General features: G+C 38.2%; 1 long non-coding RNA gene and 1 pseudogene across 2 annotated transcripts; both read left to right on the forward strand.

Annotated features, from left to right (window-relative positions):
• The first annotated feature begins 21,088 nt into the window (after positions 1-21,088).
• Positions 21,089-22,707, forward strand: LOC110816838 (papain-like; annotated as a pseudogene).
• Positions 22,708-45,713: 23,006 nt separating this feature from the next.
• LOC148240204 (uncharacterized) lies at positions 45,714-47,997 on the forward strand. Of its 2 annotated transcripts, XR_015816260.1 has the most exons (4): positions 45,714-46,105; positions 46,316-46,386; positions 46,630-46,726; positions 47,774-47,997. It is a non-coding gene; the product is annotated as an uncharacterized LOC148240204 (long non-coding RNA). The 2 variants fall into 2 exon arrangements; XR_015816261.1 differs by lacking the exon at positions 47,774-47,997 and having other exon boundaries at positions 46,630-47,058.
• Positions 47,998-72,089: the final 24,092 nt, after the last annotated feature.

Below are 72,089 nucleotides of genomic sequence, written 5' to 3' on the forward strand. Positions count from 1 at the left end.
CCATTGAGGCTTCATTCCACTTTTTTTTTCTTTTTTTTTTGTTCTTTTATTTTCTAGATAACCTTACCGGTTTCATATTATTTTAATTATATGTAAATCATTAAGTGTCTATAACTAACATAGCATGCTTCGAATCAAGAACAATTTAACTTATTAAGCCTACTGACACAAAGCTTTCAAAACAGAAAAAATCACAGAATTATCAATTTAATCTTTTTTTTTTCTAAACATACCCCTTAAGACATTTAAAGAAATATTAAATTTCTTACCGAAACCTTGATAATTTCTTCTACACCGTTCTTCTTCTCCTTCTCTCCTTCTCTCTCTAGATCACTCTCTCTCTCTAAATCTTGAAAGTTGGAAGAATGGAAGTGAGGAGAAAATGGGAGTCATTGGATTTGTGCCAAGTGGCAAAATCAAGTGAAGAGAAAGCGTAAAAAGATGTTTTGCAGGAAAAATAGAGGAAAAAGACCTCCTCCACTTACTACGGCACGCCACCCAAGGTGGGTGATGGCATACTGCCAGGATATTATTAATGAAAACGATGATTGAGATTTGATGTTGTTTTTATGGCATTTTTATAATCATCACTTATTTTTTTATAGAATTACTTGGCTGTGAATTTGTAGAATTTGGAAGGGAATTTGTAGAATTTGGATGGAATGGTTAGATATGTTTTCTAATGCTTCTTATAAAAAAGAAAAGAAAATCCTATGATTCGTTAAAGGCAAATTACCTTCGTAGAGAGAATGTATCTGTATGGTCAGACCTTTAAAATTTATACTGACCATAAAAGTTTGAAGTATATATTTTCGTAGAGAGAATTAACCATGAGACAAAGACGTTGGATGGACCTCTTGAAGGATTGTGACTGCAAGATCATCTACCACCCTAGTAAAAGTAATGTGGTTGCGATGCATTGAGCTGAAAGGGGTCTACTTTATTGGTCTAAACAATGGTCTCTAGTTTGAAGTTAGTTGATGCAATGCAGGCACTCCGCTTTAACCATTATGGCAATGGCGCCTACCTCGCCTAGATTTGATATTTGCCTGATGTTTTCATGAAGATTTGGTGATACGAAACCCAAGATTAACCAACGTGATCAAGAACTCACACAATTTCTTTAAAGGCATCAAAGGAATTGATCCTATAAAAATCCTTCCTACTTACCCTACTATCAAGAATGGTAGAAACTAAGGTAACTGGAAATGAAAGAAATAGAATGGAAAAATGCCACAAGGTCGTACCTTGATAAGTAGATCCACTCCTTACTCAACAAGATGGTAGAAGAACCTCTCTTAAAAAGAAATACTCTTAATATTATTGAAATAATTTATGAATGTCTTACAATGAAGACTTAGTGGCCTATTTATAAGCTAAGCTAAGTAAACAAAAAGAAAACTAAAATCTCGTAATTTAATTTGCAATTACATAGGAAATAAATTAAAAATTAAAAATTAAAGACTAATTTTCAAAGTAAGATATATTTAATCTTCTCTTTTAATTAAAAGAGATTATGGCCAAATTAAAAGGGGAGACATATGGAAATAAATTAAAAATTAAAAGTTAATTTTCTAACTAAGATAAATTTAGTCTTCCCCTTTAATTAAAAGAGATTGTGGTCAAATTAAAAAGGAGACATAAGAAAATTTAGGGTTGGCCATAAGATCTATTTTTTGGCCTATTTCCTCATCTTTCTTTGGATTGAGCCTTCTCTTTTTGGTCCATGTCCATGCTCACATCATCTAGGAATGTCAATTCATTGACTTAGAGATAACCAAAAATCTGAGTAAGTTTAGTTCTGACAAATTTTCTAATTTTAGCCTCACAAATTAAGGATTTTTTCGATTCTAGAATCATATTTAGGTCCCTGCCACTGGCAGGACAAATGTTCTTAAGGCTGGCCATGCCTCCAAATTATCCATCCACCCAGAAGTACTAAGATGTACCAGGACCTGAGATATCAATATTGGTGGCCTGGAATGAAGAAAGACATTGTTGACTATATCTCTCGATGCCTTACTTACTAACAAATTAAGGTTGAACACTAGAGACCCGATAATTTGTTGTAAGGCCTCCCTATTTTGGAATGCAAGTGGGAGTATGTGATCATGGACTTTGTCACCGGTTTACCCAGAACATCTTTTGGTCACAACGCACTATGGGTTATTGTTGACAGGTTGACCAAAACCACCCATTTTCTACCAATAAGAATAATAGATTCTACCAGCAAGTTAGCCCACCAGTATATCGATGTGATTGTTCGACTCCATAGTGTTCCCTCATCCATTATGTCAGACATAGATCCCCTATTAACCTTCCACTTCTGGGATAGTTTTAAAGAAGCACTTGGTTTAGGATTATACTTCAGTACTACCTATCATCCTCAAACTGATGGTCAGTTTGAGCGTACCATTCATACGCTCGAAGATATGTTGCACGCTTGTGTCCTTGACTTTGGAGAAAATTGGTATGAGTACCACCCTTCATGTGAATTTGCTTATAATAAAAGTTATATTTCCAGCATCAGCATAGCTCTGTATAAAGCCCTATATGGTAGGCCTTGTCGTTCTCCCACTTACTGGAACGTGATCAGGAACAAACATCACTTGGGATCAAATTACATTTAAGAGACTATTGAGAAAGTCGCCATTATTCGAGGGAACCTAACCACCACTCAAAGTCACCAGAATAGCTACACCGATAATCGTAGAAGATCCCTAGAGTTTACTATTGGTGATCAAATTTTCCTTAAGATCTTCCCATAAATGAGAAAATACGGTTCAGTAAAAAGGGTAAGTTGAGCCCCTATTATGTGAGACATTTTCAGATGGTGGAACGTGTTAGACTCATGGCGTATCACCTTGTTCTACCCTTATAGATTGTGGGTCTGCATGATGTTTTCCATGTCCCCAACCTCAAATGGTACCACCCTGACCATTCTCACATCATTCCTCAAAAGAAATACAGGTCCAAGCAGACATGACTTGTGAGGAGCTCCACATGGAAATCCTTGACTGTATTGATAAAGTTTTATGCAAGAAAAAATCCCGATGGTGAAGGTGCTGTGGCAACATCACACACCAGAAGAGACAACATAGGAACTAAAGAGTAAAATGCGAGAGAAGTTTTCTAACTTATTCATGACAAATTTGGGGGAATGACCAAATTTTCTAAAGGTGGGGGAAATGTAACACCCTAAAAACCTTTGCACTTAATTTGTACCATAAACCCTTAAATATGATTGAGATTTGATGTTGTTTTTATGGCATTTTTATAATCATCACTTATTTTTTTATAGAATTACTTGGCTGTGAATTTGTAGAATTTGGAAGGGAATTTGTAGAATTTGGATGGAATGGTTAGATATGTTTTCTAATGCTTCTTATAAAAAAGAAAAGAAAATCCTATGATTCGTTAAAGGCAAATTACCTTCGTAGAGAGAATGTATCTGTATGGTCAGACCTTTAAAATTTATACTGACCATAAAAGTTTGAAGTATATATTTTCGTAGAGAGAATTAACCATGAGACAAAGACGTTGGATGGACCTCTTGAACGATTGTGACTGCAAGATCATCTACCACCCTAGTAATAAAGTAGGTTAAAGCGGAGTGCCTGCATTGCATCAACTAACTTCAAACTAGAGACCATTGTTTAGACCAATAAAGTAGACCCCTTTCAGCTCAATGCATCGCAACCACATTACTTTTACTAGGGTGGTAGATGATCTTGCAGTCACAATCCTTCAAGAGGTCCATCCAACGTCTTTGTCTCATGGTTAATTCTCTCTACGAAAATATATACTTCAAACTTTTATGGTCAGTATAAATTTTAAAGGTCTGACCATACAGATACATTCTCTCTACGAAGGTAATTTGCCTTTAACGAATCATAGGATTTTCTTTTCTTTTTTATAAGAAGCATTAGAAAACATATCTAACCATTCCATCCAAATTCTACAAATTCCCTTCCAAATTCTACAAATTCACAGCCAAGTAATTCTATAAAAAAATAAGTGATGATTATAAAAATGCCATAAAAACAACATCAAATCTCAATCAAAAAGTTCCTTTCTATACCTATAACAAAAGGCCTTCTTAGGAATGTCCTCTTCCTTCACTCGCAACAAATGGTAGCCAGATTAAAGATCAGTTTTCAAAAAACACATAAGCACCCTGCAACTAGTCGAACAAATCATCCATGCGAGGAAAAGGGTACTTACTCTTTATGGTAACCTGATTAAGTTTGCAGCAGTCAATACAAATGCGGAGGTATCCATCCTTCTTCTTGGTAAACAAGACAGTTGCACCCCAAGGGGTATAAGTAGGGCAGATGAATCTTAGTCTTTGCAGTTTGGAAAGCTAGTGCTCTAACTCTGCAACTTCTGCACGGCTTATGCGATAAGAGGGTTTTAAAATTGGCTGGGTACCTAGAATCAAATTAATCAAAAACTCTATTTCTTGTTCGAGGGGTAGACCTGGTAGCTCCTTCATAAACACATTTAGAAAATTGCATATAACGGAGATTGAAGAAATTGTTGGGTCGTAATCCATGTTCCTATCCAACACAAAGTGAGCAAAGCAATGAAAACTTTGCGAAAGGAAACACTCTTTATTTATTTTACATAATTTATACAAAAGAAGAGAAGTTTACTGCCTAGGTGAACGTAGTCTTATAACTTTTGTCTCATAATCAGTAATTGCTCTATATTTTTCTAACCAATCCATATCTAGGATTATATTAAACCCTAAAAAGTCTAATAGTATTAGATCTATAGTGAGTTCTTTTCCTGAGGCTTTTAATTTACAATTTTTATATACATAAAAGCTTTTAATAGTCTCCTAGAGGGTCTCTCTACAGCTAAAATATTTCCTAGGGGTTCCAGCCTAAGGTATAATTTACAAGCAAAATTATAAGATATGAAAGAGTGAGAGGCATTTGTATCAATCAAAGCATGTATGGTAGTATTATGAATAGAAAGCATACCCTGAATGATAACAGGTGTGGTAGGAACATCGGGCTTATCTAAGTGGTAGACATGTCCCTAGGTAACAAGTCTAGCGAGGTCCTTGGGCCTCTGCGAGCAATCTTTAACCAAATGCTATGTACTCCTGCACTTGTAACAGAAGTGGTTTAGACATCGATAGGACTGGTCACCATGGTAGCGACCACAATGATGGCAAGAGGGAGAAGTTCGAATAGGATATCTGATAGGAAGGGATAAAACAGTGGGGGCTAGAACAACATAGGGTCTCTTATCTAAGTGATCAGGGCTAGAGTCAGGAAATTTTCTCTTATGTTACTGTTGCTACTGACTTTAGAAGTGGGTGATGCGTTGTTTGCAGGTCGAGATAAGGTCTTCGGCCAATTGGGCATTCTCCAGCACTTTATCATAAGAACTAGGCTTGGACATGGCAACTTCATCAAAGATATCTGAGTGAAGACCCTTTAAGAACTTTTGGGCCTTCTGAACTTTTGTGGATACCCATAATGGAGTGAACCTTGACAATTGAATAAACTCAGCCACATACTAGCTAACCATCAGATCTACTTGTCAGGGTTTTATAAACCCTTTTTCCTTTTTATCTAGTACATAAGCTAGGAAGAAGTTCTCATAGAAGGCATCCATGAATATTTTCCAAGTGGTGGGAGTCGGTAGTAAATCCTTCTTCACTCGCCACTAGTGAGCCACTTCTCCAGTAATCATAAAAGTAGCCAAGGAAACATTCTACTCTTCTGTCACATCTAAAATTGTGAATAGCTTCTCCATTTTCTTGTGTCCATGCTTCGGCAACCATGGGATTAGGAATACTGTCGAAGTGAGGAGGGTTCAATCTTTTAAACACTACGATATACGGGGAGATAGGACAGTCAAGGGGACAACACTCATGAGGTAAACAAAATTGAAAATTATTGGCCTGATTAGGCACAACGACTGTTGTCAAGCCCTGAATGGCTTGAAATAGCTCGTTAAACTCGACCCTGGCCAGTGTGTCCTAGGCTTCAATTCTTTCTATTGATGGTCCCCCCTATGTCATTTCATACAAAATGAAAAGGGAGACAATTAGTAGGGGTTTCGAAGAAGTTTTTAAAGAAGGTTTCTAGAAAGAAGTTTCATACATGCTAAGTTTTTTTCTAATTCTAGATTGGCCTAAGTGTAAGGGATTTTTCTGCAGATTCTGCTATGATATCACTTGTGACATCCTCAATACTAATTACAACATAAGGGTGCCAGATACCAATACAAATACGGGTGCATTAAATAGAATATATCCAATGAAATTTTTTTTCAATATAAAATTCCTTACAAAATATGTGAGTTCTCAATTGCATATAAAACTGAGCCTAGAAGTGGCGACAAAATACAAAATAATAAAATATAAAAGGGGGCAACTACTATCATTATATAAATGAACTCATTAGACCATGAAACAAGACATACACTCGTCAACGATCATGGATCCACAGGATCCAGGCAAGCTTCAAGGGGTAACTCGGACAACTCATCGCAAACATCCTCTTCGATATCATTTGGGAGGGCCAAGCATAGAAAGAGGTGAGTTCTATGAAACTTAGTAAGGCATACAGTATTAAATTGACATAGCTAAGAAGTTTTATAAAATTAAAAATATTCGAGAAAAAAAATACCTTTTTCCTCTTACCATTTACAACGATCTATAGGAATAGAATTGATGTATGAAAACATTTAATATTATGATCATCAAATAACATAATAATATCGATAACTCATCAAGTGGGAGAAAATCAAACAAATCAAAATAATAACTGTTATTAAGTCTTTTTACCATACTTCATGCGAAGCCCGTTATAGCTTTTTATCTATTGGCTAATACGGACTCCGAACTACCATTTTGGTGACACTAACGAGGTCCACAGCAGATTTGCATTTCGCTACACCATAGTATGATCTATGACTATAGCCATGCCAACCACTGTGGTTCTAAAGTCTATGACCACGGTCTTACTTCACCACAGTGGTCCTAGGATAGCCTATGCATTTTTGCACCGTCATCCATAAGGAGTGGTCATTTCACATCTTTTTAAATAGCATGGTGACAATAGAAGTAGATAAAATAGTTTAATGGATTAATTCATGTTTCATGTTTCCTTTCATATTTTTCATGCCATGTCAACAATTTCATGTAATCTCTTCTTGCATCAATTGCATTTCAACTTCCTTCATGAAATAACAACTAAATCTTCACACGATGCATGTATAACTAAAAAATCATCAAAGTCATCACACCTTCAAAATCATACAATAAAATCAACATTCATTTCTTTAAAAATCATGCCATAATCATGCAATAAAATTAGTGTTCATTTCTTTATTTTTCTAAAAATGCATCTTAAAATGTACAAGGAAATACTCAATCCCTTATCAATATTGATGACTCATTATAAGCTAGTCCCCCTTTCACTTCAAATTTTCCTCTTTTCTCTCTCTAACTCTCTCTCTAGAATTTTGATTTTTGAGGGTGAAAGTAGGTAAGGAAGCATCGTAGAGAAGGTCTCTATTTATAAAGGAAGAGAACCATTGGATTGGCAGCAAGTGTCGCGATTCGTGAAGAGAGAAAAAATAATGACGTCATTGGTGTCAATCGATCAAGGGGGAGGCACGACTCTTAAGGTGGCGGCATAGGGCGGCGGTGGCAGCAGTGTAGAGCAGTAGTAACGGCGGATAGGGCAATATTGGCGGTGGTGTGGGGCTCAAGGCAACGATGGCAGTGGTGTGGGGCTCAAGGTGCCATGCGCACCAGCTAGTCTGCATGATTGGATGATGAGACAGAGCGCGTCTGTGCATGGGATTCGTCCGTAGACATGGTGCAGTGTAGGCACACTGTGCACAAGTGTCCCCGCATGGGCGTGCGGGCAATTCCACATGGGAATACGGGCAAGCCCATATGGGCTGGGCTTTTCCTGCGACAATTGTTTTTTCCAAATTTTCTTTTCTTCTCTCTTTTCATTTGAAATTCTCAATAATTTTAAAACAAAACAAAATAAAATAACATAATAATAAAAAAATAAATTTTGATAAATTAAGAAAAAATTACAAAAATGCAAAATAAAAAAATGAAATAGTATTATACCACAGAAATTTAATGGCCAAAGACCTGAAAAAAATAAAGTCGTAATACCACATGAAGCACAAAGGTACGAGGTGTCACATTACTACATCTTTATTTCAAATAATGTTATGAAGTTGTATCAGAGGGGGATGGATTAACATTTGTGACTCCATCTGAATCACACAGATAATATGTATAGTATTTAAAGTTTTTAAACTAAATAATAAAACTTAAGTTTTAGCTTACAACAAATTAAATTTATATTAAATAATTTTTAATTATAAAAATAAAATTAATGTGATAATATTGTTATGTAGTTGATTCTTACTTGACTACAAATTACAAAAAATACATTTTTATTATGTTCTTAATTGCCTATTTCTCTCTTTAACCTCACTCATCATTTAGATATTCAATAAAGAAATACAATATGATATTTCTTTAACATTTTCATTAGAAATATTTTTACTTTTACAAAATTTTATTACATAAAACAATACCTATATTGCTGTTTTATATAATTATGAGCTTTTTATAGATTATATTTTTGTTTACAGCAAAATAATATTTATTTTAATTAATTATAGAATTTTAAAATTAAATTGTTTGTGTAGAAAATAGTATAAATCTAGTATATAAAAAAGTAAAAGTGAAAGTGACATGTCAATTCCTCATTTTTCTTGAGATCATTTCTATTTAATTTGATAAACATATTAGTTATGTTTTTAAATTTTCTAAATATAAAAATAGAATTTAATATTTAGTTGACTAGATAGTATGAGCTACATAATTTTTAAATATAAAAATAAGATAATAATATATATAAAATTTATCGATTAAAATTTTTAAATACAAAAATAGAATTATTTTTTAGTTAACTATAGATTAGACACTAAATAATTTATAAAAATAAAAATCAAATTAAGGTGATAATATATATAATAGTTAGATGTTCAAATTTTTTAAATATAAAAATATAATTTGTTTTTCAATTAACATATTAGAATTTTGCACTACATAATTGCACAATTAAATAATTTACTGAAAATTAAGACTGTTTAATTACCAAGTTTGTAAGAAAACTAATAAGGGGTGCTCTAACAGCCTTAAAATTTAATTGAATGGAAATATTGAATTAATGAAATATAAGCGAAAGCAATTGAGAATTTTAGGGTTACATTCATTGCACAGTTAATTCAGAATGTCCATTAAGACTACGAAAATACCTCTTAAGAGAGATTAAAATAGCATAAATAGAAATACAACTAGAAAACTATAGGATCAACCTCTACAACACAACTCTGATAGAAAACGGGAGGCAACCTTTAGTCACTAATTTTTTTACTATTCAGGATCCGGATCTTGGTCATCCTGATCTGAAATGGTTAAATAAGGGAAATAAGCTACACTAACCCAATAAAAATATCAACACTTAACAACCGATACGGAAAACCAAAGATTGGTAAAAATTACAAAACAACCAATGGAGCCATTTTTTCCTTTTTGGTAAATTCATTTAACTTGAAAATTTTAATTTCATACTCACATTTTAAGTTCTCAAATACGACTCGTGAAGGCAATAATCAAGATAGCAATTCATTAAATATTTAAGAAACAACAATAATCAAAATTTACCTTTTCACTTACTTACCGATATCTCTAGGGGTCCATAGGGGTTCTCCCTACACGTGAACTCAATATCTAATCTATTAAATAACCAGCCGTCCCCATGCCTTGTCCAGTAATGGGCCCCAAATATACAGTCGCCTCAATACCCCGACCAGTACGAGGGTGAACAAATACCTCTCAACCCTTTTTTTTATGGGACTTCTCAGCCCTGTTCGACTGGGGTAATGTCCACAGTAGGGTTTGCCTTATGTACTGGATCCATACACCTTTTTCCATGATGCCCGATAAGCCTACCACATAAAATTTATTCTCATTATCAACTAATCATCAATTGCATACAAAAATCTTGTTTCATAAGTTAAGGACATTATAACGACAATTAAATGATAATATAATTTTGTACTTTAATCACCAAGAAAACGTTGTCAGAGCATTTGTAACATTCGGGCCTGAAAATTAGCCCTGGATAATTTTACGAATTATGGAATATATATATAAATAATTAAAAAATTTATTTTATTTTAATTTGATTGAATTTCTGAGAAAAAATGAATTAGGGACGAAATTGAAAATAATTTTAGGAAGAAGGGGTAAAAATTTGGGTTCGGAGGGTGTTTTCGAAAACAAAATTAAAAGCAGGAATTGGATTGTGCTGCGTGGCCAGGCGCACTGACATTGGTGCCATGCGAGAGGCCACACTGGTGATCCACGTGCCTTGCGATCGGACGGCCCAAGATCGATCCCACGCCGTGGACGGTCGAGATTAATCGCGATGGAAGGTCCAGATCAACGCAGAATGATTATAAATACATCGCATCATATGAAAACCTAAACCCTAATCGCCGGCCCCAGCCAGAGAAGCAGAACCAGACGCCAAAGAAGGAGGCTGACCGTCAACCGCCAAAAAAAGGTAAAATTTCCCCTACCCGCTTGGAATTTGATTCCGAGTACCCCTGTGGAAAAATTAGAGCAAGACGAACGACGAGTGAGCCAGAAACTGCAGATAAAGCCCGACGGAGTTGCCGTGGCTAAAACCCCAAAACTCCTCCAATGAGCCATTTTTCGATTCTCGTTTAACATAATTTTTCAAACATTGTGCTCACCATCCTTTTCTGTGAAGGGTAGCTAACGAAAGAACATCAACCGCGAAGGCGGACCGATGGAGTCGCCGCACCTGGAGGTCCCCCTGCCAGTAGGTTTGGTTTTTTTTTAGATTTTGGCCAACTGAGGCCCCTAATGTATTTTTCTGTAGGAATACGACCAAAACCAATAAAAATCAGCCAAAACTGGCTAGGCCGAGGTAAACCGCCGCCGTGGGCGGTGGAGCCGGCACTAGAACATGGCAGCATTGCCGTGCCAGAACCAAAAAATTGGCTGGAATAAGTTTTGGACACCGATTTTGGATTTTTGAGGTATTTTTAGGTGTGTGACAAGTGTTTTAAATTCCACAGGAAAAATTAAGGGAACCTGGTACCAGTTAGGAGACGTAGTAGACAGCTCGATATCTTGAAACATCGATCTGGGTAAGGATCTCTCACTCTATTCTCTGTTATGGTAAATTAAGGCTAAATGATGTATAATTTAATGTTTTGTAAAAATTTAAAAAACCCTAAAAAAAATTACAAGTCATTAATTGAGCTAGAACCGGTTAGTTCATAATTGTCTTGATTTTCTTTTTATTTTCCTCTACTATCCTACTTGCGTGATTTTCGTATAGTACATGTTCTTAATTTAAAGCTTCAATGGTTTTATGGACTTATCTGGTTATTTTGGTTATATACCGTCAGCATGAATATAGTTCAATCTGTGAATATGATATGAGATATTGGTATGCATTGTTGGTTGTTTATTAATAAAAATTTATATGTGAAAGACTTACTGGGTACCCAGAAAAAAAGCAAACAGGCCCGGTACATAGGAAACCCTACCGCGAACGTTACCTCAGTCGGACAAGGCTGGGAAGTCCCTTACTGGAAAACTTTGAGAGATATGATTCACCTTCATACCGAACGAGGTATCGAGGTGATGAAATGTTTGACACCCATTACTGGATGGGGTATGGGATGGCTGGTTAATTTTAAAATTGGTTATTGGGTTCAGGAGTTGGGGGGCACTCCTATGGACCCTCAGGGGTACCAGTAAGCAAGTAAGGAAGGAAAGTTATTGTTTCTTGTTCTCTTATGTGTGAAAGTGAAGAGTGATATGGATATGGGTCTTCATAGGTTGTTTTGGAAAACTCATTATGGTAAGTTTGGAATAAATGGTCTTCTTTATATTAAATGAATTTAAGTGCTCCATTAGTTATTTTATAATCTTTACCAATCTTTAAATTTTCGTATCTATGATTAGCATGATATTCTTACTGGAATAGTGTAACTCACCCTTTCATTAACTATTTCAGATAAAGAGGACCAAGATTCAGATCTCGATCAGCAAGAGAGTTGTAAGTAGTTCACTATCTAGACTCCCTTCAAGTACTAGTAAAGGTTGTCTTAGGATGTTTAGTTATTCGCTTTTCGTTTCATTATTTTAATTTTTGTTTATCTTTTAGAAGGGACATTCCTGTAGTCCTATTAGGCATTGTAAATTATTTTGTAAGGAATGTAAACTCTAACTCTATTAATCGTTTCTACATTAAAGTTATGAATTTATTTCCGTTCTAGTTCCGGGTTCGTACAGTTTGTATTCGAGCAGCGTTCCTCGGAACCATTCCTTGCATAAGACTTACAAAAAAAACACCAAATACAAACTATTACTCAACCTTTCTTTGTGAAATGCATATATAAAGAAATGAGGAGAGGAAGACCCCCACTAAATAGAGCAGCCTGGGATGGCTCACTTCGAGAGGATGTTGAGCGACTCTTAGAGATGCTGAAGAGACTCATCTTTGTCTAGCAGGCCCAGGGGAAATGAGGGAGCTACCTGACCCTCCTCCGTTACCACAATTTTAGACACCCTTATAGTGGGAAGAATCAGAGCCACCCTATTACAACCCTGCTCCTCTACCGTACCATCTGGCACCACCACAGTACAATCCAGTGCCTCCACCATATCATCTAGTACCGCCACAGTATAACCCGATGCCTCCACCATATCATCCGGTACCGCCATAAGGCCATCCGATCCCTCCCCCAGTATAATCCAATTCCTCTTCCACGGGACCCAGTTCCACCCATGATGAAGCCAAGCTACATTGAATGCTACAAAAGACTAAACCCATCTACCTTTGTAGGTACATCCTCTTTTGAAGAGGTCGAGTATTGGTTGGCTGAGAGAGAGAATGCCTTCGCGACTCTCGGGGTGGTTCCCAAACAAAAGGTTGTACATGCTGCCTATATGTTTGTAGGAGAAGTAGGCCGCTAGTGGCAACTCAAGCAGGCCACCCTGCCTAGTTCAGTCACTTGGGAATAATTTCCGATGGCCTTCAATGCAAGCACCTCCGGCATTTAAAGGAGATGGAGTTTGCACACTTAATACAGGGTGAGATGACTGTGTCGGAGTATGCCCGAAGGTTCCTAGAGTTGGGCTGATATTCCACTAAGAGCATGATGGATGAGGGTAGAAAGGCAAGAAAGTTCGAGTGGGGCCTCCGTCCTGAGATCAGACAGCAGCTGTACGTATTTAAGCTTAACACTTACTCAGCCGTTCTGGCCAAGGTATAGTTAGTAGAGAGGAACCTTCGCATCTTTCCTCCAGCAGCAGGGAATCCCAGACCCCCAGTTTCACAACGCAGACCAGTACCCACTATACCGGTTTAGCAGAACAAGAGGTCTAGGTTAGTGACTGAGGCTACTCCTTAGACTCAGGTAACAGGCCATGGTAGAACTTGCCAGCACTATGACAAGGATCATGGGGACTGACCCTGCTATCATCTAAATAATACTTGTTGCATATGTGGGAGTACCCAACATTACGTGAGAGAGTGCCCGCGGAATTAGAACCAAGTCAAACCTCCTATCAAAGGCAGAGCTTACAAGCTAACTCAGCAGGATGCTGAAGCTAACCTAGACGTGGTACAGGGTATATACATTATCTGTAATCACCTTGCACATATTTTGATTGATACTGGTACTTCACATTCGTTTGTCTTACACACTTTACACAAAACTTAAATATATCACTGGAAAGACTTGATTTTATGTTATTTATATCTACTCCTACAAGTAAGAAACTAGTAGGAAAGGTTATATATAAAGCTTGTGTCATAGACATAGCAGGTAAGAAATTGAGTGTGGACTTGATAGAGATCTACACAGGGGACTTTGATGTAATCTTGAGAATGAATTGGTTAGCGGCATACCACGCGACCGTAGATTATTTTCATAAGAAACTCGTATTCAACCCTCCTAACGAAGAGCCATTTATAAGTTAATGAAAATTTTAAATGTTATTTCCCTATAGTAGTTTTCTCACTATATAGTGTTTTAACTCTGTTGTCTTCTCTACATTAGGCAAACCTAAGAAAGAAGTTTACATTCAAGAGATCCTAGTAGTTTGAGACTTCTCGGATGTATTTCCTGATGAACTACCAAGACTGTTAGTAGACAAAGAGGTTGAGTTCACCATAGATCTTCAGCCTGGCACCCAGTCTATTTTTGTTGCTCCTTACCGCATGAGTCGTGTGTAGATGGAAGAATTGAGAAAATAGATCAATGAATTATAAGATAGTGGGTTCATCTGACATAGTATATCCCCTTAGGGTGCTAGAGTCACATTTGCAAGAAAAGGAGATGGGACGTTACGATTGTGTATTGACTACAGGGGATTGAACTGAATTACGATTAAGAACAAGTACCCCCTCCCTAGAATTAATGACCTTTTTGACCAGTTGTAGGGTGTTCAAGTCTTCTACAAAATAGATTTTTGTTCGGGTTACCACTATTTAAAAATCAGGGTAGAGGACATTACCAAGATAGCTTTCAAAACCAGGTACGAACATTATGAGTTTTTAGTCATGCCCTTTGGACTAATCAACACACCAATTATTTTTATGGATTTGATGAACAGAATTTTCAGATAATTCTTGGATCAGTTCGTCACTGTGTTCATCGATCCTGGTCTATTCAAAGAGCACAGAGGAACATGCTCACCACCTAACTCAGGTTTTACAAGTTCTTAGGGAAAAGAAACTGTATGCAAAATTGAGCAAGTATGAGTTTTAACTTGAGCAAACTACCTTTTTAGAATACATCATATCAAGGGATGGAGTACCAGTGAACCCTGAAAAAGTTGAGGTAGTGCCTAGATGGGAGAAATTGACCTCAGTTAAGGAGATTCGTAACTTTTTGGGAATAACAGGTTATTATCATAGGTTTATAAAAAGATTTTCTAACTAGTCGCTCCTTTGACCCGACTCACAAAGAAGAATGTTAAATTTGAATGGAACATGGACTGCAAAAGGACCTTTATAGAACTCAAGAAACAGTTGACTACTGCACTCGTGTTGGCCTTACTAAGTGGGACAGGTGGATATACAGTGTATAGTGATGCTTCCTACCTGGGGTTGGGTTGTGTTTTAATGCAGCATGGTAAGGTCATAGCTTATGGATCCAAGCAGTTGAAGAGTCATGAGAAAAATTACCCCACCCACGACTTGGAACTTACCACCATTATCCATGCCTTGAAGACTTGGTGCCACTACCTGTATGGGGAGACTTTTGAGACTTTTGTTGACCATAAGAGCTTGAGGCACATATTCACTCAGAAGGATCTGAACATGTATCAGAGGCGTTGGATAGAGCTCCTAAAGGATTATGATTGTAATATTTTATACCACCTGGGCAAACGCAATGTAATAGATGACGCGCTCAGCAGAAAATGTGCAGGTATGTTAGCTCACATAATAGTTTCTGAATGTAGGGTAATAGGGGCCGCAAAACAAATATGATTTTAGGACTTAAAGAGAGTTGCATGTTTGACCCACCTGACTGTCCAACCCAAATTGATGCAGAGAATAAGAGAAGCACAATTAACTGATTCCACCATAGCCGCCCTCAAGAAAAATGCATAATAAGAAATACATCTAGAATTTTGAGTCTCTGCCGATGGATTACTTAGGTTTTAGGATATGGTGTGTATTCTAAATGACAGTGAACTAAAAAATGACATCATGACAGAGGCTCACAACTCCAAGTTTATCATACATCCCAAAAGTACAAAAATGTACCAAAGTATATGACCCTAATTTTGGTAGAGCGGGATGAAGAGAGAGGTAGTCGACTTTGTTTCCAAGTGTCTAGTATGCCAACAGATGAAGGCAAAACATCAATATCCAGGCAGGTTATTTCAGCCATTACCGATCCTGGAGTGGAAATGAGAACATATCTCAATGGATTTCGTAATAGGGTTGCCTAAGGCACGTTCAAGACATGATGCTATTTGGGTAATTATTGATTCGCTCACCAAGTCTTCTAACTTCTTGGCTATGCAGATGAACGACCCTTTGGATAAGCTAGCAAGAATGTATATTCGAGAGATAGTCAGGTTACATGGGGTTTCAATGCCAGTAGTATCCGATAGGGATCCCAAGTTCACTTCTCGATTTTGGTCTACTTTTCGACAAGCCATGGGAATAAAACTGTCCCTTAGTACCACATTCCACCCTCAAACTGATGGAAAATCAAAGAGGACGATTCGCACACTGAAGAATATGCTCCGAGCTTGTGTTCTAGACTTCAGGGGCCACTGGGATGAACACCTACCTCTGATAGAATTCGCCTATAATAACAGCTACCAGGTAAGTATCGGTAGGGCTCCGTACGAGGCATTGTATGGTCGTCCATGCAGATCGCCGATCTATTGGGAAGAGGTGGGTGATAGAAAATTATTCGGGCTAAATCTTGTGGAGGAGACTATAGCCAAGATAGTTAAGATCAGGAAGAACATTCAGACAGCTCAGAGTAGGCAGAAAAGTTATGCAGACTCCCGGAGGAGGGATTTGGAATTTGAGAAAGATGACCAAGTATTTCTTAAGGTCATTCCTTTCAAAGGGATCGGTAAGTTTGGCAAGAGGGAAAAATTAAATCCCCAGTTCATTGGACCATTTGAGATCTTATATCAGATTGGTACGATTGCTTACAGACTAGCACTACCTTTAAAGCTATCTAGGATTCATAATGTGTTCCACGTATCTGTGCTACACAAGTACAACCCAGACTCCTCATACACCCTGTCCCATGAGCCCTTTTTACTTCAAGAGGATCTATTCTATGAGAAAGTACCAGTAGGCATTGTAGATCGAAAGAGTAGAGTACTCCACAACTGAGAAATTCAATTCATCAAGGTCCTATGGCAGAACCATACGTAGGAGAGGCCACTTGGGAACTGGAATCAAGCTTCAAGGCCCAGTATCCCCAGTTGTTTGACTAGCAAAAAGGCAACAAATTTGAGGGACCAAATTTTTTTTAAGAGGGAGAGAGTTGTAACATCCGGGCCCAAAAATTAGCCTAAGATAATTTTATGGATTATGGAATATATATATAAATAATTAAAATATTTTATTTTATTTTAATTTGATTGAATGTTTGAGAAAAATAAATTAGGGACGAAATTAAAAATAATTTTGGCGAGAAGGGGTGAAAATTTGAGTTTGGAGGATATTTTTGAAAGAAAAATTGAAAACAGTGGGTCAAAGTGCAAATTGAGAAAGTTTGACCATGTAAGACCGCCTAGTTAGTAGTCTCGAAGAACTAGAGTGCACCGCGTGGCCAGGTGCGCTGATGTCGGTGTCACACGGAGGCCATGCTAACGATCCACATGCCCTATGATTGGACGACCCAAGATCGATCCCGCACGTGTGGACGGCCTGGATCCATTTTTACCTTAGGCGCGATCAGACGGTCGAGATTAATCATGATTGACAGTTCAGATCAACGCGGAATGGTTATAAATACTTCGCATCATATGAAAACCTAAACCCTAGTCACTAGTCCTTGCTGGAGAAGAAGAACCAAACGTCGGATAAAGAGGTCGACCACCGACCGCCATCGCGTCGGAGCCACTGCCGACCGCTAAAAAAAGGTAAAATTTTCCCCTTATCGCTCGGAATTTGATTCTGAGTACCTCTGTGCCCAAATTAGAGCAAGAGAAACGACAGGTGAGCCAAAAAATGTAGAAAAAGCCCGGTGGAGCCGCCGCGGCTAAAACCCCTCCGATGAGCCCCTTCCTAATTCTTGTTTCACGTGATTTTTTTATCATTGTTCTCATCATTTTTTTCTGTGCAGGGTAGCCTAACAAAGGAGGACGAGCAAAGTTGTTGCACTCAGACGCCCCCCACCAATAAGTTCAATTTTCTTTGAGATTTTCCAGCCAACCGAGGCCCCTAACGTGTTTTTCTATAGGAATATAGCCAAAACCAATCAAAATCGGCCAAAAATAGGCTATGCCAAGGCAAATTGCTACCGTGGGCACCGTAGTCACCGTCGGAGCACGGCAGCACTGCCTTGCCGAAACCCAAAAAATTGGCCAAAATTAGTTTTGGACTCCGATTTTAGATTTTTTAGGTATTTTTAGGTGTGTGACAAGTGTTTTGAATTCCACAAGAAAAATTCAGAGAATCTAGTACCTGTTAAGAGACATAGTAGATAGCTTGACATCTCGAAATGGCAATCCGAGTAAGGATCTCTCACCCTATTCTCCATTACGGTAAATTGAGACTTAACGATCTATAATTTCATGTTTTGTGAAATTTTAAAAAACCCTAAAAATAATTACAAGTCACTAGTGGAGGCAAAATTGGTTAGTTCACAATTGTTTTGATTTCTTGTTTATGTTCCTATATTGTCCTACTTACTTGATTTTTGTATAGTATATATTCTTAATTTATAGGTTTAATGGTTTTATTGACTTATCTGCTTATTTTAGTTATATTCCGTTAGTATGAATGTAGTTCAATTGATATGTGGATGTAATATGAGATATTGGTATGCATTGTTAGTTTTTTATTGATGAAAATTTGTATGTGAAAAACTTACTAGGTACCCAGAAAAAAAGGCAGAAAGACTCGGTACATAGGGAACCCTACTGTGAACGTTACTTCAGTCGAACGAGATTGGAAAGTCCTTTATTGAGAAGGTTTGGGAGATATGATTCACCCTCATACTAGACGGGGTATCGAGGCAATGGAATATTTGGATCCATTACTAGACAGGGTATGGGGACAGCCAGTTAATTGTTAAAATTGGTTATTGGGTTCAGGAGTAGGGAGGCCACCCCTATGGACCCCAGGGGTACTAGTAAGCAGGTAAGGAAGGAAAGTTATTATTTTTTGTTCTCGTATGTGTGAAAGTGAAGAGTGATATGGATATGGGTCTTCATAGGATGTTTTGAAAAACTCATTACAGTAAGTTCGGAATAAACGATCTTCTTTATATTAAATGAATTTATTCAAATTAAGTGCTCCATTAGTTATTTTATGATTTTTACTAATCTTTAGTTTTCTATATCTGTAATTATCGTGATATTCTTACTGAGCTAATGTAGCTCACCTTTTTATTAACTATTTTATATCAAGAGGACCAAGATCCAGATCCCAATCACTAAGAGGGTTGGGAATAGTTCACTATCTAAACTCCCTTCAAGTGCTAGTGAAGGTTGTCCTAGGATATTTAGTTATTCATTTTTTGTTTCATTATTTTAATTTTTGTTTATCTTTTAGAAGGACATTCTTGTAGTCCTATTGGGCTTTCTAAATTATTTTATAAGGAATGTAAACCCTAACTCTATTATTCGCTTCTGCATTAAATTTATGAATTTATTTCCCTTCTAGTTTCAGGTTTGTACAACATTATTTCAAACCAACCAACAGATAAAGATAAAACGGTTAGTAAGCTAATGAATGAGAAGGCAACTAAAATCAATAAATTAAAGCATACAATGTAACAGTAAGCAATTTAGGCAACATAGAAACAAATAGACAGCACAAATAAAGTATACATTGACTAGTTATCGGCTCCATCGGTGACGTGTATTTCGTTAATAAAAGATTGCCAATATTCACAAATTTCATCGTTTACTATTAGTTAAACTTTAGTTAACCGTAATGAGAGAAAGGGTGAGCGATTCTTACCCTAGGTCGGTGTTTGAAACACTGTCTTTTCCACTACACTTCCTGGCAGTTCCCAAATTTCTTTGGTTTTTTTTATCTGCGAAATTTGAAAACACACGTCACATATCCTGAAATACCTAAAAAGGGCCAAAATAAGGGTTTTAGAATTTTCTAGCTGGTTTAGGGTTCTAGCATGGCGCTGCTGCCGTGCTCCAGCTCCTATGCTGCATATAGCGGAGTATCCTCTTGATTTGGCTAGTTTCAGTCAGTCCTATTTGAAAACCTATAAAATTCAAGGTTAGGTGGCTTTTGTTGGTCGAAAAAAGAAAAAGATCAAAGCTTACCGGCGAGGCAGCTTCATCGTTCCTCTATCAAGGCCGGGGATTGCCTTTAGTTATTTTACACTAGAAAAAGGTTAGGAATTCGATGGACAAAAAATGGAAGGAAACAGGAAGGGGAATTGGGCTCACTAAAGGGGTTTTTGGTCGTGAGTGCAGCGGCTTAGCCAAGCTCTACCCTAGGTTTTTGGCTTCCCTTTTGGTTTTTTGGCACCAATATGGTTGTGGGGAGGCTTAGGATTGAATTTCAAAGTGAAAGGGGGAAAAAACTCATCTCCCCATTATCGACGGCGGCTCTGGTGCAGCAGCGACGATGGTCGGCTTTTTCTTCTGGCTGCCCTTCTTCTTCTTCTCCAGTAGGGTCAGTTGCGGCTAAGGTTAAGATTTATGGACAGAGAAGTTTAAATGCTCCTCTTAATTAAATTTGGACTGTTCGTTCAAGGCGACGTGGCCCTCTCCCAGCCATTAGATTAATCTTATATGGGAAATGAATCTGGACCACACGATTGGATGCAATTAGGGTCGTTCAATCGTGCTTGAAGAAGAAATGGATCTGAACTGTCTGTAAGTGTGGGAGTAGATCTGGGCTGTCGGATCTGTTGGCACACAGATCGCTCGCGTAGCTTCTCGCATGGATGCGTGTCTGCAATGCGGCACATAGTGATTGGCAGTCCACATGGACATTTTTTTGTTATTTTTACTTTTGCCCCCGTTTTTCATATTTTTTTTCAAATAAGTCATTTCTTATTTCTACTTTGGCCATGACTTTTGAAAATTATTTTTAAATACACCTAAAATATATATTTCTCCAAAATTTCAATTAAAAATTAAAAATTAAATTTCTCTAAATTATTTATTATTATAATTTAACTATCCTGGGCCTAAATTTCGGGCCCAGTTATTATAGGTGCTAGCTGCATGAATGAGAAGAAAATCAAAAAAGAAAAACATTGATTGAAAACACAAGCTTTCTAGTATATAAACCAATATGATCCTCCCATTTCTCTTCATCCATTCCCACACTTGAGAACTAAAAAGATATAGATAGTGTCACAATGGCTATGATATGTTCAATTTCAAAGTTTCTTTTCATTGCAATATGTCTTTTTGTTCATATGGGTTTGTTGTTTAGTGATTTTTCTATTGTGGGTTATTCTCAAAATGACTTAACATCCACTAAGAGACTTATTCAGCTATTTGAATCGTGGATGTCGAAGCACAATAAGATTTACAAGAATATTGATGAGAAAATCTATAGATTTAAAATTTTCAAAGACAATCTTAAATATATTTGAGACAAATAAGAAGAATAACAGTTATTGGCTTGGATTAGACGTGGTTGGTGAATGAATAATAATGAATTCAACGAAAAGTATATTGGTTCCATTGCTGGAAATTATACAACAACCGAACTATCCTATGATGAAGTGCTTAATGAAGGTGATGTAAATATCTTGGAGTATGTCGATTGGAGACAAAAAGGAGTTGTCACTCTCGTAAAAAATCAAGGTTCTTGTGGTATGAATTTGCTATTTTAATTAAATGTTTTGTATTTATATATTAATTAACATATCTTATGTGTGTGTGTGTATATATATTGATTAAGTACTTTATTTAAATAACTGTGGTTATTTTATTATAATAAAATATATAATTTTTTATTTAAAAATAACGTAAGTAATTACTGGGCATTCTCAGCTGTTGTAAGTATAGAGAAAATAATTAAGATTAGAATTGGGTACTTAAATTAATACATAGAGCAAGAACTACTTCACTGCAACAGACGTAGCTACCGGTGCAAAGGAGGTTTCCTTTGGAGTGCATTTCAATTAGTGGCTCAATATGGTATTCACTATAGAAATGCTTACCCATATGAGGGAGTGCAACGTTATTGTCACCCAAGCCAGGTATATTTACATTATATATATATATATAATATTAGTACCATAGGTATACACTCATTTTTATAAAAACATTGAATACCATTAACATTAGATCTTCTAAGATCAGATAATTTTACAAACACATCAAGTTAACAAGAATCTAACATTTACTTTATAATTAACACATATAGTTGCTTATTTAATCTAAAATTTTGCTGATAAAAAAATCATTCAGAAGAATTCCATTTCTTTATTTAATTATTTTTTCCTTTTTTAATTTTTTAATACAGAAAAGTCCTTATGCAGCCAAAACGGATGGGGTTCGACAAGTGCAGTCATATAATGAAGGGGCTCTCTTACAGCAATTGCAAACCAACCTGTGAGCGTTGTCCTTGAACTTGCTGGAAGAGCTTTCCAATCATATAGAGGGATAATTAAAAAATTAAATAATTAATTACCAAATAAAAATTATATAAATATTAGATAGAGAGTAATTAATTCAATTTTTTTAATGTGATAGGGAATATTTGAGGGGCCATGCGGAAACAAAGTAGATCATGCAGTAGCAGCGGTTGGGTATGACCAAATTACGTACTTGTAAAGAATTCATGGGGTACACGATGGGGTGAGAATGGATTTATAAGAATTAGAAGAGGCACTGGAAACTCCCATGGAGTATGTGGACTTTACACAAGCTCATTCTATCCTGTTAAAAATTGATGAGATCACGACTTTTTCATAAAATCACTTATATATATATATATAATTTGTATACTTATTGTTTGTTGAATATAATAAATTACAGGATTAATAAATTATGTAATCCTATATATGAAATTTTGTGACAAACTTTTATATTGCTTGTTATATTATTTGTAATAATGTTTATTTTGATTGAATAAACTCTTATATATACTTTAATTTGTCTTCTCAGGATACTATTTTGAGTTATGCAGTTAGTAGACTTTTTAATACTATATATTTTTATACAGCAAAAGTCTAAGTTTATTAGACAATTAGTACAATTAAATTTTGCAACTTTAGTTTTAATAAGATTTTTACATAAATAGATAATAGAATTGTGACGTCCCGTTCCAAGATTCTTGAGAACAGTTGCTAACCAATTGAATCACAACATGTACTAGAAAATTTTATTCAAAGTCACACTGTTTTTTATTTTCGCTCAAATTATACTTTTTAGATGCATATAGAAAACTCAAATTACACCTTCTAATTGTCTCTATGGTTCTCCTTCACTCTCAAGGAGTTGAAAAATAATCTTATATATGACCTTCAGGGAACTGTCAGATCTGCAAAGCAAGATCTGGGTCGTTCATCCCTGGATTTACACATGGCCAAATGAATTGGCCTATCTTGACACCTCAGTCGCTAAGATGTCCAATACTTCTTAAAATTCTATTTAGGCCCCATTTTTTAATATCTAATTCATTTTAGTCCTTTTTTATTACAAAAAGGCCCTAAAATTTTAATTTTCTTTCACTTAGGTCCCTAAAGATTTATGTTATATTTTTAAAGGCTTAAAATTCATTATTATATTTTTATCGAGTTTATTTTTATTTTTACATATCTTAATATTCTTTAATTTTTTTTTTAATTTGTCTTTCTGTTTCTAATTCATTCCTTTGCTTTTAATAAATTAAATAACGCTTAGAAAATTGGGATATTACAATCTCCCTACCTTAAGAAATTTGGTCCTCTAAATTTCATTTACTAACAACACAAAAGTTACCATTCAAATTTGTATTTGGATGATGGTGTCCCTATAATGAAGATAATTATGATTTATATTCTTTTAGAAAATTACTCAAATCGTAACATTACCTTGTTGAATATGCAGATTAAAAAATATAGTTGGTTTGATTGGGCTCCTTGTGGACAAATAGGTAAATTCCATCCTGTATGGGGTTGTATGAGAGCCGGGTTATACTGTTAACCTGTCTGTTTAAATTGACATTTCCTTTGTAATTATGATTAGACTTAGGGAGTGCTATTGAGGAATATGATCGACTAGAGAAAATCAAGTTATTTACCCACTTGGAAAACATTCTTTCCAAGAATTTCTCTTAGCACTTGTAATGAGTTTTGTTGGCTTCTGTATGAAATCTAACCACCTTGATCACCAAAACTTATCACATCTACTCTACATGATTATGATTATAGGATCATAGGACTAAAATGAAAGCTTAGGATTTTTCTCTCCTAATTGATCTAGATAGACAACCCTAAACATCACTTAGATGGATATCCTAAATTTTTCAAAATCTTAGACATCCTAAAGAGCTTAAGTCTCATGTACAAGGGATGTTCTTGGATCTTAATGCTCTAATACAAACTGTGACGTCTCGTTTCTAAATTCCCAAGAATAATTGTCAACCAATCGAATCATAACATACAACCAAAAAATTTTATTCAAATGCAACGGACTACATAATAATAAACATCCATTAAATTGAAATTCTTAACATAATTTCCATTACTTGAGATAGTTGAACTACATAATTTAAACTAATTTACAATAATGCCTACTAAATAGATTCTACCCTAAGCTAGGAGACTATCTTCACATCCTCATTGGCTACTAACCCTACCAAGGTTCCTTAACATGAAAAGACAATCTATATTGGGGTGAGTTGTCATGAACTATACCCCGTCTTATATTGTAATGACTGGAATATATTTACTTAAATCACATAAACTTGAGTTAAGTAAAATAACTTAACTTTATTAATCATAACAGAGTCGCAGACGCGTTACATCCCTTAAATGTAAAACATAACATATGTACGAGGCTCTAAGTTTTCTCGCTTACATCATAAAATAAAAGTGCGAAATAGTAACCTTAATCTCATAATCTAGCTTCAAAACTTTTCTTCGTATCACCGCTCACTTTGCAGTGATATCTTCAATATTTGAAGGGTGATTGAGGGATGAGATAAAATGTTCCAATAAACAATATTATGAAATCGCAACATAATACATGCAATATATAATTTTCTTTATACACAACAAAAATATATACCATATACTTTTTTCAAAAACAGACATACAAATTAGAAGATGAATGCACAAATCAGAAAATAGATTCACAATTGCTTCATTATATACTTCATCACTATTATGGAGGATCAATCAGTTACCATACATTATGTATAGGCACACATACTTATCAATGGTTCTCTATGTACCCAAACACGGAATGACATACATGAGTACCTTCCAATACTACTACCCCCTGAATACGAAATAGTTAGTGTATGTAGATTAGACTATTTTTTCATACACCCAAATACGAAACGGTTATGTATGGGTACATACTTATCACTTCACCAATACACCCGGATACGGAATAGTATATATGGCCACATTGAAGCCTTGCATAATACAGGTGCCCTCGAAACAAATACTTACTTAGCAAATATAAAAGGCAAATTAAACACTTGCACATTTTTATACTAAAAATATGTAAAATACTTCAAAGCTACGTAGGCTAATGAATCCATAATATCCACTTATCTTAGGTCCTTAGCGGTCATAATCTTAATTCCAGCAGAGTTTCGACTTTATTTATGACATTTTTCTCTCAAAAATTCGGCGAAGTCCCGAGATAATTTTAGTCCCTTTCTTGACTAAAAACTATCCAATACAATACTGAAAAACTAATCCCAAAAATCAAAGAGAAATCAAATTTCAAAACTTAGAAAAGGCTTACATTTCTAATGGTTTATAACATCCTTTTGATCGTGAGCCTTCTTCCTCTTTTCTTCATCTTCATTTGCTCTCATAAATTTACCAAAGTTTTTCCAAAGTTTTTATCTAAAACCTCACAATACTCTAAAAAATCATACATTTTATACTCCTTTTTCCCTCACCTCTATGCTTCTCACTATTTTTCTCTCATCCATAATGTCCTTTCCTCCATTCTCTTATCCTCTATTTATATGAGTGGGGAGCCATGAGAGAAAGGTTGCCACCATTCTACCATGCTACTTCATCTAAAAGTTGTCACCTTTCATCATGTCATTTCATCTAAAAAGTTACCACTTTTCATATGCCACTTCATTTAAAAAGTTACTACTTTTCACATATTATTTCTTCTAAAAGTAGCCACTTCTTGTTATTTCACTTCATTTAAAACTTACCACTTTTCACATGTCACTTCATCTAAAAGTTGTCACTTTCTATTAGGTCACTTTATGTAAAAATTACCACTTTATCTAAAAGGTTTCCACCTTTTTCCATGCCTCTTCATGCTTATTCTAGCTCCTTCTTACTTATCCATCATTTTTTCGTTTGACTCTAAACTATATACTTAACTTTATTATATATTTTCAAACATATATAAAGGCTAAATTTCATATATTAAACATAAAAAATTAACTCGGGAGTATTTTCAAGCTATCACATTTTTCCCTCTTTAAAAAAAATTTTGGTCCTCCAAATTGAACTTACTAGTGGTCACAAACAGATGTGGGTATTTGACCTTTATTTCTTCTTTTGGCTCCCACGGCTTTTTTGGTGGAATAATGCTGCCATAGTACATTTACTAAAGAGATTACCTTGGACGGCAACATCTTTTCTTTGCGATCCATTATCTGCATAGGAAGCTCAATGTAGGATAAGTTTTCCTAAAGTGCAAGGGGTTAATATCGGAGTACATGCAATGGATCTGGGTGATATTTCTATAATATTGACACATGGAAGACATTGTGTCTATCGGCTAACTCAGGTGGCAATGCTAAATGATAGGCAACAACTCCCTTTCTATCCAATATCTCAAAAGGTCAAATGAATCTAGGACTGAGTTTCACTTTCCTCCTAAATCTTATAATCCCTTTAATTTGTGAGATTTTCAAAAATACATGGTCACCTCCTTCAAATTCTAAATCTCTTCTCTGATTGTCAACATAATTTTTTACATACTTTAAGTTGTTAAAAGATGTTTTTTGATCAATTTCACATTCTCTATAGTTTCTTCTACTAATTTAGGTCATACTAATTTTCATTCTCCAACGTTTTCCCAACATATAAGCAATCTGTAGGGTCTTTCATACAAAGCTTTATAGGGTGCCATTTGAATGCTGGACTGATAGTTATTGTTATATGTGAACTCAATTAAAGGTAAATGATCATCCCAATTACCTCGTAACTCAGTGACGTAGGCTTGTAGCATATCCTTTAGAATTTGTACTATCCATTCTGATTGACCATCTATCTGAGGATGGAAAGCCATACTAAAAGATAGCTTGGTCCCATAATATTCTGTAGACTGGTCGAAAATCTTGAAGTAAATTAGGGATCTCTATAGAGACAATTGTGACTAGAATGCCATGCAATCTCACAATCTTTTTCATATAGAGCCTGACCAACTTGTCTAATGGGTCATTTACTATGATAGCTAGGAAATAAGTAGACTTAGTTAATCTATCAAGGATAACCCAAATGTTGTCATGTTAGGATCTTATTTTAGGTATACCCACCACGAAATCTATGGTAATATGTTCCTATTTCCACTATGTTACTAGTAAAGGCTGAAATATTCCTGTTGGCCTCTGATGTTCAGCCTTTACTTGTTAGCAGGTGAGACATTTGGAAACGAACTCTGTTATATCCTTCTTCATCCCACTCCACTGGGTCCTCAAGTTTTGATACATTTTAGTGTTGCCAGGGTGTGTAGTAAATTTAGTGCAGTGCACTTATTTTAATATCTCATTTTTAAGGCTATTATTATTTAGCACAGATACCCTATTTGCAAACCACAATACAGCATCTTTTAATAATTTGAATTCTGGCCTAAGTCCCTTACTAACGTCTTCCATAATCCACTTCAAGGTTAGATCAGACTGTTGGGCTTCTCTAATTTTCTGCACCAAAATGTGATGCGATACCCACTGACAACACACCTAAACCAGAGGGGTGCAAGAAGTGGGCAAGTGTAGCTGAACTTTCAGGAAATGAGAGAAAGCGAATGCAAGGTGGCGGTGCTCCAAGCTACTATGTTCCTGACCAAGTATCAAATAGTGAGGTCGATTCCATCAAATACAGTTGGCCTAGGAGGAAACGGCACCAGAAGGCGCCAGAAACTCAAAGGGTAACAGGCCTTACTACTAAGGAATGACTGGGCCCAAAAATCCCAACCCAAGATGAAAGCCAAAATGCAGTATGGGTTTAGGTACCCATGGGGTAAACATGCATTGCAATGCACGTATAAGATGTTTAGCCTACACTCCCACCAGTGTTCCCTGGTTCCATGGTGAGGTAGTTAGAGCGACCTTATACTTTGCAGGAAAGTTAGAGACAAACAACCTTCTCAAAGCAGAGATTTAGAGGCCCACAAGTAGGCAAGGAGGCCCACACGTGCACCGGACATGCGATCCAGCCTGCACAGTTATTGAACCCGCACAAACCATGCGCACAAGTGCTTGAAAGTGCATACGCATGCTGCTAACTAGGCTCGCACAGAACCAACCGTGCGCGCGTAGGTCCACAGGCCAAACAAGAGCATCCCGCACAAACGGTCTAGTAAGACGGCCTAAGCCGCAGCCCGCGATTCCCGCCGGCTTCCTCCCGTGCCACTCGAGGGAACCGGCCGGCCCAGCTCAATCCGGGTAGCCCAACCGGTTGGCCCCATTTTACCTTTTATTTTAAATTATTTATTTTATTTAAAATATTTTTAAAATGGCTTGGGACTCATTTTTTAAAACCCATGTGTTAAAATTAATTTTCACATTTTTTTAATGAATTTCACATATGATAAGCATGAAATTAATTTTAATATTATTTTATTATAAGTCTATCGCTTAGAATTATTTAATTAATTTATTTGGGATAAAATATTTATTTTATTTTATAGAATTTTATCTAGGTTAATATTTTATTATTTATTTCAAGATTTTTGTACTCATCTAGATTACCCGAAAAAGCTTATAAAAAGAGTTTTGCCCATAGGATGTAAAACACACCTTTGAGAATAAATTTGAGTAAATTCTTGAGAGCTTTGGCTTTCTTTCTTTTAGTATTTTTGCTAAAATTAGCTTCTTCAATTTCTTCAAAAAATAGGAGTCTTTAGAAGTCTTATTGAGCCAAGGAACGGGCATCAACTTATCGATAAATTTACGGTGTTTTTTCTTTCCTTGTTTTATTTTTCTAGTCTTTGTTTCTGCTTTCTTTTTAGGATTGTGGATTCAATTAGAGGGAGGGATATTATTATAGGTGGTTATTATTTTGATATTGCATACATTGAGTGGGTTTTCAGGAGTAGATTTGATCTTTCCCATACCCTTCCGCGTCATCTGGTATCAAAGCTTTGGTTCCTAGAAACTCAAATATATCTTTATTTGTTTTAGTATATTGTTCTTAAATTAGCATTCAAATTTATTTGATTGTTAATTCGTATTGCATCCTTCTTGAATTCATATATATCCGTTCAATTCAAGTAGTTCGTATTATTATTCAAATATATATATATATGTATATATATAATCAAAATACCAGAAATACCCCAATTACACCACATAAGGCAATTGACACCTTTGGTTGCATTTTGTATCACATAAGTAGAATAGCCGCCTAATTGATGACCAAAAATCCTTTAAGAAATCAAAGGCAAAGTACTTTACCTAACTGGTGTGAGAGAAAAATTTTGTTTTCTTTCCCTGTACACTATCCACATTTAATTTTCAAATTGCATTCTGTAACCTGCATCAACCTTGCATAAAGAAACTTGATCCTTCGTAGAGGGTAGCTGATAAATTTGGGGTAGTATAGAAAAATACACCTACTGATTATATCCATTGGGACTGATCGGATCCCTATGCATCAGTATGAATTGTCATTCTTTGTGATGTACGTTTCATTCTTTATTTTATGCTTGTTCCATTATATAGCTAAGTGACTAAATGTTACTAGTTGCTTAACACATAAGAAGCACACCATTTTTTTCTCTGTGTGCTCATTTCTAAGCTTCCATAGAAATCAAAATCCTTTAGGGTTCCTTATTGTGTTGTAAGGACTAACATGCAAACCCGATTCAAGTGATTCTGATTCCGAATGCTCAACTTGGCAAATGAAACTGTCGATCGAGAGACTACGAGGTAAACACAAGCAAAGGTAAGGGAGAGATATTGTTTTCACTAACTCTTATCTTTGTAGGAACTCCACAATGTCTCACCAAAGCGCCAACAACCAACCAGCCACCTTAGAAGAAAGAGTCATAGACATGTTCACCCAGTTAAGTGTCAAATTGGGAAACATGACTACCTGCATGGATCGCCAGGAGCAAAGCGAGCAACGCAATCATGCCAGACACCAAATAGTGTGTGACAAGATAGGATCGTGTGGCGACGATGTTGGTGACAGACAAAGGAGGTCGTTGCAAAGAGGTAGACGGACGCCTCCATGATTTCAAGTTCCAAATACCAGCCTTTCAAGGGAAGAATGACCCTGAAGGAACAAAAGGTCAATCGCATTTTCAGTTACTGTAACTATAGTGAAGACAAAAAAACTCAAGTTGGCCACTCTTGAGTTTATCGATTATGCCTCAGTATGATGGGATCAGTTAGCTCTTCTCCAGGAACGAGATGGAGACTTGCCTATCACCACATGGCTAGAATTGAGATCCATCATGAGGAAGTGGTTTATGCCAGCTTATTTCGACAGGGACATGAACCTGAAATTGTAATGCTTGACCACCCACGGTTCTAATTCAGTGGAAGAGTATTATAAGGAAATGAAGATAACTATAATTAGGGACCGAGTTGATGAACATCCAGAAGCCACCATGGCTCGATTCTTGGAGGGTCTAAACTAGTATATCGCCAACATCCTTGAACTCTAAAACTATGTCGACTTGGACGAGATGGTGCACAAGGCCATTTAGATTGAAAGGCAATTGAAGAGTAAAGGAACTAATCAGAGGTATGTTAATAACACTCCCCAAGGAAACCAAAGATGCACTCGAAGGGATGATAATAAGAAATTGGATTATAGTAAAGGAAAACAACCCGCTGGGAATCTAACAGTTAATCCTAAGGCACCAACCACCTGCCAAAGCACTGTTAAATGTTTCAAGTGCTTAGGAGTGGGGCATATTGCATCCCAATGTCCTAATTAGCATGCCATGATTACTGAGATGATGGAGATATTGTCAGTGACCATGACAGTAGTGATGAGCAGGAAGATCTACCACTGGTGGACACCAAAAATATAGCTTGACCAGTACGGGGAGATGTATTTGTGGCTCAACGAGCACTAAACATATAAGTTAAGTCTGAAGGCAACAGTTAGCGAGAGACTATCTTCCATTCTAGTAAATGAAAAGGTTTGTAGTGTGATAGTTGATGGAGGCAGCTGTGCTAATGTTGCCAGTACTTTTGTAGCACCCGGAAAGGAGGAGGAAAAAAAAAAAAAAAAAAAAAAAAAAAAAAAAAAAAAAGAGGGGGGGGCCACGTCAGCAGCCACGTCAGCAGCCGCGTCAGCAGCCACGTCAGCAGTCCCGGCCAACCAGGGCCTGCCACGTGGCAAGATCGCGTCACTCCGAAAGGAGCCACGTTGGCGATCCGCGTGGGTGCGATCCGACGGCCCAGATCAATCACGCGATCGGACGGCCCAGATTCAATCAAAAACGAACGGCCCAGATTAAAATGAAATGAACGGCTGTGATCAAAAGGCAAGGGGTTATAAATAGAACCTCCACACCAGACCAAAAACCCTAGCCGCCAGCCGCTCGCCGGAGAAGACGAACCAGAGGCCGACCGCCGCCACCCGCCGCCACTCGCCGCCGCACCGGGGAAATTTCCGACCGCCGATTGAGGTAAATTTCATACCCCCGACTCGTTTTTCCCCGCTGATTCCTCCTATGGCCAAATCGAGGCCGAAATCCTGGCCAAACGGCCGGAATACGCGGCCGAAGCCCAGCGGCGCCGCCGCGCCCCCTCTCGGTTTTTGCCTCCGACGAGGCCCTTCCCGGCCTCCGTTCGATGCAATTTTTATATCACCGTGATCACCATTCTTTTCTCTACAGGTTGACCGGAGCCGAATCACCAAAACACGAACCTCGCCGGAGAGCCGCTGCACCCGAGAGCGCTGCCGCCGGTAAGCTCCGTTTTTCCGTGATTTTTTGGCCCCCCGAGGGCCCTAGGGTTGTTTTCTGACAAGGACCAATGCGAGTGTGGCCGAATTCGGCCGAAAACGGCCGAAAACAGTCAACCCGAGGCGACTCGCCGCCGCCAGCGGCGGCGCCGTCGCCGGAGCACGGCGGAGCCGCCGTGCCGGAGTTGCGATTTGGTCCGAAAGGGGCCCTGGGCCTAATTTGGATTTTTTTTGGAACACGTGCAGGTACTGTTAGTGTGTTTCAGTTCCCCGGGAAAAATTCAGGGAAAATTAGGGACGGCCTGCAGGCGCACTGTGAATCGTATTCGGATCTCGAAAACAAGTAAGGACCCCTCACCCTATTTCCTATCACGGTATTAAAGTTCAAAATGATAAAACGGTATTTCTTGAATTAACGCATGTGTGAAATTGCTTAAGGTTGCTAATGGAGCCCGAGTCTAGTGTGATTGATGATTTACTGTTATTTGGCCTGTTTTACAGCTTTAAATGCATTATGGGGTTTGATGTGTTCATTTTATAGTTTCGAATGCATATATTACTGTTTTATTAATTATGGGTTGAATGACTGAAGAACTGATACTGTATGTTGTCTGTTCGGCATGAATTACGATTTGCTTGTTTAAATGTGAACTGATGATGCTTATTGAGGAAAAAGGGAAATGAAACATTGTATAGACTGATAATTGTATGATGGGGTCAGCCTGACTAGATATCCTGGGAGATGGTGGACGGACCGGGTCCGTAGGGAACCCTACCGGGATTGTGGTCTCACATGCCGGACGGGGTATGGAGATCTTATGGTTTTGGCGCCCATACCGGACGGGGTATGGGGACGGCCCGTTTCACCCTCATACCGGACGGGGTATTGAGGTTTATGGTTTTGGCGCCCATACCGGACGGGGTATGGGGACGGCCCGTTTCACCCTCATACCGGACGGGGTATTGAGGTTTATGGTTTTGGCGCCCATACCGGACGGGGTATGGGGACGGTCCTGGAAACTGATTATGAATGTTAAAGGTTAACGGGTAGCGGAACCCCTATGGACCCCCACGGATACTAGTAGGCTGGTAAATGAGAAAAAGATATGTTGTACAATGATTGAATTACAAGAGGCGTGATAAGTGTTATGTTTTACAGCTTAGATTATTCAATGATTATGATGATGTTATTGTTTTTCTCATATTGTTTTCATAAATTCCACCAAGGTAAGTGGATGGTAAAGGTTTTCATGTTAATAAACGAGTTTATTGTAAATTATGCTCCATTGGTCTTTTTGTGTTTTTCTACCCACCTTTACCTCCGTGACGGTGAGATATCGTGATGTTCTTACTGGGCTAGTGTAGCTCACTCCTTATTTAACCATCTCAGATCAGGAAGACATGGTTCCCGAGCCCGTTCCGCAGGAGGACGACGAAGGGGATACCTAGAGACTCTGTAGTCATACTCATAGTTTTATTTTCGAGTTTCTCTCTTAGTTAGTTTAATCTTTTATATTTTAAGTACGTTTCTGGTTTTTCGTGTAAGGGATGTTAACTGAAATTTTGATCTCGCTTCCGCATTTGATATATTTAAATACTCATTTCATTTTAATATTTCCGGGGCCGTTACAGTTGGTATCAGAGCCGCATTTCCTCGGACCCATCCCTTACACTATAGTCCTTTAAAAAAAAAAAAATACTCACCGATGGGTCGTTACTCAACCATTCCTTGTAAATGCAGGTACACAGAAATGAGGAGAGGAAGGCCCCCACTAAACCGAGCGGCCCAAGATAATTCACTTCGGGAGGATTTGGACAGATTATATGAGATGGTGGAAGCTCTCGTAGCTGCCCAGCGAAGGCAAGAGGAGAGAAGGGAGTTACCCGGACCTCCTCCGCTAGCGCAGGTTGAGCCCCCGTTACAGCAGGCTGATCCCGAGCCACCCCGGCAGGAGCCTGTTCCTCCACAGTACCACCCGGCACCACAGCCGCGGTACGACCCGGTACCACAGCCACAGTACCAACAGGTACCGCCACAGCATATTCCAGTGCCCCCACCCCATCAGCAGGCGCCACCACAGGGTCCCCCAGTTCACCCTCAGCCGGCCCCAGTTCCTTTACCTCGGGACCTCGCTCCCTCCTTGATCGACCCCGGCTTCATAGAGAGGTACAGGAGACTGAACCCTTCTACTTTTTCAGGGGGATCCTCTTTCGAAGAGGCCCAATACTGGCTGGCGGAGACTGAGAGAGCATTTGAGACCTTGGGAGTAATTCCTGAGCAGAGGGCTGCCATTGCCTCCTACATGCTGGTAGGGGAAGCAGTACGCTGGTGGGAGCTCAAGCGGGCCACCTTGCCTGTACCAGTTACTTGGGAGCAGTTCCTAGCGGCTTTCCATGCGGAGTATCTCCCTAAGCACATCCAACATTTAAAGGAAATTGAATTTGCTCAGTTGGTCCAGGGTAATATGACAGTGTCGGAGTATGCCCGCAAGTTCCTGGAGCTGGGTCGACATGCCCCGGAGACATTGTTGGATGAGGGCCGAAAGGCCAGGAAATTCCAGTGGGGTCTCCGCCCGGAGATCAGACAGCACTTGTTGGTGATGGAGCTCGAGACATATTCGGCAGTCCTGGCAAAGGCGCAGATCATAGAAAGGAGCTTCGACACCCGCCCTCAGCTAACGGGAAGTTCCCGACCTTCAGCCCCGCTCCACAGGCCAGCGCCTACCATGCCTGTCCAACCCAGTAAGAGACCCAGGCCTGCCGTTCAGGGCCCTCCTCAGGCTATGGGGGCAGCTCGTGGGAAGATCTGCCAGTACTGCGGCAGGGATCATGGGGACCGACCCTGCTACCGCCTCAACAACACATGTCGCATATGCGGCAGTGCCCAGCACTATGCGAGGGAGTGCCCTAGGAACCAGAATCAAGGGAGGCCTCCAATCCAGGGCAGAGTTTACAACCTTACCCAGAAGGATGCCGATGCAGACCCGGACGTGGTACATGGTATGTATACTATCTCTGGCCACATTGCTCATATTTTGTTTGATACTGGTGCATCACATTCTTTTATTTCACATGTTCTTGCTTCCAAAATTTGTGTATCACCTGATAGACTAGATTCATTATTGTTTGTATCTACCGCTGGGGGGGAGACATTACTAGGAGAGGTTGTCTACAGGGCATGTGCCGTGGAGATAGCAGATAGGAAATTGAGGGTAGACTTGATAGGGTTAGACACAGGGGATTTTGATGTAATCCTAGGAATGGATTGGCTGGCGGCGTATCACGCCACCATAGACTGCTTTAATAAAAAGATTGTATTTAATCCTCCCAACGAGGAGCCATTTACAAGTTAATAAAATTATTCGGTACTGATTCTCCCTAATGACAAATTCTTTTCTTCTTAATTTCCAGTGCGTTGATATTGTATTTTCCCTAACTAGGTAAACCCAAGAAGGAAGTTTGTATCCAAGAGATTCCAGTAGTCCGAGACTTTCCAGACGTATTTCCGGATGAACTGCCCGGTCTACCAGGGGACAGAGAGGTCGAGTTCACCATAGACTTACAGCCAGGAACCCAACCCATCTCGGTAGCTCCTTACCGAATGAGCCGCATCGAAATGGAAGAGCTAAGGAAACAAATCACTGAGCTACAAAACAGTGGCTTCATTAGACACAGCATTTCCCCATGGGGTGCCGGGGTTACTTTTGCAAGGAAAGGAGATGGAACGTTGAGGCTGTGTATTGATTATAGAAGGATAAACAAGGTAACAATTAAAAACAAGTATCCTCTCCCCCGGATTGATGACCTTTTCGATCAGTTGCAGGGTGCACAGGTCTTTTCTAAAATAGATCTACGATCAGGTTACCATCAGGTAAAAGTGAGAGCAGAAGACATCCCCAAGACGGCATTCCGAACCAGGTACGGACACTATGAGTTCCTGGTTATGCCGTTTGGGCTAACCAACGCCCCGGCCATCTTTATGGATCTAATGAACAGAATCTTCAGAGAGTTTCTGGATAAATTTGTCATCGTGTTCATCGATGATATCTTAGTCTACTCAAAAAGTAGAGAAGAACATGCTCATCATCTTGCCCAAGTCCTCCAGGTACTCAGGGAAAAGAAGTTGTATGCAAAGTTGAGCAAGTGTGGATTTTGGCTCGAGCAAACCGCCTTCCTAGGACATGTTATATCGAAGGAAGGGGTGTCGGTGAACCCCGAAAAGGTTGAAGCGGTACTTGGTTGGAAAAGGCTGACAACAGTTAAGGAAATTCGCAGTTTCCTAGGGATGGCGGGTTATTACCACCGGTTTGTCGAAGGGTTCTCCAGTCTAGCGGCCCCCCTAACCCGACTCACAAAGAAGAATGCAAAGTTTGATTGGAATGAGAACTGCGAAAGGAGTTTTTCAGAATTGAAGAAGCGACTGACTACTGCACCCGTGCTGGCTCTACCGAGCGGATCAGGAGGGTATACAGTTTATAGTGATGCCTCCTATCTGGGCCTGGGTTGTGTCCTGATGCAGCATGGAAAGGTTATAGCATATGGGTCTAGACAGCTAAAGAATCATGAGAAGAACTATCCTACCCATGACTTGGAGCTTGCCGCAATCATACACGCCTTGAAAATCTGGCGCCATTATTTGTATGGAGAGACCTTTCAGATCTACACCGATCATAAGAGTTTGAAGCACATCTTCACTCAGAAGGATCTCAACATGCGTCAGAGAAGGTGGATGGAACTCCTCAAGGACTATGATTGTGACATCCTATACCATCCAGGTAAGGGCAACGTAGTAGCCGATGCCCTCAGTAGGAAGAGTGCAGGCACCCTAGCCCATCTGATGGTTTCGGAATGCAGGTCCATTGGGGCTACGCAGCAGGTTCGACTGCAAGATCTGAAGAGGGCCACATGTTTGAGCCACCTAGCAGTCCAACCCGAGTTAATCCAAAGAATAAAGGAAGCCCAGTCAGTCGACCCCGCCCTAGTAAACCGCAAGAAGGATGCAGAACAAGGAGTGAACTCAGAATTTCAGATCTCTGCCGACGGATTGATTCGTTTCAAGGACAGAATGTGTGTCCCAGACGACAATGAATTAAAAAGAGACATCATGACAGAGTCCCATAGTTCAAGGTTCGCCATGCATCCAGGAAGTACAAAAATGTACCAAACTATGCGACCCCGATTCTGGTGGAATGGGATGAAGAGAGATATAGCCGACTTTGTATCTAAGTGTTTGGTATGTCAGCAGGTCAAGGCAGAACATCAACGCCCAGGGGGGTTGCTTCAGCCTTTACCGATTCCAGAATGGAAGTGGGAACACATCACCATGGACTTCGTATCGGGACTACCCAAGGCACGATCAGGACACGATGCCATATGGGTAATTGTTGATCGACTCACTAAGTCTTCCCACTTCCTGGCCATCAGAATGACTGATTCGTTGGACAAGTTGGCAAGAATGTATGTCCGGGAAATAGTCAGACTGCATGGGGTCCCAGTAACAGTGGTGTCCGACAGGGATCCCAGATTCACTTCTCGGTTCTGGAATAGTTTCCAGCAAGCTATGGGAACAAAGCTGTCCCTTAGTACTGCCTTCCACCCCCAAACCGATGGACAATCAGAGAGGACAATCCGTACGCTGGAGGATATGCTCCGAGCTTGTGTCCTTGACTCCGGAGGCCATTGGGACGACCATCTACCCCTGATAGAGTTTGCCTACAACAACAGTTACCAAGCAAGCATCGGCATGGCCCCATACGAGGCGCTATACGGTCGTCCGTGCAGGTCACCGATTTGTTGGGAGTAAGTGGGCGATAGAAGATTGTTTGGCCCGAATTTGGTGGAAGAAACCACGTCCAAGATAGTTAAGATCAAGAAGAACATCCAGACGGCTCAGAGTAGGCAAAAGAGCTATGCTGATACCCGGAGGAGAGACCTGGCCTTTGAGAAAGGTGACCGGGTGTTTCTTAAAGTCACCCCCTTCAAGGGAATTAGTAGGTTCGGCAGAAGGGGAAAATTAAACCCCAGATACATTGGACCCTTTGAAATCTTAGACAAGATTGGTACCACTGCCTACAGACTTGCACTGCCCCCTGAGCTCTCCCGGGTTCACAATGTGTTTCATGTATCTATGCTGCGCAAGTACAATCCGGACCCTTCTCATGTCGTGGCCCATGAACCGCTTTCACTCCGAGAGGACTTGTCTTATGAAGAAGTACCGGTCAGTATCACGGACCGAGAAAGCAGAATACTCCGTAACCGGGAAATATCATTTGTAAAAGTCTTGTGGCAGAACCACACGCCTAGGGAGGCGACTTGGGAGCTGGAATCAGAATTTAGGGCCCAATATCCTCATCTGTTTGATCAAGAGTAATGAGGCAAATTTGGGGACCAAATTTCTTTATGGGGGGGAGAGTTGTAGCACCCGGAAAGGAGGAGGAAAAAAAAAAAAAAAAAAAAAAAAAAAAAAAGAGGGGGGGCCACGTCAGCAGCCACGTCAGCAGCCGCGTCAGCAGCCACGTCAGCAGTCCCGGCCAACCAGGGCCTGCCACGTGGCAAGATCGCGTCACTCCGAAAGGAGCCACGTTGGCGATCCGCGTGGGTGCGATCCGACGGCCCAGATCAATCACGCGATCGGACGGCCCAGATTCAAACGCACGGACGGCCCAGATTCAATCAAAAACGAACGGCCCAGATTAAAACGAAATGAACGGCTGTGATCAAAAGGCAAGGGGTTATAAATAGAACCTCCACACCAGACCAAAAACCCTAGCCGCCAGCCGCTCGCCGGAGAAGACGAACCAGAGGCCGACCGCCGCCACCCGCCGCCACTCGCCGCCGCACCGGGGAAATTTCCGACCGCCGATTGAGGTAAATTTCATACCCCCGACTCGTTTTTCCCCGCTGATTCCTCCTATGGCCAAATCGAGGCCGAAATCCTGGCCAAACGGCCGGAATACGCGGCCGAAGCCCAGCGGCGCCGCCGCGCCCCCTCTCGGTTTTTGCCTCCGACGAGGCCCTTCCCGGCCTCCGTTCGATGCAATTTTTATATCACCGTGATCACCATTCTTTTCTCTACAGGTTGACCGGAGCCGAATCACCAAAACACGAACCTCGCCGGAGAGCCGCTGCACCCGAGAGCGCCGCCGCCGGTAAGCTCCGTTTTTCCGTGATTTTTTGGCCCCCCGAGGGCCCTAGGGTTGTTTTCTGACAAGGACCAATGCGAGTGTGGCCGAATTCGGCCAAAAACGGCCGAAAACAGTCAACCCGAGGCGACTCGCCGCCGCCAGCGGCGGCGCCGTCGCCGGAGCACGGCGGAGCCGCCGTGCCGGAGTTGCGATTTGGTCCGAAAGGGGCCCTGGGCCTAATTTGGATTTTTTTTGGAACACGTGCAGGTACTGTTAGTGTGTTTCAGTTCCCCGGGAAAAATTCAGGGAAAATTAGGGACGGCCTGCAGGCGCACTGTGAATCGTATTCGGATCTCGAAAACAAGTAAGGACCCCTCACCCTATTTCCTATCACGGTATTAAAGTTCAAAATGATAAAACGGTATTTCTTGAATTAACGCATGTGTGAAATTGCTTAAGGTTGCTAATGGAGCCCGAGTCTAGTGTGATTGATGATTTACTGTTATTTGGCCTGTTTTACAGCTTTAAATGCATTATGGGGTTTGATGTGTTCATTTTATAGTTTCGAATGCATATATTACTGTTTTATTAATTATGGGTTGAATGACTGAAGAACTGATACTGTATGTTGTCTGTTCGGCATGAATTACGATTTGCTTGTTTAAATGTGAACTGATGATGCTTATTGAGGAAAAAGGGAAATGAAACATTGTATAGACTGATAATTGTATGATGGGGTCAGCCTGACTAGATATCCTGGGAGATGGTGGACGGACCGGGTCCGTAGGGAACCCTACCGGGATTGTGGTCTCACATGCCGGACGGGGTATGGAGATCTTATGGTTTTGGCGCCCATACCGGACGGGGTATGGGGACGGCCCGTTTCACCCTCATACCGGACGGGGTATTGAGGTTTATGGTTTTGGCGCCCATACCGGACGGGGTATGGGGACGGCCCGTTTCACCCTCATACCGGACGGGGTATTGAGGTTTATGGTTTTGGCGCCCATACCGGACGGGGTATGGGGACGGTCCTGGAAACTGATTATGAATGTTAAAGGTTAACGGGTAGCGGAACCCCTATGGACCCCCACGGATACTAGTAGGCTGGTAAATGAGAAAAAGATATGTTGTACAATGATTGAATTACAAGAGGCGTGATAAGTGTTATGTTTTACAGCTTAGATTATTCAATGATTATGATGATGTTATTGTTTTTCTCATATTGTTTTCATAAATTCCACCAAGGTAAGTGGATGGTAAAGGTTTTCATGTTAATAAACGAGTTTATTGTAAATTATGCTCCATTGGTCTTTTTGTGTTTTTCTACCCACCTTTACCTCCGTGACGGTGAGATATCGTGATGTTCTTACTGGGCTAGTGTAGCTCACTCCTTATTTAACCATCTCAGATCAGGAAGACATGGTTCCCGAGCCCGTTCCGCAGGAGGACGACGAAGGGGATACCTAGAGACTCTGTAGTCATACTCATAGTTTTATTTTCGAGTTTCTCTCTTAGTTAGTTTAATCTTTTATATTTTAAGTACGTTTCTGGTTTTTCGTGTAAGGGATGTTAACTGAAATTTTGATCTCGCTTCCGCATTTGATATATTTAAATACTCATTTCATTTTAATATTTCCGGGGCCGTTACAGTTGGTATCAGAGCCGCATTTCCTCGGACCCATCCCTTACACTATAGTCCTTTAAAAAAAAAAAATACTCACCGATGGGTCGTTACTCAACCATTCCTTGTAAATGCAGGTACACAGAAATGAGGAGAGGAAGGCCCCCACTAAACCGAGCGGCCCAAGATAATTCACTTCGGGAGGATTTGGACAGATTATATGAGATGGTGGAAGCTCTCGTAGCTGCCCAGCGAAGGCAAGAGGAGAGAAGGGAGTTACCCGGACCTCCTCCGCTAGCGCAGGTTGAGCCCCCGTTACAGCAGGCTGATCCCGAGCCACCCCGGCAGGAGCCTGTTCCTCCACAGTACCACCCGGCACCACAGCCGCGGTACGACCCGGTACCACAGCCACAGTACCAACAGGTACCGCCACAGCATATTCCAGTGCCCCCACCCCATCAGCAGGCGCCACCACAGGGTCCCCCAGTTCACCCTCAGCCGGCCCCAGTTCCTTTACCTCGGGACCTCGCTCCCTCCTTGATCGACCCCGGCTTCATAGAGAGGTACAGGAGACTGAACCCTTCTACTTTTTCAGGGGGATCCTCTTTCGAAGAGGCCCAATACTGGCTGGCGGAGACTGAGAGAGCATTTGAGACCTTGGGAGTAATTCCTGAGCAGAGGGCTGCCATTGCCTCCTACATGCTGGTAGGGGAAGCAGTACGCTGGTGGGAGCTCAAGCGGGCCACCTTGCCTGTACCAGTTACTTGGGAGCAGTTCCTAGCGGCTTTCCATGCGGAGTATCTCCCTAAGCACATCCAACATTTAAAGGAAATTGAATTTGCTCAGTTGGTCCAGGGTAATATGACAGTGTCGGAGTATGCCCGCAAGTTCCTGGAGCTGGGTCGACATGCCCCGGAGACATTGTTGGATGAGGGCCGAAAGGCCAGGAAATTCCAGTGGGGTCTCCGCCCGGAGATCAGACAGCACTTGTTGGTGATGGAGCTCGAGACATATTCGGCAGTCCTGGCAAAGGCGCAGATCATAGAAAGGAGCTTCGACACCCGCCCTCAGCTAACGGGAAGTTCCCGACCTTCAGCCCCGCTCCACAGGCCAGCGCCTACCATGCCTGTCCAACCCAGTAAGAGACCCAGGCCTGCCGTTCAGGGCCCTCCTCAGGCTATGGGGGCAGCTCGTGGGAAGATCTGCCAGTACTGCGGCAGGGATCATGGGGACCGACCCTGCTACCGCCTCAACAACACATGTCGCATATGCGGCAGTGCCCAGCACTATGCGAGGGAGTGCCCTAGGAACCAGAATCAAGGGAGGCCTCCAATCCAGGGCAGAGTTTACAACCTTACCCAGAAGGATGCCGATGCAGACCCGGACGTGGTACATGGTATGTATACTATCTCTGGCCACATTGCTCATATTTTGTTTGATACTGGTGCATCACATTCTTTTATTTCACATGTTCTTGCTTCCAAAATTTGTGTATCACCTGATAGACTAGATTCATTATTGTTTGTATCTACCGCTGGGGGGGAGACATTACTAGGAGAGGTTGTCTACAGGGCATGTGCCGTGGAGATAGCAGATAGGAAATTGAGGGTAGACTTGATAGGGTTAGACACAGGGGATTTTGATGTAATCCTAGGAATGGATTGGCTGGCGGCGTATCACGCCACCATAGACTGCTTTAATAAAAAGATTGTATTTAATCCTCCCAACGAGGAGCCATTTACAAGTTAATAAAATTATTCGGTACTGATTCTCCCTAATGACAAATTCTTTTCTTCTTAATTTCCAGTGCGTTGATATTGTATTTTCCCTAACTAGGTAAACCCAAGAAGGAAGTTTGTATCCAAGAGATTCCAGTAGTCCGAGACTTTCCAGACGTATTTCCGGATGAACTGCCCGGTCTACCAGGGGACAGAGAGGTCGAGTTCACCATAGACTTACAGCCAGGAACCCAACCCATCTCGGTAGCTCCTTACCGAATGAGCCGCATCGAAATGGAAGAGCTAAGGAAACAAATCACTGAGCTACAAAACAGTGGCTTCATTAGACACAGCATTTCCCCATGGGGTGCCGGGGTTACTTTTGCAAGGAAAGGAGATGGAACGTTGAGGCTGTGTATTGATTATAGAAGGATAAACAAGGTAACAATTAAAAACAAGTATCCTCTCCCCCGGATTGATGACCTTTTCGATCAGTTGCAGGGTGCACAGGTCTTTTCTAAAATAGATCTACGATCAGGTTACCATCAGGTAAAAGTGAGAGCAGAAGACATCCCCAAGACGGCATTCCGAACCAGGTACGGACACTATGAGTTCCTGGTTATGCCGTTTGGGCTAACCAACGCCCCGGCCATCTTTATGGATCTAATGAACAGAATCTTCAGAGAGTTTCTGGATAAATTTGTCATCGTGTTCATCGATGATATCTTAGTCTACTCAAAAAGTAGAGAAGAACATGCTCATCATCTTGCCCAAGTCCTCCAGGTACTCAGGGAAAAGAAGTTGTATGCAAAGTTGAGCAAGTGTGGATTTTGGCTCGAGCAAACCGCCTTCCTAGGACATGTTATATCGAAGGAAGGGGTGTCGGTGAACCCCGAAAAGGTTGAAGCGGTACTTGGTTGGAAAAGGCTGACAACAGTTAAGGAAATTCGCAGTTTCCTAGGGATGGCGGGTTATTACCACCGGTTTGTCGAAGGGTTCTCCAGTCTAGCGGCCCCCCTAACCCGACTCACAAAGAAGAATGCAAAGTTTGATTGGAATGAGAACTGCGAAAGGAGTTTTTCAGAATTGAAGAAGCGACTGACTACTGCACCCGTGCTGGCTCTACCGAGCGGATCAGGAGGGTATACAGTTTATAGTGATGCCTCCTATCTGGGCCTGGGTTGTGTCCTGATGCAGCATGGAAAGGTTATAGCATATGGGTCTAGACAGCTAAAGAATCATGAGAAGAACTATCCTACCCATGACTTGGAGCTTGCCGCAATCATACACGCCTTGAAAATCTGGCGCCATTATTTGTATGGAGAGACCTTTCAGATCTACACCGATCATAAGAGTTTGAAGCACATCTTCACTCAGAAGGATCTCAACATGCGTCAGAGAAGGTGGATGGAACTCCTCAAGGACTATGATTGTGACATCCTATACCATCCAGGTAAGGGCAACGTAGTAGCCGATGCCCTCAGTAGGAAGAGTGCAGGCACCCTAGCCCATCTGATGGTTTCGGAATGCAGGTCCATTGGGGCTACGCAGCAGGTTCGACTGCAAGATCTGAAGAGGGCCACATGTTTGAGCCACCTAGCAGTCCAACCCGAGTTAATCCAAAGAATAAAGGAAGCCCAGTCAGTCGACCCCGCCCTAGTAAACCGCAAGAAGGATGCAGAACAAGGAGTGAACTCAGAATTTCAGATCTCTGCCGACGGATTGATTCGTTTCAAGGACAGAATGTGTGTCCCAGACGACAATGAATTAAAAAGAGACATCATGACAGAGTCCCATAGTTCAAGGTTCGCCATGCATCCAGGAAGTACAAAAATGTACCAAACTATGCGACCCCGATTCTGGTGGAATGGGATGAAGAGAGATATAGCCGACTTTGTATCTAAGTGTTTGGTATGTCAGCAGGTCAAGGCAGAACATCAACGCCCAGGGGGGTTGCTTCAGCCTTTACCGATTCCAGAATGGAAGTGGGAACACATCACCATGGACTTCGTATCGGGACTACCCAAGGCACGATCAGGACACGATGCCATATGGGTAATTGTTGATCGACTCACTAAGTCTTCCCACTTCCTGGCCATCAGAATGACTGATTCGTTGGACAAGTTGGCAAGAATGTATGTCCGGGAAATAGTCAGACTGCATGGGGTCCCAGTAACAGTGGTGTCCGACAGGGATCCCAGATTCACTTCTCGGTTCTGGAATAGTTTCCAGCAAGCTATGGGAACAAAGCTGTCCCTTAGTACTGCCTTCCACCCCCAAACCGATGGACAATCAGAGAGGACAATCCGTACGCTGGAGGATATGCTCCGAGCTTGTGTCCTTGACTCCGGAGGCCATTGGGACGACCATCTACCCCTGATAGAGTTTGCCTACAACAACAGTTACCAAGCAAGCATCGGCATGGCCCCATACGAGGCGCTATACGGTCGTCCGTGCAGGTCACCGATTTGTTGGGAGTAAGTGGGCGATAGAAGATTGTTTGGCCCGAATTTGGTGGAAGAAACCACGTCCAAGATAGTTAAGATCAAGAAGAACATCCAGACGGCTCAGAGTAGGCAAAAGAGCTATGCTGATACCCGGAGGAGAGACCTGGCCTTTGAGAAAGGTGACCGGGTGTTTCTTAAAGTCACCCCCTTCAAGGGAATTAGTAGGTTCGGCAGAAGGGGAAAATTAAACCCCAGATACATTGGACCCTTTGAAATCTTAGACAAGATTGGTACCACTGCCTACAGACTTGCACTGCCCCCTGAGCTCTCCCGGGTTCACAATGTGTTTCATGTATCTATGCTGCGCAAGTACAATCCGGACCCTTCTCATGTCGTGGCCCATGAACCGCTTTCACTCCGAGAGGACTTGTCTTATGAAGAAGTACCGGTCAGTATCACGGACCGAGAAAGCAGAATACTCCGTAACCGGGAAATATCATTTGTAAAAGTCTTGTGGCAGAACCACACGCCTAGGGAGGCGACTTGGGAGCTGGAATCAGAATTTAGGGCCCAATATCCTCATCTGTTTGATCAAGAGTAATGAGGCAAATTTGGGGACCAAATTTCTTTATGGGGGGGAGAGTTGTAGCACCCGGAAAGGAGGAGGAAAAAAAAAAAAAAAAAAAAAAAAAAAAAAAGAGGGGGGGCCACGTCAGCAGCCACGTCAGCAGCCGCGTCAGCAGCCACGTCAGCAGTCCCGGCCAACCAGGGCCTGCCACGTGGCAAGATCGCGTCACTCCGAAAGGAGCCACGTTGGCGATCCGCGTGGGTGCGATCCGACGGCCCAGATCAATCACGCGATCGGACGGCCCAGATTCAAACGCACGGACGGCCCAGATTCAATCAAAAACGAACGGCCCAGATTAAAACGAAATGAACGGCTGTGATCAAAAGGCAAGGGGTTATAAATAGAACCTCCACACCAGACCAAAAACCCTAGCCGCCAGCCGCTCGCCGGAGAAGACGAACCAGAGGCCGACCGCCGCCACCCGCCGCCACTCGCCGCCGCACCGGGGAAATTTCCGACCGCCGATTGAGGTAAATTTCATACCCCCGACTCGTTTTTCCCCGCTGATTCCTCCTATGGCCAAATCGAGGCCGAAATCCTGGCCAAACGGCCGGAATACGCGGCCGAAGCCCAGCGGCGCCGCCGCGCCCCCTCTCGGTTTTTGCCTCCGACGAGGCCCTTCCCGGCCTCCGTTCGATGCAATTTTTATATCACCGTGATCACCATTCTTTTCTCTACAGGTTGACCGGAGCCGAATCACCAAAACACGAACCTCGCCGGAGAGCCGCTGCACCCGAGAGCGCCGCCGCCGGTAAGCTCCGTTTTTCCGTGATTTTTTGGCCCCCCGAGGGCCCTAGGGTTGTTTTCTGACAAGGACCAATGCGAGTGTGGCCGAATTCGGCCAAAAACGGCCGAAAACAGTCAACCCGAGGCGACTCGCCGCCGCCAGCGGCGGCGCCGTCGCCGGAGCACGGCGGAGCCGCCGTGCCGGAGTTGCGATTTGGTCCGAAAGGGGCCCTGGGCCTAATTTGGATTTTTTTTGGAACACGTGCAGGTACTGTTAGTGTGTTTCAGTTCCCCGGGAAAAATTCAGGGAAAATTAGGGACGGCCTGCAGGCGCACTGTGAATCGTATTCGGATCTCGAAAACAAGTAAGGACCCCTCACCCTATTTCCTATCACGGTATTAAAGTTCAAAATGATAAAACGGTATTTCTTGAATTAACGCATGTGTGAAATTGCTTAAGGTTGCTAATGGAGCCCGAGTCTAGTGTGATTGATGATTTACTGTTATTTGGCCTGTTTTACAGCTTTAAATGCATTATGGGGTTTGATGTGTTCATTTTATAGTTTCGAATGCATATATTACTGTTTTATTAATTATGGGTTGAATGACTGAAGAACTGATACTGTATGTTGTCTGTTCGGCATGAATTACGATTTGCTTGTTTAAATGTGAACTGATGATGCTTATTGAGGAAAAAGGGAAATGAAACATTGTATAGACTGATAATTGTATGATGGGGTCAGCCTGACTAGATATCCTGGGAGATGGTGGACGGACCGGGTCCGTAGGGAACCCTACCGGGATTGTGGTCTCACATGCCGGACGGGGTATGGAGATCTTATGGTTTTGGCGCCCATACCGGACGGGGTATGGGGACGGCCCGTTTCACCCTCATACCGGACGGGGTATTGAGGTTTATGGTTTTGGCGCCCATACCGGACGGGGTATGGGGACGGCCCGTTTCACCCTCATACCGGACGGGGTATTGAGGTTTATGGTTTTGGCGCCCATACCGGACGGGGTATGGGGACGGTCCTGGAAACTGATTATGAATGTTAAAGGTTAACGGGTAGCGGAACCCCTATGGACCCCCACGGATACTAGTAGGCTGGTAAATGAGAAAAAGATATGTTGTACAATGATTGAATTACAAGAGGCGTGATAAGTGTTATGTTTTACAGCTTAGATTATTCAATGATTATGATGATGTTATTGTTTTTCTCATATTGTTTTCATAAATTCCACCAAGGTAAGTGGATGGTAAAGGTTTTCATGTTAATAAACGAGTTTATTGTAAATTATGCTCCATTGGTCTTTTTGTGTTTTTCTACCCACCTTTACCTCCGTGACGGTGAGATATCGTGATGTTCTTACTGGGCTAGTGTAGCTCACTCCTTATTTAACCATCTCAGATCAGGAAGACATGGTTCCCGAGCCCGTTCCGCAGGAGGACGACGAAGGGGATACCTAGAGACTCTGTAGTCATACTCATAGTTTTATTTTCGAGTTTCTCTCTTAGTTAGTTTAATCTTTTATATTTTAAGTACGTTTCTGGTTTTTCGTGTAAGGGATGTTAACTGAAATTTTGATCTCGCTTCCGCATTTGATATATTTAAATACTCATTTCATTTTAATATTTCCGGGGCCGTTACAACTTTGCTGGTGGATCGGGCAGGGTTAATGTGTAGATGGCACCCTACTCCCTATAAGTTGCACTAGTTGGATGATAATAGAGAGATCCATATCACCCAGTAGGTATGTGTCCCATTCGCCATTGGTGACTATAAGGATGAAATATTGTGCAATGTAGTTCTCATGCAAGCAGGAGACCTAATGCTAGGGAGGCCGTGGCAATATGACCGCGATGTTAGTCATGTTAGTGAAAAGAATTAGTACTCTATTCGAATGGGTAACCATACCCATGTCATAACTCCTTTACCAAGGAAGGACATTTATGAGGATCAGCTAAAAATTAAAAAATCATACAAGGAGTTCACTAAGTGACAGGCAAAGCAGGACCCCAATCTGGATCTAGACCAAAATTGCTTCTTCATTCAAGAACAGCCCGAGCACCCAGTTGGATGTCTGGTAAATCCTCTGTCCTCATTAACCTTAGATGAAAAATTTATTATCTCTGCAGATTCGAGGATGAATCCTCTCAAAAAAAGGAGATGACACGATACCCGCTGACAACACACCTAAACTAGAGGGGTGCAAGAATAGGGCAAGTGTAGCTGAACTTCAGAGAAATGAGAGAAAGCAATTGCGAGGTGGCGATGCTCTAACCTACTATGTTCCCGACCAAGTATCAAATAGCGAGGCTAAGTCCATCAGACACAATTTCTAGTCTAAGAGGAAATGACACCAGAAGGCGACAGAAACTCAAAGGGTAACAGGCCTTACTGCTAAGGAATGACTTGGCCCAAAAAGCCCAACCCAAGACGAAAGCCCAAATGTAGTATGGGTTTGGGTACCCATGGCGTACACATCTGTTGTACACATCTGTTGCAATGCACGTATAGGATACTTGGCCCACACTCCCACCAATATACCTCGGTTCCATGGTGAGGTAGTTAGAGCGATCTTATACACCCCAAGAAAATCAGAGAAGACAACCTTCTCGAAGTAGAGATCTAGAAGCCCGCAAGTAGGTGAAGAAGCCCACACATGCGCCGGACATGCGACCCGACCCGCATGATTACTGAATGCACATGGACCGCACGTACAAGCACCCGTAAGTGCACATGCACGCGGCCCACTAGGCCTGCGTAGAGCCAATCGTGCGCGCGTAGGTCCATGGGGCGAACTTGCACATCCCGTACTAATAGGCCCATGGACGGCCCGACAAGACAGCCGAAGCCATTAGCCCGCAATTCTTGTGGGCTTCCTCTCGCGCCACCTGCATGAACCGACCGATCGACCCAGTCTGGGTAGCCTAACCTACTGGCCCCCTTTTCCCTTTTATTTTAAATTATTTATTTTATTTAAAATATTTTTAAAATGGCTTGCAACCCGCTTTTTAAAACTCATGTGTTAAAATTAATTTCCAGATTTTTTTTAATGAATTTCACATGGGATAAATATGAAATTAAATTTAATATTATTTTATTATAAGTCTATCCCTTAGAATTATTTAGTTAATTTATTTAGAATAGAATATTTATTTTATTTTGTAATTATCCTAGATTAAGATAGAATTTTATCTATGTTAATATTTTATTATTTATCTCAAGATTTTTGTATTCATCTAGATTACCCAAGAAAGGCTATAAATAGACATTTGCCACTAGGATGTAAAGCACACCTTTAAGAATAAATTTGAGTAAATTATTGAGAGCTTTGGCTTTCTTTCTTTTAGCATTTTTGGTAAAATTAGCTTCTTCAAGTTCTTCGGGAAGTAGGAGTCTTTAGAAGTCTTGTTGAACTAAGCAGCGGGGATCAACTTATCAGTAAGTCTATGGCATTTTTTCTTTCCTTTTTTTATTTTTTTAGCCTTTTTTTTGCTTTTCCTTTAGGATTGTGGATTCAATTAAAGGGAGGGGTTATATTCTAGGTGGTTATTGTTTCGATATTGCATATGTTGAGTGAGTTTTCAGGAGTAGATTCAATCCTCCCCATACCCTCCCGTGTCAAAATGGATTATACTTTTATATTGGCTAGGTATCCTCCTAATCTCTTATGTCAGACCTTTAAGTTCAACTTTTGGAACTCCTCTACAAGTCTCTACTCTAAGGCCATCATATAGGCAAGAATGCAAGTACTTTTCCTACTAAGTGCATCTGCAACCATATTACCTTTTTTTGGATGGTATAAGATCTTGCAATCATAATCCTTAAGTAAATCCATCTATCTCCTTTTGCACATATTAAGTTTTTACGCGAGAATAAGTACTTCACGCTCTTATGGTCTATGTGAATATTGAAACTTTCATCATATAGATCATGGCACCAGATCTTTAAGTAAAAACTATGATCAACTAGTTCTAAGTCATAGGTAAGATAGTTCTGTTCAGGATTTTTTAATTGTCTAAAATCATAAACTATCACTTTTTCATGTTGCATTAGCACATATCCCAATGCTTGCTTTAAAACATCAATGTAGATAGAGAATCTACCAGTACCGTACGAATAGTCAATATTAGGGCTGTTGTCAATTGCTTTTTCAGTTCCTAAAAACTTTATTCACACTTATCATTCTAATCAAACTTTATGTCCTTTCTAGTGAGCTGAGTTAATGGAGTAACAATCTTTGAAAAACTTTCAATAAACTTCCTGTAATATCCAACTAGACCAAGAAAACTTCAAACTTCAGTTACCATTATAAGCCTTTTCTAGTTTACTACTACTTCTACTTTAGTTGGATCTACTGATATCCAATCCTTTGAAACTATATCTCCAAGGAAGGTAAATTCCTTTAACTAGAACTCACACTTCTTAAACTTGGAATACAACTTCTTTTTCCTAAGTATCCCAAGCACTATTGTTAGATGCTTCATATGTTTAGCCTCACTCCATGAATAAATTAGTTTGTTATCAATGAAGATGATGACAAACTTAACCAAGAATGGCTGCAAGACTTTGTTCATCAAATCCATAAATACTGCGGGAACATTTTTTAGACTAAAAGGCATGACTAAGAATTCATAATGGCCATACCAGTCCTGAAGGCAGTCTTGGGAATATCCTTTTTCTTAATTTTTAATTGACGGTATTAAGAACGTAGATCAATCTTTGAATATACTTGGACTCTTTGAAGTTGGTCAAACAGATCATCTATAGGAGGTAACGGATACTTATTATGTATGGTAAGTTGGTTTAGTTGCCTATAGTCGATACAAAGCCATATGCTTCTATCCTTCTTCTTTATAAATAGTACTAGGGCTCTTTATGGTGATACACTTGATGTGATGAAACCCTTATCCAATAATTCTTGCAGTTGTTTTGTGAGTCATCTAGTTTAGCTTTTGTCATTCGATATGGAGCCTTATTGATAGGGCTTGTACCATAAATTAAGTTAACAAAGAACTCGATCTCCTGATATGAGGGTAGACCTATAAGATCTTCTAGGAAAGCATTGAAAACTTCCTTCACAACGGGTATCTGTTGTAAATTGACTTCTTTACTTATATTATCTACTACATAAGCCAAACACTCTAAACATCTCTTCTCAAGTAATCATTGAGCTTGAATGCAAGATATGAGACATGGATGTTGGGGCTCCCTAATCCCTTTGAATTTGAAGGCCTTGTCATTGTGAACATTAAAAGTTACCGTCTTATCATAATGATCTATCTTAGCAAGTATGCCGCCAACTAATTTATTCCTAATATGACGTCAAAATCATGCAAATATAGGAGTATGAGATCTATTAGTAACTCTTTGTTAAAAATTTCCACAATACATACTGACAGACTGTATAATGGTTAAGTCCTTATTGGCTGGGGTAGAGACTACTAATACATAATCTAAGAGTGCCTTTTCAATGTTTAGATGCTGAATGAACTCAAATGATACAAAAAAGTGTGTAGATCCTGGGTTTATTAAAACTTTAGCCAAGGTGCTAGAGATAATGAATATACCTTGGATCACATACTGTAAGGTTTCAACATCTCTCTTTATAATAACATATACTCTTCCTTGAGTTTTTGGCCTGGTCTGCTCTTTGTTGATAGGACACTCTTTGGTATGATGTTGAGTACTAGCATATTAAAACATTAATTTATCAACTTGTAGTAGGGTTTACTACCATGGTTCTTTCTACAATGGGGGCATATCTGCTCTAGATCTTGTGCTAAAACTATGAGAGTTGTCTTCTTCCTCTTATCAAGTTATTGTGGCTCCTGGGCCTTCCTCTTATTATTTGGCATGATGGTTGAATCTGTTGGATCTGTTGTGGGAATGGACTTGTAGCCTCTTCTATAATTTGGGCCCATTTTAGTGTTTCTCGGTAGAAATTAGTCTTCAGAACTAAGATTTTATCTCAGATCTTCTTACATAGGCCTCTCTGAAACTTTTTGGCTCTTAGGCTTCCATATGCAACTAAGTTGGCGCGAAGTAAGATAGTTTTATGAACTTTTTTGCATATTCTACCACTCTTATGTTCCCTTACTTTAACTCTAAGAACTCCATTTACTTCTGTTCTCGAACAAAGTCAGGAAAATGTTTCTCATAAAATACTACTACAAATGGTTCCCAAAGGATCGGTGTCCTCAAGGAACTCTACTTCAGGCGCCACTAGCATTCTGTAGCTCCCTTGAACATGAATGTGGCTAATTCTAGCTTTTTCTCTGAAGTGGGGTTGAGAACCTCGAATGTCTTCTCCAACTCCATGATCCATTACTCGACTAATATTGGGTCGGTTGCTCCAGCAAATGGTGGTTGGTTCATCCTTTTGAATCTTTCAATGAGTTTTCATTACATTCCTCCATCAGTTGGGTGTTACTAGTACTAACATTATTATCATTAGTAGCACTTTATCCATGGACTATGAGTTGGCCTACTACCATAGCCAAGCCTTCAACTATATGCATGAGTCTATCTAGACTCTGCTCGATCCAGTCTTTTAGAACCCAATGTGCATGCTCTCTTGGTATCCTTGTCATTTTCTACATTCATGAAATTCAAACTTAGAGGCATTTCACTATGTTTAACAACTTTACTTTAGTCTCATGTAACCTTAAGCCTCGTATTCAAGGGATGTCCTAGAATCTTGCTCTTATACCACTTGTCACGGACCATAACCCGTCTTATAAAGTAATGACTGGAGCATATTTACTTAAATCACATAAACTCAAGTTAAGTAAAATAACTTAACTTTATTAATCATAACAGAGTCGCAGAAGCGTTATATCCATTAAATTTAAAACATAATATATGTACGAGGCTTTAAGTTTTCTTGCTTACATCACAAAATAAAAGTACAAAATGGTAACCTTAATTTCAGAATTTAGCTTCAAAACTTTTCTTTATATCATCGCTCATTCTGTATTGGTATCTTCGGTATCTTGAGGGTGATAGGGAGTGAGATTAAATATCTCAAATAAGCCATATTATGAAATCACAGCATAGTACATGCAATATATAGTTTTTTTTAACATAACAAAAATATATACCATATACTTTTTTAAAAAACAAATATACAAAGTAGAAGACAAATGCACAAATCAGAAAACATATTCATAATTGCCTCGTTGTATACTTCATGAATATTTTAGAGGATCAATCAATTACCATAAATTATGCCTATGCACACATACTTATCACTGGTTCCCCATGTACCCAACACAGAATGACATACATGAGTAACTTCAAACACTGCTACCCCTGACCACAGAATGGTTAGGGCACACAAATAAAACTATTTTCTCATATACCCAAATACAGAACGGTCATGTATGGGTACACACTTATAACTTTACCAATACACCTAAATATGAAACAGTATATATGACCACATTGAAGCCTAGTATAATACAAGTGGTTTCAAAACATCTCATTTCCATAATGACACTTATATCGAAGTAAACCTTTAACAAATACTTACTTAGCAAATACGAAAGATAAATTAAACACTTGCACATTTTTATAGTGAAAATATGTAAAATACTTCAAAGCTGCGTAGGCTAATGAACTTATAATATCCATTTATCTTAGGTCTTTAGCAGTCGTAATCTTAATTCCGACAGAATTCCAGCTTTATTTATAACCTTTTCATCTCAAAACTCCAATAGAGTCCAAGCTAATTTTAGTCAGTTTCTTGACTAAAAAATATCCAATACAATACTCAAAAACTAACCCCAAAAATCAAAGAGAAATTAAATTTCAAAACTTAGAAAAGACTTACCTTTATAACAGTTTCTAACCTCCTTTTGACCGTGAGCCTTTTTCCTCTTCTCTTCCTCTTCCTTTACTCTAAAAAATTTAGTAAAGTTTCCATAATGCTTTTATCTCAAAGCTCACAATACTCTCAAAAATCAAACACTTTGTACCTTCTTCCCTTACCTCTATGCTTCTTGTGACATCCCAAATACCTAATGGGTAGAAGGGAGCCAACTACTTAAGTAGTTACAAGTGCAAAAATAATTTTTAACATTGAAATAGAAATTAGAAATCCCTTAGAGAACAAACTAAGTTTTAAAAAGTTAAATCAAAGGCCATAATTTGGTAATCTTAAATAATTGAATACAAAATGGGGTCCTTACAAAATTTTTACATCAAAGTGCAGAATAACTATTGCACTCGAATTATGTCCTAAGGAATTTCTAAGAATCCATGAAAGGCTCTAATCAAACTTCAAAATAACTCAGGAGGGCTGATCCTCAACTTCCTAAATATCTAGAGGGGCACAGATTAAGGGTGAGTTCTATGTAAACTCAGTAACGGAAACAATATTTATACCACACGACTAAGGTTTAAAAAGTAAACAACTTGAATAATACTTTATGTACCTCTTATCTCAGAGAATCATTACGGGATGAAATCATTTAATCATCTATAAAACACTTTTGTCTTTATTAGGAAAATTCGGTCAAATATTTACATAACCAAGCAATGAGTACCTTTATTCAACATCTAGGCAGGCATGTTATATCACATTTGGCATACTTGAACATATCAAATATACAATAAAAGACATACAAACAACCTACTCAGTAAAGAGAAGAACCATCGTATAAATCATCATGAAAGTTCAACTATTACAAGCAGCATACTCAATAAATAAAATAACCACATACAAATCATCATAGAGATTCAACTATTAGGAGCAATATACCTAGTAAATAGAAGAATCGTCGTACAAATTATCACAGAGATTCAGCTAGTATGAAGAATCATCGTACAAATCATCATAGACATTTAACTGGTATAAGCAACATATTTAGTAATAAGAAGAATCATCGTACGAATCATTATTGAGATTCAATTAGTATGAGCAAGATACTCAATAAATAGAAGAATCATCGTACGAATCATAGTAAAGATTCAACTAGTACGAGCAATATACTCAATAAACAGAAGAAGCATTATACGAATCATTATAGTGATTCAATTAGCATGAGTAACATACTAAGTAAATAGAAGAAGCATCATGCAAATCATTATAGAGATTCAAATAGGATGACAACATACTTAGTAAACAGAAGAAGCATCATATAGATCATCATGGAGTTTTCTAAAGTATCCTTAACCATATATATGTTTTATTAAGTCTTTTACTAACCTTCATGCGAAGCTGTTGCAACATATATGCACTAAGGGCAGAAAGGATCCTCAACTACCATTGTGAATCACCAACCCATTCTTTGATCCTTATCATTTTCCCATCTAGACTCTAACCATGGCCATCCATTGGTCATGGGGATCACCTAACGTGTATCCTCTTTCTTTAGAGGGAACGCTGATCATCACAGGGAGCCGTTCACCAATACTTATTTAGAGGAGGGAGAAACAGAAACCCCTCATAGATAACGATCGAACGGATTTTTCCATTCTTTTCACTTTATATTTCATGCTCATAATAATTTTATATTCTTTTCACATGCATACTACATGTTTAATTTGATCATTTCTGAATCCACAGGGATTCCATAACTTATTTGGCCTGTAGAAGCCTAAAGGCTCATGTCTAACCTGAAGGCTCATTTCACGTATCCAACTCAAAGGCCCATCACACCTAAACTTGACCTTTGGGTCATCCTCTTGAACCGAGATACAATAAAATAACTCTCTTCACTATTACTAAGGTAAGTTGAAGGAGCAAACCTGCATGCAATTTCTAGTTATCATATTTTCATGCATTATATTCACCATTTCCATGGTTAAACAAAATCATTCACCATAGAGACTTATACATCAAAATAACATGTCCAACAATACCAAACATCAATCTTTGTAAGAATTCATGCATCATAGTCTTAAGGCACACTATCATGTATCATACCTCACATCTAGAACCTAGTGGGGGTTCAACAACATGTTCAGCCCAAGTCCTATTATACCCAAATTTAACCATCAGGAAGTTCTTCGAAGTCGGAGCTCCTTAGAACAACCCTCTTTGTCATTACTGATGGTAAGACAAAGGGTTAATTCCACGTGTATGTCAAATCATCATTATAACACATATATCATGAATAATTATAAAAAATAAATTATTAAATAAGCATAGAAATCCATTTAAACAAATATCCAATTTCATCATTTAATTAACTAAAAAGAGCACTTAAAAATGTAGATGAAAAGACTAAAAAATCCCTTACCGTAACCGTATTGATTTAGTCATTTGGGAAGGGGAGAAAAAAACTTCTACCATTCCTTGGCCAAGCTCCTCAAAATCCTACTATTGCTCTTTATTTCTTGCCTTTTTTCTCTCTAAAATTATCTCTTTCTCACTCTAAAATCTCTCTCTAAAAGTGAAAATAGAAGAAGAAATGAAGCATGTGAAATGAAGAAGAAATAAGCATTTAAATAGGCATGGAGGAAGCTTGGATGTGCACTACGTGGCAAGCATCCAAGAAGGACGAGTGAAGGTGAGTGAGGTGATGATATCCATGGACCCGCAACATAGGGGAAGCATGGGGAGGCATGAAGCTTTTCCTCTTTTTTGGTTTTTCTTCCTTTTCTTTCATTTCACACTTTTCTCTCTTTTTCATCTCTTATTTTGTTTGAAATTCAAATATATAATTTAAATATAAGATTGGAATTTTAATTAGAAAAACACCTATTTTCATTTTATATTTTTGAAAACTCATAATTATAAATTAAAGATGAAATTAAATTTAAATATTTTAAATAAACAAAATAACAATTTTATAAATAAATACCAAATTTAAATAAAACCAAATATTAAATTCAAATTAAATATACAAATACCAACTAAATTAAAACATAATAAGATTAAAATGCAAAAATTTTAATAATTTAAAATACAGGAAAATTTAGTATCGATAGAAATTTAAAATGACTATTATTTCCAAATTAATAGAGTTTTGAACATACACTAAAGTGTAAAAATTCGGGGTGTTACATTCCCCCCACTTTTAGAAATTTAGTCCTCCAAATTTGAAAAAGATTTTAAAACAATTTGGGAAACTGGTCTAGTATTTCTTCTTTTCTAACACACCTAAGATATAACTAATAGGATGGTATCTTTGGAAATTCATGTGTGCAAACTATTTCATTTACTCTTTAACCTTCGAGAATTAGTACGGGATTATATGAAAGACATTCGCTTTATATTCTCTAATTACACCAATATACACATTGTCTTTAAAGGTTTGGGATTCAGAATTATGTTTAATTTGGTAGTTTTTGACCTCAAGGTATTATCTACGGACTTGACACGATACATCTATATTAGTAATTCTTAGGGATTCATATTTCTTACTAATGATTATTAGGGGTCCTTGATCAAAAGGTCAAATAATAACCTAGTTAAGGTTGATTATATTCTCTACCTATTTTAATCTTCCTAGGGCTATGTACTACATCCTTCACCTCTCAAAGCATCGAGTGATTTATCCTTAGGCAAAGCCTTAAGATATAATTCGTGAGTTTGTTGTATTACTATTTTGTACTAGTCAATTTGAAAAAGCATTCTTTATGTGTTTAATTCTTATTTTTCATTATGTCTACTTAGAGGAACCCCAACTGGGTTCTGGATGTGATATATGATACATGATAGTGTGCCTTATGACTATGATCCATGAATTCCTACAAGGATTGATGTTTGGTATTGTTGGACATGTTGTTTTGATATATGTCTCTACATTGAATGATCATTGTTTAACAATGGAAATAATTAATATGATGCATGAAAAAATGATAATTGAAAATTACATGGGGATTTGGCCCTTCGCCTTACCTTAGTAATGGTAAACAAGATTATTCTATTGGATCTTGATTCAAGAGGATGACCTGAAGGTCAAGTCCGAGTGTGATGGGCCTTCGGGTTAGATACGTGAAATAAGTCTTCATGCCGACATAAGCCTTTAGGCTAGATATGTGGAAAAGGGACCTATTGGTTGGATAAGTTATGGAATCCTTGTGGATTCGAAAATGGTTGCATTGAACATATAGTATACATATGAAAAGAATATGAAATTATTGTGAGCATGAACTATACAAGTGAAAAGAATGGAAAAATCCTTTCGATCGTTATTTATGAGAGGTTTCTGTTTCTCCCCCTCTTTGAATAAGTGTTGGTGAACTACTCCCTCTGATGATCGACGTTCCCTCTAACAAGAGAGGATACACATTAGGTGAATGTAGTGTTCCCATGGCCAATGGATGGCCATGTTTAGAGTCTATATGGGAAAATGATAAGAATTCGAGAATGGGTTGATGATTCATAGCAGTAGTCGGGGATCCCTTCTATCGTCATTTGATATGTATTGCAACGAATTTTTATGAAGGTTAGTAAAAGACTTAATAAAAAATACATATATGGTTAAGGATACTTTTAAAAAACTCCATGATGATCTGTAAGATGCTTCTTCTTTTTACTGAGTATGCTGCTCATCCTAATTGAATCTCTATAATGATTTGTACGATACTTCTCTTGTTTATTGAGTATGTTGCTCATATTAATTGAATCTCTATAATGATTTATACGATGCCTCTTCTATTTACTAAGTATGATATTCGTACTAGTTGAATCTCTATAATGATTCGTATGATGCTTCTTTTGTTTATTGAATATGCTGCTCGTACTAGTTGAATCTCTACTATGATTCGTATGATGATTCTTCTATTTATCAAGTATACTGTTCATACTAGTTGAATCTCAATAATGATTTGTACAATGAGTCTTCTTATTACTGAGTATGTTGCTCGTATTAGTTGAATCTCTGTGATAATTTGTATGATGATTCTTCTATTTATTGGATATGCTGCTCATACTAGTTAAATCTCTATGATGATTTACATGATGATTCTTCTATTTACTAAGTATGTTGCTCGTAATACTTTAATATTTATGATGACTATATGATAATTCTTTTGTTTACTAAGTACGTTGCTTGTAATAGTTAAACTTCTAAGATGATTTATAAGACAGTTCTTCTATTTATTGAATAAGTTATTTGTTTGATTTCTATTGGATAGTTGGTACATTCGAGTATGCCAAATGTGATATAACATGTTTGTCTAGATGTTGAATAAGGGTAGTCATAGCTTGGTTATGTAACTCTTTCACCGGATTTTCTTAATAAAGACAAAAGAGTTTTATAAATGATTAAATGACTTCATCCTGCAACGATTCTCTAAGGTAAAAGGTACATAAAGTATTATTCAAGTTGTTTACTTTTTAAACCTTAACCGTGCAGTGTAAATAATATTTCTCTTACTGATTTTACATGAAACTCACCCCTAATCCATGCCCCCCTAAATATTGAAGAAGTTAAGGATTGGCCCTCTCGAGTTATCTTGAAGTTTGATTATAGCATTTCATGAATTTTTGGAAATTCTTTAAGATATAATTTGAGTATAATAGTTATTCTGCACTCTAATGTAAAAATTCTGTAAGGACCGCACTTTTGTATTCAATTATTTAAGATTGCCAAATTATGGCCTTTAGTGTAAGTTCTTAAAATTTAGTTTATTCTGTAAGGGATTTCTAATTCTCGCTTCATTGTCAAAAATTATTTTTGCACACATAACTACTCAAGTAATTGGCTTCCTTCTACCCATTAGGTATTTGGGAAGTCACAAATGGTATCAGAGCCTGATTCTAGAAAAAATTCCTTACACTTAGGCTTATAGTTTAGACTTAGAGAACCTTAGAAAATTCCTAGAATTAGAAATGACTTTTTCTTTCTAGTTATTAAGTAGAACGCTCGGAGGACAGGACGCTCTAACTCGATCCGAGTTTACCGAGTATTTCTTAGCCATCCAGGGTTTGACTGCTGCTCTATGTCATAACCAAAACCAGCCACCCCTTACCAATGATATTTGTCATGCGGATCGAACCATTTTACAAAACATTTAGGAGACTAAACCCTCCTTCCTTAATGGTGGACTCCATTACTGAAGGATCCTAATAAATCTCAATAATAAAAAAATTTTGTACTTAGATACCGTAGAGGAACTCGATTAATGGTTGAGATTTTAGGAGTCACCCGAACTTTGACAAGTTGTGAAGATAATATAGTACCTTGCAAAAGGACTATGTAAAATAAAATAGAAAGTTTTAGAATAGGTTATAGTTAGACCACTTAAGTTTTGAATATATAAGATTGGAATATAAGTTCTTGGTGAATGAACCTTAGTTTGGGAATATTTTAAAGAAAAGTAACCAATCTAGGAGACAAAAAAGAGATGATCCACTTTTGAAGCATCCTTTTTTTCTCATTAAGGAAAGACCTTAAATTTTTCCTAAGCATTAAAATAATATGTTCGAGATTTGTTCAACCATACTTAAGCAAAAATGTATATATATATATGTAATAACAAAAGAAGGAATACAATCTTAGATCCAACATCCTAGAAGATCAATTATTAGGATGCCACAAACCAACCCCCCAAAAAGAATTTTTAAAACACAAGTACTACTATTAATAAATTCAGTGATCTGAATCCCAAACCTTTAATAGTTATTAGCCATAACGATATGTTCCCAACCCATAATCGAACCTTTGAAGAAAATAGAATACCTGACTAGGATTCTCTACAAAAGGACCTTATTCCTCCTAAGTTAAATACTTAATAAGAGTATTCCTGGCAACATTTTCTAACAATAAGGTCTTTGGTGTGACAATCCATGCATATCCTTTCCTTACTCCCAAGTTGGAATGTAAAAGTACATGTTATACAAATAAATCAAATCATCATTAAACACATATATCATGAATAATTATTAAAAATAAATTACTAAAAAGCATAGAAATCTATTTCAATAACTATCCAATTTCAACAGTTAATTAACTAAAAAAAGCATTTAGTAGTATAGATGAAAATACTAAAGAATCCCTTACTATAATCGTATTAATTTAGTCTTTTAGGAAGTGAGAAAAGAACTTCTAGCATTCCTTAACCAAGCTCCTCAAACTCCTACTTTTTCTCTTTCTTTCTTGCTTCTTTCTCCCTCTAAAATTTTATCTTTCTCACTCTGAAATCTCTATCTAAAAAGTGAAAATAGAAGAAGAAATGAAGAAGAGGAGAGCCTTTTAATAGGCATGGAGGAAGCTTGGATGTGCGCCACATGGCAACCATCCAAGAAGGAAGAGTAAAGATGAGTGAAGTGATGATGCCCATGGGACCTGCGACACAAGGGAAATATGGGGAGGCATGGTGCTTTTCCTCTTTTTTGGTTTTCCTTTCTTTCTTTCATTTAACTCTTTTCTCTCTTTTCTATCTCTTATTATCAAAAGTATAATTTAAAGATAAGATTGGAACTTTAATTAGACAAATACCTATTTTTATTTTATATTTTTAAAAATTCATAATTATAAATTAAAGATAAAATTAAATTTAAATATTTTAAATAAACAAATACCAATTTTAATAAATAAATACCAAATTTAAACAAATACCAAATACTAAATTTAAATTAAATAAATAAATACCAAATAAAATAAAACATGATAAGATTAAAATGCAAAAATATTAATGATTTAAAATACAAGAAAATTCATTACTAATAGAAATTTAAAATGGCTATCATACGCAAATTAATAGAGTTTTGAACATGCGCAAAAGTGTAAAGATTCGAGTTGTTATAGTTCTCACTATTTTTCTCTCATCCAGAATGTCCCTTCCTCCATTCTCTTATCCCCTATTTATAGGAGTGGGGAGTCACGAGAGAAAGGTTGCCACCATTTTGCTATGTCACTTCATCTAAAAAGTTATCACATTTCATCATATTATTTCATTTCGAAGGTTACCATTTTTCACATGCCGCTTCATTTAAAAACTTTTCCTATGCTACTTCATTTAAAAGGTTACCACTTTTCATATGCCACTTTATCTAAAAGTTGTCACTTTCTGTTATGCCACTTCATATAAAAGTTACCACTTTTTACATATCACTTCATCTAAAAGTTGTCACTTTCTATTAAATCACTTTATCTAAAAGATTTGTACCTTTTTCCATGTCTCTTCATGTTTATTCTAACTCCTTCATTCTTCTCAACCCTTTTTCACTTTGACTCTAAACTATGTTCTTAACCTTATTATATATTTCGAAATACGTATAAAGGTTAAATTAAATGTATCAAACATAAAAAATTAATTCAGGAGTATTTTCGAGCTATCATATGAGTTGCAGGCAACTCAGTAAAAAATACAATATTAGTAGACTACCATAATGTTTTAAAAAAAATTTAATCTATTTTAGTAAAAACTCTTTATAAAATGAAATATGATCTTTTATCCATTTTATTTAATAAGCAAAAACAATTAATCAATTCATTCATTTATCAATCAATCCTTATCCTATAATCCTTACTTTATAATCGATAACATGCAATCTTCGATACAATACCTGTTCTTATCTTGTAATCTTTAAAACCCCATGTAATTACACTCACAATCAATCACATACAAGCTCTACACACGCACCCTAACTAACTCTGACACAATGTCTCTGATTGAGGACCGAATCTAACTTTTCTTCTTTATTAAGTTTTTTATGTTCATTTAGATATTTAATTATGTTCATATTGCCAAACCCATGTGCATGGTCGTTCATGCCTATTTCTAAGGAGGAAATTCGGATGTCGACGAGAGCCACAAATGGGGATGTCAATCAAATAATGAATGCAATCACTTAATCTCTCCGGTCGCCATACATGAAACTAATGGTTCAGTACTCTATTCTGAAAAACTGAGCATATTTTATTGATTGCTTTAGGACTTGATCAACATGTGGGTGCCAGTATTTGGGTTCTAGGAAATTAAGCTAAACAAATTTAACCAAACTAGTTGATAGAGTTAAGTTTTATTAGATACATGACTCATCTTCTTTTTAGACACAACCCCTAAGCTATCGTATACCTAATAAGTCTAACTCTACTTTGTTTCTCCCATTTCCATTCTCTTGTTCTTTCCACCCTTATTTGTCTTTCATTGGATCCCAACTTAACCCTTCTACCACTTTCCCTTTTTACAGTTCATGCATTCCAACACAATCCATTTTAATTCCCTTAACAATAATAAAATTTCCAATTCAATCAATCAATAAATAAGATAAACATAACATACATAAAATAAATAAAAATAACAAACATAACTTTTTAATTATCCTAATTTCATGTAGGTGACATTAATATGTTTATTTTAGTTCCTTAATATAATCTGCTACTAATTTATTTATTTTGTATTCAAACTCCTTATTTTGATTTCTTAATTTTATTTATTTATTTTTCTCAATTTTGTTCCTAATTTTTTTCATTTTCATTTATTTCCTAAATGTAAATAGTTTCTATCCAATTTCTATTTTAAATGCGTTTACTAAATTCTCTAATTAATTAGCTTAAATTCATTATTTATAAATAATAAATTAGGATATACTTTTCCTATTTTTATTTATTTTCTAAAATTTCCTTTTTTGTTTGATTGTAGTTTTCTTCTCCTTTATTGATTTAATCCTAAATCTAAAACATAAATAACAACAACAACAACAATAAGCAATCTAGAAAACATCATTTAATTTAGCTAAACTCACAAACACAGACACACACCTATGTTCATTAAAAACCACACTATTTTCTATTTTCACTCAAATTACACCTTCTAAATGCATATAGGAAACTAAGCAAAAGTGATCAAGGAAGTAATACAATTCTTACCTCAACCATAATGCGGCATCATACTAAATTCGAAGATCTAGCCCTGAATGCATTACTTGATTATGTTTTACCTATACAAATTTATAACTAATCGTTTGTATCTACTATTAGAACCAAATCTACTAAAATCAAATCTTAGGAAAACTAAAACATTTACCTCTATTAAATTTGCAGGCAAGGTTTTATTTCTTTATTTTCTAAAGATATAATTATATGCTTACAAAATCATCGAATCTATCACGCCCAAACTGTTTTAACCTCAAGAATCACCCAAGGATTTACATTCTCATATTTAGGCATAAAAATAGTTTACATAAACTTTTTATACTTATTCCCCCTCTAATTCACATTTATCAAACTACTTCAGTAGTCTTCTACAGTAGGATTTCCTACGATGAAATTTTCTATTTTCCTCTAATGCCCATACTCTTTATACCACCAAATAAATATTTATGTGTTTCCCCTGTGCTTTATTTCCAAAATTAACCATTTCTAAACCTACTTATAATTTTGACTAAACTTCTTTCATTAATTTAATTTATTATTTCTTTGGACATTTAGCCCAATACCATAATTTCTGTTCACACAACTCATTACAATTCATTTAACTATTGGGTTGGTATACTGTTTGTTGACTTTTGGATCTAAATAATTATTAACTCAGATCTGCTTTATTTGCTTCTGGGTCAGAAGCCCAATAAAAGAACCCATTTGGTTAATTTCTTACTACTACTAATTTATTCTTGTTTCATTTTGTTTTAAATTTGTGTGACACCCTAAATTAAGTTTTATTTTCTCTCCCATCCTTTAATCTGCCCAAAATTCTTCACTCCTAACCCATTTAGAAAGATGTGGCCCACTAATATTTAAATTTCCCTTATAACCCCTTCCTATGGGCTTGGTCTATCAAGGATTTTAACTCCTTTTCTCTTTTTGTATATAATTTTATTATGTTAATTATTTCTTTCTATTTTGGCCCAGCCACAACTTGGATTCCCTTTTAAGGTAATTTTTTTTTCTTTTCATTTATTCGTTGTAATGTTCTTTTTTTTGTTTTTTACACAGCGAAGCCCATTAGAAACTTATTGTGCTTGGTCTCACTTAGGTTACTTGAAGTTCTCGGATCAAGGCCTAACGGGTTGTTAACCCGACCCGTTACTTGCCCCAAGCAAATCATCTTTTTCCTCCCGATGCCTGGGACATCCAGAAACTCTGAATCGCTCCTTATTTCACTAGATTTCAAACTTAATCTCACTACATCGTCATATACATAATGCATTCCAAATTTTTCAATGTCATCATTCTAAAATATTCTCAAAATAACTAATCTCCACAAAATATCATATCATCTACTGAGTCAAAGAATCCAAATCACTACAATATTTCTAATATGGGGATTTAGAGTAATAAACTACTCTTACAAAAGTTTCAAACACAAAAGAAGCTCACTCGGATCAGTAAGGCATAACCCTTCCTCCAGCCAGAACAAGCTCGACACTATACCTAACACTTCTTGCAATGCGCACAACACCCTAATTACGTTGTGTGGCCCCTAGCCACCACACATAGATTTCCTTCTCTGACCGCGCACTGCACCCCTTCTTCTCTCAGTTCCTCTAGCTCACAAATACACACTGCGTGGTAGCCGGTCAGTCCTCTGCCCATGTCTCTCTTTTTTTTTTCTTCTTCTTTTGCGTGGCCAACTCTCCTCGATTGTTGTTCATCCGCTTGCTGTATCTCTCTTCGCCTTCCATCGCATGCACGGGTCTAGGAGGCGTGCACAAATCGGTGGCCAACATGTCTCTCTCTCTTCTCTCCTCTGTCGCATCTCTCTCTTCCCTCTCTCGGCCCTGACGCCGTTTGAGCTCCCCTTGCGGATAGGGTTCTCCTACAGCTCTTATATGAAAAATGAAGCTCTTATCTCACGACATCGTCATATACAGAATGCATTCCAGATTTTTTAATGTCATCATTCTCAAAATAACTAATCTCCACACAATATCATATCATCTACTCAGCCAAAGAATCCAAATCACTATATTATTTCAAATATGGGGATTTTGAGTAATAAACTACTCTTACAAAATTTCAAATAGAAAACAATCTTGCTCAATCAGATCGCGTCATCCTTCCTCCAACTAGAACAAGCTCGACATCGCACTTGACACTTCTCACACTGCCCGCAGCACCCTGATTGCATCACTCGAGTCCTGGCCACTGTGCATAGATTTCTTTATCTGACCGCATGTCGTACCCCCTTCTTCTCTCGGTTCCTTCGGCTCACAAACGCATGTGGCGTGACCATTGGTCAGTCCTCTCCAGGTGTCCATTTTTTTTTTCTTCTTCTCCTTCTTCTTCTTTTTCTTTTTATTCTTCTTTTTTTTTCGTCTTCTTCTTCTTTTTTTTTTCTTCTTTCGCACAACTAACTCTCCTCGATTATCGTTCGTCCTCCCGTTGCATCTCCCTTCTCCTCCCTCCACGTACACAGGACTACGTGGCGTGCATAGATCGGCAGCCAACATCTCTCTCTCCCTTCTCTCCTTTGCCCATATCTCTCTTTCCTCTCTCGACCCCAAAGTCACTTGGGCTCCCCTTGCGACTAGGGTTCTCCTTTCCTCTTAAAGAGCTGAAAAATGAAGCTCGTATATGAGTTTTAGGGAACCGTCAGATTTGTAAAGCAAAATTTGCGCCATTCATCCCTCGACCCTACCACCTGTCTGCACGCGTGGCTAAATGACATGGCTCATCTTGACACCTCATTCGTTGAGCTGTCCAATACTTCTTAAAGTTCAATTTAGACCCCATTTTTTTAATATCTAATTCATTTTGGTCCTTTTTAATTACATAAAGGCCCTAAAATTTTAATTTCGTTTTATTTAGGTCCTTAAAAATTTATTTTATATTTCTAAAATCTTAAAATTCATTTTTATATTTTTATCGGATTTATTTCTATTTTTATATATTTTAATATTTTTTAGATTCTTTTTAATTTATCTCTCTATTTTTAACTTATTTTTTTAGTTTTAATAAATTAAATAATACTTAAAAAATTGGGTTATTACAAAAATCACAACAGAGAAAAATTTTATGAAAAATTAACTGAATTATAATAGAAAAATGTAATACCCAAGCTAGGAAAAATAGAACCTAGCCCATCTCCTTCATACAAGGCCATAATGACATCATTTTGGCAAACCCCAGAACAACACCATTTTCGTAAAATAAAAGTTAAAAAAAATTAAGAAAAAGCAACTAAAGGCATACACGCCTCTGGAAGCTAAAGCATAAGAAGAAAAAGATGAAAAACATCAGCCCATACATAGGTGAGAAAGATGCATATACGATGGTAGTGATATATTTTCCCTTGGCGCAATTGGATCTACATGGAGAAAGGAGGTGCGACTCGAGAGCACGCAGTGAATAGGATTGTGTAGCACGACGTGGGGTGAGCTAGATCTAAATGATCACCTTTATACATGGCAGAAGAAGAAAACTAGCTTGATGATAAGAACTCGAGGGCATTGGTATTCCTGAGGAGAGGAGTTGTAGCCATATGCAGTAATTTCAGAGTAGATTCATCCTAGATATGAAATAATCATCAAATTCTACGTTGATTCCTGGCTAGAGCGTGAGGTGACATATGCCACTTTGACGGTTGCACATGAGGCAATGTGTGGTGCTTTCGGCGGTGGCACATACAGCAACATGTAGTGATCTTGGTGATGCACGTGTGGTGGTGCGTGGTGACGCCAAAGATCAGGATCATGTGTCTAAGGTAAAAATCTATTCTCCTTATTGTTATATCTATTTTTGAAAGTTTTTATCATTTAATGCGTGTGTTTTTTGTTTGTTAACGAGAAAACTAATCGAGTGGTAACTAGAGTAGGGAGGGCTGTAAACCTGAACTAATAAGGATTCTAAAATATTTTCTAATTAGATTGTAGATAAGGGATTGAGTTAGTCTCATTCAAAGGCTCTCATGTTTTTATAAAATTTTGTTTTATTTGAAATGAAATATGTACAGAGTTTACAAATTGTTTAAGTTCTTTAAATGTTTTCCATAAACTCAGCATGTGTATGAATGTTATCATGCGTGCTTGTTGAATGTATGAATATTACTAAATTGTATGTATGCTTGCCATACGTATTTAAGTATGGTACAAATAAATTAATGTTTACAGTATAAAATGAGAATAGGTATGTACTTAAACTATACATGTGTAAATCTGTACAAAAATAGATATGGTGTGTGGTTTGCATACATGATTATATAACAATATGGTGTAGATGTAAATTAGAAGTATTTATGTTGTTTGCTTAATATGTTGAACATGTGCTTGATATACATATTTGTATGTTGTGGTGTGTGCACGTATATATGTTATGAGTCGTATTTATACATGTATGAACTATAGGTAAACTTTATATGTAAACAGAGTATTTAAATAATGTATATGGTAACATAAGATTGAATTGTAGAAAGAATCATGCGAATAATTATTTATTTTTTGAATCAAAATTCAATCAAATAGAGCAAAGTAGTTAGGTTCTCAGAATCAAAGTAAACCCCGAAGAATGGATTTTTCTTTGGTGACATAAGATTGAATTGTATAAAGAATCATGCAAATAATTATTTATTTTTTGTTTACCGATATTACTTCTTACGAATCAGTAAATCCCTATCAACAAGATCAAAAGCAAATTCTTCCTTCCGTGCAATTATAATTAATTAGTCGAGGCAAATAAAAGAATTTCATCTTCCTCTTTTATGTATGTATATATAATTCAAATAGAGAAATATAGAAAATGAAAATATAGATATAGAGTCTTACATCTTCTTACAATTCCATACTTATTAATAAAAATTCTGTTGTTGGATCAGATTCTTATAAATCTTTCGCGAATTTGTAATGGAATAAATTCTTTCTTTATTAATTCAAATTAGAAGACAAAATAGAATAATAATAATAATAAATAATAAAAAAAGTGGATTATTATACATCTATTTCATTTAGAAAGATGAATAAGTCCATTTATAAGTTTTTATTTCAACGCGGAATGAAAAGGACAACATACAAGATAGGTAGAAGAAGTTATGATACTTGGATCGACTCATGAGTCGAAACTCAGGATAGAAAAGAATACACCAATCCTAAGAATCCATATCATATATATGATTAATTGTGGACCCAACACAACAATAACAATAGAAAATTTGAGTTGTGTTTAATCTTATATTTTTGTATTTAAGATCTTATATATCTAGACAAGTATGTATCTATCCAAAATACATTCAATAGGGTAAGGTCGGCTACATTTGTATATGAGTTGGTAGATAAATGTGATGATTATGTGCGGTGAACCCTACTATGGATACGAAAAATATTTATGACTCTTACCTAGATTGAGGAGTGAGAGCAATTGTGTTTATGGTGCCCATATAGGTTGAGGTATGAGAATGACCTGTGATAACTCGAAAATACCCCGAGTTAATTTTTTACGTTTAATATATTTTATTTAGCATTTATATGTATTTAGAGATATGTAATATGGTTAATGACATAGTCTAGAGTCAAACGGAAAGAAAAACTAAGAGACATGTAGATAGTTTTATAATGGTTTGCTATTTGGACCTTATGGGTTTAGGTAGGCCTAAAGGAGTTTAATGGGCTCTATTTCAACTCAAATTTGGAGTCAAATGAGAAAATGATGGATAAAGATGAGGAAGCAAATGGAAGAGTGCAGAAGAATTTAGAATAAGCATGAAAAGACATGAAAAAAGGAGGAACCTTTTAGATAAAATGGCATAATAAAAAGTGACAACTTTTAGATGAAGTGGCATAATGAAAGGTGATAACTTTTAGATGAAGTGACATGGTGGAAGGGTGGCAACCTATCTTTCATGACTCTCCACTTTTATAAATAGGGGATTGGGGAATTAAGGAAAAGACATTGTGGATGGTAGAGAAAGGGTGAAAAGCATAGAGGTGATAGAAGAAGAAAAATGTGAAACGTGTGATTTTATTGAGACTATTATGAATTTTTTAGATAAAAATCTAGGAAAAAACTCTACGAAATTTGTGAGAACAAAGAAGAAGGAAGAGAAGAGGAAGAACGCTCATAATCAAAAAAAGGTTATAAAATGTGAGAAAGAAAGTGACCCAAATCATGCTAGAACTATTATAAAGGAATTCGTAAACCAATAGATAGAAAAAAAGGTTTGAAATAGAATTGTTTAACACCTAAGGTAAGTGGGTATTATAGATTCATTAAGCTACATAACTTTAAAATATTTTACATATTTTTAGCAGAACAAAATTGTGCAAGTAGATGTTGTGATATTATGAATTAGATATTTTTGAAAAATATTTTATTTGTACTTTCGTATGTGAAGTAGTTGTTAACGTTGTACTTCAATATGAGTGTTACTTCATCTTTTGTTTTAAAAATATGATTTTGGTATGTTTGCATCACTCATTATAGAAATGAGTTATTTCGAAAGCACCTGTATTATGTTAGGCTTCAGTGTGCCTATACATGTCGTTCCATATTCGAGTGTATTGACAAAGTGATAAGTGTGCACCCATAAATGTCATTTCATGTTCAGTTGCATGGGGAATTAATGTGGTCTGCGTGCCCTGACTATTCCATGTTTGAGGGGTGGCAGTGTTTCAAGGTACTCATGTATACTATTCCATGTTCAGGTGCATGGAGAACTAGTGATAAGTATGTGTACCTATACATAATGTATGGTAACTGATTGATCATCCATAATAATGATGAAAGTATACAACAAAGCAATTAAAAATCTGTGTAGGGAACCCTAATTTGGATACAACTAATATTTATGGTGCTTCACCTAGGTTGAGGGATGAGGACAACCAATGTTTATGGTGCCCATATAGGTTGAGGTATAAAGATGACCAATACTTATGGCGCTCACCTAGGTTGAGGGGTGAGGACGGTCGATATTTATGGCACTTTCCTAAGTAAAAGGGTGAGAATGGCTAATGTTTATAGCAATCATATAGGTTGAGGTATGAAGATGACTGATGGTTTGTCATGAAAATATTTCGAGTATCCACATGTAGAGGAGATCCCTAAGGAACATTGATGATGCTAGTAAAAAGAGCATCGCATGATGAAATTTAAAAGTACATAAAAATCTAATTCTAGAATGGAATGGCATATGATAAATGATTAAGTCTGATTGATTTGCATGACATCTCAATAGGAATCTATTATGATGATAATTATTTATGAGTATGGGAATGACTTGTTATGAACATGGAACTACATAACAGAAAGGAAGATAATTTATTGAAGTGATAAGTATGTACAATTATTAAAAAGTATAAGTGCAAGTGTTTATAAATTAGTAAATAGAATTACGGTGACCACAACAAATTTGTAACTCACTACACCATAGCTGATTTGTAGCTCACCACACAATAACACGATTTATGACCCCGACCATGACAACCACTGTGGTCCTAAAGACAATGACCATAGCCATACTTTGCCACAGTGGTCCTAAGATCTCCTACGTGCTTTCATGGCATCATCCAGAGGGAGTGGTCATCTCATGTCTTTCTAGACATGGTGGGGACAATAGAAGTAGATAAAATAGTATAACGAATTATTTTATGTTTCATGTACACATTCATGTTTTCATGCCATGTCAATAATTTCACATAATTCATTCTTATTTCAATTATATTTCAATTCTTGTTCCTGAAATAACAATGAAGCCTTTACACAATGTATGTATTTAAAACAACGTTATAAGTAAAAACTAATCACACCCTTAAAATCATGCCACAAACTATGCAATAAAATTAATATTTACTTCAATATTTTTCTAGAAATGCCTCTTAAAATATGTAAGAAAATACCGAATCCCTTACTGATTACCAACAACTCATTATAAGCGAGTCCACTTTTAC

The sequence above is a fragment of the Carica papaya genome, chromosome 9 (genome assembly GCF_054855325.1).
Source record: "Carica papaya isolate Zhongbai chromosome 9, ASM5485532v1, whole genome shotgun sequence".
NCBI classification, from domain to species: domain Eukaryota; kingdom Viridiplantae; phylum Streptophyta; class Magnoliopsida; order Brassicales; family Caricaceae; genus Carica; species Carica papaya.